Here is a 72,089-nt window from a genome sequence, read left to right on the forward strand (position 1 = left end):
AGTGCAAAATAATATAGTGTTCATTGTCCTCCAACAGACTTTTTATGACCTCTTGGGGGACATATTATGTGGCAAAAATATAGTTAAAAAAAATAACTAATAAACCAATAAAAATAAAAAAATATAATAAAATATTAATAAAATACAAATAAAAGTAAAAAAGAAAAGTTGCAAATTAAAAAGAAAACAGGCAGTGTCCCGCAAAGGTGTTTTTAATCACCTCTTGGGGGATAGTTAATGTAGCAGAAATCTATTAAAAATGAAGTTAAAAAAGAAAGAAAAAAAAACACCCACACCAATCAAAACAGTCACCATTACCGCCCTATTCACGTGAAACTATACATATTATATAACAAAATGGCCTACACAAAATAGGTAACTAATTATAATTATTTATTTTGGTGTCAGTTTCCATATTTAAAGAATAAAGATTTTGTACAGTTTCCCCAAAATAAAACTACAAAAAAATAAGTTAGAAAAGCCCTATGTGTCACGTAAAAAAAATTGTTCAACAAAAAAAAAAGGGTTTGGTCATTAAGGCCTTTTCAAGCCTGGTCATTAAAGAGTTAACCAATGAGCTCCTTCCCCACTAGTAAGGCCTCATTCACACATACGTGGATTTTCGTGAAAACCCGTCCTGCCGAGTGCACGGCGTCATTGGTTGCTATGACGCCGTGCGCTTCATGCCGCTGTACAGTAATACACTTGTTGGCGTCATAGAAACCAATGTAGCTGTGCACTCGGCAGGATGGGTTTTCACGGACCGTGGTCCGCTGCCTCCATCTTCCGGTCCCCGCACTGTTTACACCTGGCAGCGCATGGCCATGGTCACATGCACCTCTCCAGCCAATGACTGGCTTCAGCAGTGACATATGCTGCTTGTGGCCACATCACCGCTGAAGCCAATGATTGGCTGGAGAGGTGCATGTAAACAGCGCGGGGGCCAGAAGATGGGGGCAGTGCAGAGGACCAGAGATCAGGCAAGTACAACTCTTCGGTTTCAGGGGCCATGCTGCAGCACGATATTCAGGACAATTACTTGGAAAAAGTGTCCATAGCAGCGCTCATATCTTATATGTGGCCGGTATAATCGTGCCGCTGATCAGTCGATAAACAAGGAATCGCTCGTGTGTCGGCTGATTTTATCAGGATGGAAGGTTTACAATTATCAGCAGCACATCTCCTCGTGTAATCAATATAACTAAATAAAGGCGGAATGACTGTAAGGCCCCTTTCACACGGGCGAGTATTCAGCACGGGTGCAATGCGTGATGCAAACGCATAGCACCTGCACTGAATCCGGACCCATTCATTTCAATGTGTACATGAGCGTTGGTTTTCACGCATCTCTTGGGGGTTGCGTGAAAATCTAAGCATGTTCTATATTCTGCTATTTTCCCGCAAAGCTGGCCCCATAGAAGTGAATGGGGCTGCGTGAAAATCGCATCAAAGTGCGGATGCAGTGCGTTTTTCACGGATGGTTGCTAAGAAATGTTGTTTGTACCTTTAGTTCTATATCACGCGCGTGCAAAACGCATTAAATCGCATTGCACCTGCGCGATCAAAACTGAACGCGATCGCAGGCAAAACTTGCTTGCAAATTCGCGCATCCGGACCTAATCCGCTCACGGTCGTCTGCAAGGGGCCTGATAGCGATCATTCCTCCCCAGTCACTTTGCATTGGCTTGTGTAATAGGCTAATGCAAATGAGAGCCGATCGACATTTTATTTATTTATTTGCAGCCCCTTGAAATAGAGCGATGTGACAATGCAACCCTCAGACCAAAAAAGGTTGTGCACCCCTGCCTTATACCTGATGTCTGTGGAGGCTCCAGTCCTGGTTTTGGCTCACAATCACTGATGGAAATCACGGACGTGTGAATGAGGCTTTATACACTTAGGGGAGATTTATCAATGGTGTAAAGTAGAAATGGCTTAGTTACCCATAGGAAAAAAAAGTGCGTGTACACTTCTTCCTGGATACTGCTCAAGGACAGTGATGGTCAGTTCGCCAACGAACACATGCGGGCTGCCATCTTTAGTAAGGTAGACTCACCCGCCCGGCGATGCACAGGTAAGCCCTTACCTGTGCCGGTCTGAAACAAATGCGGTCACCGGGAGCAGGCAGTTCCGAGAACATCCGCTTGGGGCCTTCATCGGGCTGTTTTTGGAACTGCCTGCTCCCGGTGACCGCATTTGATTTCAGACCGGCTCGCGGCGCAGGCACAGGTAAGGGCTTACCTGTGCCTCGCCGGACTTGTGAGTTAAGATGGCAGCCCGCATGTGTTCGTTGGCGATCACTGCTCAAGGATGGTCAACAAAGTCAAAAGGAAGGGGAGCAGTTACATAATAAAACTTAACTTTTAATTTATTCAAAAAATACTCCCATAACCAGGAGTTAAAATACCCCCCTTACAAACATATATAGACATACAGGTGCAGGACCTAAAATAAGTGTGCCACCTAGAAAGCAGCGAAACACCAGGCTAGGTGTATACCACCCAGGGCCTAATAACACGCCAAACTAGTGCATAAGGTCCCTGAAATTAGATACCCGGACGTTAGGGACACTATGTAAAAACACGGAATGGTCTTACCGGTTTAGTGGAGAACCTCACTATTCACAAGGTGTGGAATGTTTTAGTGCTGCCTTAATGCCGTCTTAATGTTCTGTCAGCAACCTCTGGCATTCCAGCTGTGGTGAAACTACAATTCCCAGCATGCACACTTGCTTGACTGTTCTCAGAACTCCAGTACAAGTGAAGGGTGCATGCTGGGAGTTGTAGTTTCGCAACAGCTGGAGTGCCGGAGGTTGGGGCCCCTGGTCTAGCAGTTCTGAGACGGCTGCAGGCATCCCCAGGGCTGAACGGCCGACTCTGGTCTTCACTACTGAGCATTGAAGCAACACGAAGATACAGAGAATAAGGGCTCATTCACATGAACATGTGCTGCCAGTTGCCGTATTGTGGCCCGTATTTGCGGATCCACAATACATGGGCACCGTTCCGTGTGCATTCCGCATCATGGATGCAGACCCATTCACTTCAATGAGAGATGCGGAACGGAAGAACAGAAAACTCTGTTCCGTGCCTCTGCAAAAAGATAGAACATGCTCTTTTTGCGGAGCAGACGGATCGCGGACCCATTCGATTCCCTTGCGGCTGGGCCACGGTCGGTGCCCATGCATTGCGGACCGCGCACAGCAAGGGTTTCACGCGGTCATGTGAACAAGCCCTAAGGGACATGGGAGAACACAGCAGAGGTGAGGACTGATTCCCCTTCACAGGGATCAGCTACCTTCAGTACTCCAGCTGCTATGAAACTACAACTCCCAGCAAGCAAATATGCTTGGCTGTTCTCGCAACTCCCATAGAAGTGAATGGAGCATTCTGGGAGTTGTAGTTTCAGAACATCTGGAGTGCCGGAGGTGGCTGATCCATACGGTCATGTGAATGAGCCCTTATGGTGGATTCACACTGCACAATTGTGGCACCAATTATCAAGAACAAGCGTTCGTAGTAATAGGTCGATGTAAATGTGCTGCCGATCAACTGACAAGCGAGGAAAACTCCCATTCTTCGTTCATACAGAAAATTAAATCACAGTTTCTGTGCTGTGTGAACAGGCATCTGCTGCCCAGAAACAGTGACTCTGTAGGAGGACGAGCGATGGCATTAGCGATCGTTCAGCCCCATACACTGGAGGAGATTTCTACAGGCAATTATTGGGACTGAACGGCCCCTTCCCGATAACTGCCTGCTCAGTCTGCACATGTAAATGCACCTTTACATGATAGAGCATTATATATATTTATGATTAACATTTATAACCTTTTCTAAAATTCCTATGAAAGTTATTAAATTAATTACACAAAATAAAGCTCATGTCGGTACTTTTCTACCGACTCCCAACTCCACCCAAAACTAGCTTCCACAGCCCTGAATGCGGTAAGAAACAGACTTTTTAAATAAAAATATAACGTTTTTGTGCACTCTGAAGCCCATGAGCACGTATTACTGGAAGTAGTAAGCTACCAAGGAGAACAGCAGGCTGCATCATATTGATAACATATAATGCCCTTAAAGGGGTTGTCTAGCTATGGTAGTCTTTTACCTGCCCCCCCTCGCCTCACTGGATGTGTAGAGGGAAGCATACTTTGATTCCCCACTTCCGCTTTCTTGTCCCCACTTGTCTTCTTCCCAGTTGGATGGGGGTCACGTGTGGAGCTGCAGCCAATAACTAGCAGCAGCGGTGACGTGTCTCCCATGCGGCGATGACATGTGCCCCCAATACGACCCAGTGATGTGGCACGTGACCCCCGTCGATTCCAGAAGATGGCACAAAGGGAGTGGATGGCTAACGGTACTTTCACACTAGCGTTATTCTTTTCTGACATGGAGTTCAGTCACAGGGGCTCAATACCGGAAAAGTACTGATCAGGCATATCCCCATGCATTCTGAATGGAGAGTAATCCGTTCAGGATGCATCAGGATGTCCTCAGTTCAGTCTTTTTGATTGATCAGGCAAAAGAGAAAACCGTAGCATGTTGCGGTATTATCTCCGGCCACAAAAACGGAAGACTTGCCCGAATGCCTGATCCGGCATTTTTTTCCATAGGAATGTATTAGTGCCGCATCTGGCATTCCAAATACCGGAACCGTCCTTTCAAAATGTAATTAAAAAATGCCGGATCCGTTTTTCCGGATGACACAGGAAAGACGGATCTGGAATTTCAATGCATTTGTAAAACGGATCAGGATCCTGATCAGTCTTACAAATGCCATCAGTTGGCATACGTTTTGCCAGATCCGGCGACGGAACTGCTTGCCGGATCACTCTGCCGCAAGTGTGAAAGCAGCCCAAGACCACAGTGGTGGAACAAAGGGGCCTGAAGCAAACGGCAAGGAGCAAGTAAGTATGCTTCTTTTTGCATGTCCAACAAGATGGGAGGGGCGGCCAGAAAGGCTGCCAAAGCTGGACAACCCCTGTAAAAAATAAAAAAACACACAAAACTTTACATAAACTGTTGCATCAAACTGTACAGAACTTTTTCAAGTATTTTACTACAGTAGTTTACTTTATGTTCAAGTAGACGTACAAGTCGCATGGACAGCGTCCTACTGATACCAATGCGACATTTGCACCGTTGTTCATACAGTTTTTTTTTTTTTATGATGCCGATTTTATGATATGGCACCTCTTGATGCATATTCCATTTGAAATCTGTGCCAAATTTCCCACTGAATGAAAGCTGAAAAACGTACACCAAAATACACATGAAACAAATGTTGAAAATCTGGCATGTACTTTTGAAATTCACGCCGTAATTTTCATCCTCCACAGTACGTGATCCCAGACAACCAATCAGCCTGGCTACGAACGCTCCATCTAAGCTCCCACTAGCTTAAAGGGGTTTTCCAGGATCACAAGAACATGGCCGCTTTCTTCCAGAAGCAGCGCCACCCCTGTCCACAGGTTGCGTGTGTTCTGCAACTCAGCCCCATTCACTTTAGAGGAGCAGATCTGTGATACCAGACACAACCGTGGACAGGTGTAGTGCTGTTTCTGGGAGAAAGCCGTCACGTTTTTGTAATCCTGGACAACTCCTTTAACGCTTTATGGGCAACAGAGATACCCTTGTTTCAAGTGTTTCTCACGAGAGAGTTCCTCTAAAGGGCATCTGTCAGCAGATTTGTACCCATGACACTGGCTGACCTGTTACATGTGCACTTGGCAGCTGAAGACATCTGTGTTGGTCCCATGTTCATATGCGCCTGCATTACTGAGAAAAATGAGGTTTCAATATATGCAAATGAGGCTCTAGGAGCAACAGGGGTGTTGCCATTACACCTAGTTGCTCTGCTCTTTGTGCAACTGCCACGCCCTCTCCAGTTTGATTGACAGGGCCAGGTATTATGAAGTTTACACTGCCTGTTCCTGTCAAAGTAGAGAGGTTACGGCAGTTGCATAGAGAGCAGATCCTCTAGGTGTAATGGCAACGCCCCCGTTGCTCCTAGAGGCTCATTTGCATATAATAAAACCTCATCTTTCTCAGCAATGCGGGCACATAGGAACATGGGGTCAACACAGATGCCTTCAGCTGCTAAGTGCACATGTAACAGGTCAGCCAGTGTCATAGGGACACATCTGCTGACAGATGCCCTTTAAGGTAATTGTAAGGCGCAGTTTTTGAAAGAAACAAGTTCACCAAATATCTACTATAGATCTGGACAAGTCATTTTCCACTCAGGTTGTTCAGGGTCTAACCGACACAGCTCGTAGCCAGAACCATTTTCCTCCTCTATTGGCTCTTTCTTCACCCATCGGTATGGAAGCTCAATCGCCATATCTTGCATCGGATACTCTTTCTTGCCACTTGGGTCATTGTGCCACGTATCAACTATCATCTGTAACGTAGAAACCCTGACTTGCATTTCTGATGCATCACATCCCACAAGGAGATTACTGAATTCCTTCATCAGGCTCTTGATCAGGTGGAGTCTTGCCATGGTTTCAGACTTTCTTTTAGTATGGCGCAGGACCTTACCATACAGCTTGGAGTCCAATATGGGTTTCACATAGTTCTTACGCCACCTGAAACTAACCATGTCCTCCTCTATTGGCTTTTCGTATGAATAAAGCATACTCAATATATGACGACATGGCAATCTATAGCCCGTGTTAAAATAGCATGTACAGGAGTGGCCACTTAAAGACACCCTGTGGGTCTCTTCTAGCATCTGGACAGCAGTGAAATCTGTCTGCTCACTGATCAGATGAACGGATCTCTGAACTACTTCCCACTCTCTGACACACAGCTGAAAGCCAACGTCATTGCAGAACTCTTTCAGGGACAGTAACATTTTATTGGGCAGCCTAATTGGCCTCCAGACACCCAACGTAGGGCGCAGAATGGATTCATTGTCCAGAGTGCTCTTTTTATTTGATTGCCCGGTGTCCTTCATGTGTTTAGTGGAGACCTCGGAAACAGGTGGAGGAGCCTGAAGCGCAGGCAGGATCGGGTATAGTTTTTTTAGATTCTTTTTGGCTCGTGCTTTGGGAGCGTTCTTGGAACCACCCATCTCTAGCCCTTTGTTGATGAAACCATCTGCGGATTTAAGAAAGTCTTGGATAGCGTTTTCCATTGAGCTGTGTCTCACCATACAACTGGAGATGGCCTCATCGATCATGCCTATGCTCTCCATGTAAGTGCTGCAAGAATGCGCGCCTTTCTTTACATGCGTGTACCACAGAAGCTCATTGGAAAACCAGTCTTTGCAAAGTTTAGCATACAGATCTCGGTCCAATTTGTGCTCAAGTTTCTCGGCCAAGAAGTTTAGCTTCTGTGGAGTTGTATTGCAGACTGCTTCCTCAAGCCACTTATGGACACAAATCTTAAAGTCAGCGGGTCCTTTGATTTTTCTTTCAATGAGACGTGCCGTGTGATACACCGAGAGCAAGACCTGCACCGATGGAAATGCTTCCTTTAGAGGATCCATTTGCCCAAAAGCTACATCTATCTGGATAAACTTTACCTTTGGCCATTCAGAATTAAAAAGTTTAAACATTTCCAGCATTTTGGAGACGTTTTTTGCATTGTCTTCTTCTACAAAAGAAAAGTGAACTATTTTACACAGGCGCTCTTTGGTTTCCACTAGGAAAGCATACACAATGTAGCCATGTTTGCTGGAAACCCTGTGGAGCAAAAGGCTCTCTGGGAACTTTAGGAACCAGCTAGTCATGCTAGGTGTTTGAAAGGATAGCTGCTCTGGTTGGTTTTGACCTCCGGTGGTCAGTGAGGCTTGTGAGCCAGCATTTGCTTTTTGAAAGTCTTTCATGATGTTGTCGAGGTTTAAAATATCTATGGATAATGGTTGAGGACTGGAGTGTTCAATGGTAGCAGATGAACATTTGCTATGGCCTTCACCAATATCTTGCATTTCTACAGGCATATTACTCTGGGGCTCACATGGAGATGGAATCTCTTGTGGAACTGTGCCCTGGTCATTTTCCTTCTTGACAGACAGTGATGGACTTTTGTTGCAAGTCTTTTTAGAGGGGACCTCTAAGTCAGGTGGCTCATGTTCTCCTGCTTCAAATGGATGAACGAGAGATGCTGGAGATGGGTTTGTCATATTAGTATGGAAGTGAGTCAAACATTCTTCTTTAACCACCAAACAATCAAGGTCCATATCATACTGCAGAAAGAAATAGGCTGGACAGACACCATCTTGGGGCTTTCTTTTACCATTGTGCCTTTGGAGGTTGGAGCAACAAAACTTCACCTCTGTGAACCTGAAAAGCAGAAGTAAATGCATGACTACGTAGCTAATGAAATCTATCAACCAACTATAGAGAAACTAGGGGGAGAAGAAGTCATTGGTAACCAGTAGTATGGGCCCCACAATGGGAGGTGTTAAAGGTCACCAATTAACATCCTTAAGTTGACGCTCATACTACCTGACCCAGGGCCGTTTCTTGGGCCGGGTGGTGCCCGGGGCGCTGTCAGAAGGGGGTTGCCGACAGCGAGGAGACTCCTTGGCCGGTGTAGCGACTGCCACAAACACCACACACTGTGGTGACTTAAAAAGTCTGCACCTGCCCTCCATAGTGACTTTAAGATATCACTATGGATCCTGTGGTCATAAATGTCACATCACTGCCATAACACTAAGGCAACAGGCCAACTAGCGGCAACATTAATTTTGGAAAGGTAGCATATTGCAATTTATTTTTGACGATAGGGCAGATTTAATTTTTTAACCTTTACTCTTGGACAAGCCCTTTAAAGAGATTGTCCAACCCTATACAAGTGATTTTCAGGAGAGGCCATAATCCTTTCATCTGCGGGGGTCTGACAGCCCGCACCACACCACCACTGATCAGCTGTGGCACTACACAACTCTGTCCATTGTGCTGGATAGTGAATGGGATCAGCACTGCAGTAACCAGCTCTGTCCAATGCACAATGGAAGGATCTGTGTAGTTCTGGCTCTGGGGGGTCCTGCAGAACCGCTGATCGGTAGGGGTGCAGGATGTCGGACCCCCTGACGGCCATTCCCTGGAATAAAATAATACACTCTAAGTGGCCGTGTTAGAGCTTTCCAAAATCCTAATCCAGATCTGCCTATATATGCAGTAATTCGGGGCAAGTGACGTACCCGAAGGAAATTTTTATTTATTTTTACATTTTTATCTAATACAATCCTTACGTTACGTCCGGGCGGATACTGGTGCTGAAGCGGCTGTTGTGGTGCTGGACAGACACGCTGCTCTGAATGCTGTAGCTGGATTTGGTCTCGTCCTGGTATGCAGTAAAGCGCTCCTTGAAATCCTCATAGCTGGCGAAGCAGGCGCCACGCTGCATGGCGATCCGGATGATTGGGTTTCTTCAGGGATCTGATGCATTGGTACTTACATCCTGTCCAGATCCATCAGCGCAGGTCTTCTATATGTCTATAGTTTAGGAGCTGAACTTTGAGCTCCTGGACTAGTCAGTTCCTGCCAGCTTGTGGCACCTGTGGCATGCCACAAACACTGACTCTATGCCCTCACCCTCGTGCTCCAACTGATGTTATCAAGCCATTAGCTTCCCCTTTAACGAGTTTGATTTTATACTAACCAGGAGGCACCGCCCACAAACACTGACCAATCAGAAACACGCCTCCACAAGCCCCCTCAACATTTCACCAACCAATAAGTAGAACGCGCGGCACGTGACCAGAGAACTAGCCAATCCGACGCCGCATTGACTAAAGCGGAAGCTGGCGGTCAACTTAGCCAATGGAATCGAGACATGGAGGCGGAGTTTAACCAATAGCCCCGCTGACAGCGCTTTGTTGCTCTACGTCATTTCCGGTGTTTGCTTTTGCAGGTGAGCAGGCGGTTCGGTGGCGTCTGGAACGGAGCCGCTCTAGACAGGGAGCGGACTAGAATGGCGTGAGGCTCCGCCCCTTCCTGTGACATCACGCAGGGGACTCCTTTCAAATAGTCGGGCAAGGGTCATCATGTGATCAATCGTCTCAGACATGGCAGCATCTCTACAGCCGGACGAGCTGCTGGGGCCGGACGAGCAGAAGCCGCAGGACCTGAAGAGTGTGCTGGTCACCAGCGTCCTGAACCTGGAGCCACTGGATAAAGACCTTTATAGGTGATGACACGTCCACTGCGGTGCATGCTGGGAGTTGTAGTTTTTCCACAGCTGGGCTGCATTAGAGGCAGTATGATCACTGGGGGTAATCGACTTGATTATTGGTTTAATTCACTTAATGACTCCTGTAGGAGGATCTGTGCCAGTAAATATATGTATGCTTCGTGATCTAACCATCCTTGGACATCTTTTCTTAGAACTTTGTGTTAGGCTTGCCTTTCCTCTGTTATTCCTCCTGGAAATTTAGAGTAATTGACATACACGGGCACGGTATGCTTCACACGCACCCAGAACTGTCTAGAGGCAGCAGCAACAACCCCGCTCTGTATCCTGGTCACGAGGACATTGTGATATACCGGTGTACGCTTACGTCCCTGAGGCTATAACCGCTCCTCGCACATGAGGCTGATCACCTCTTACCTCCAGGAAAATACCCAAATTTCCATTTCAATGAGCTGTAAAAAGATCTTGGTAAACCGTGCACCAGAAACATGGCCCCCACTGCTGATACTGGGAGGGGGCGCTAATCTAAACACGAGGCTGATCTCCTTATTCATGTGACACTTACAATTGTCGTTGGCAGCACTTCGCCCGGTGTGGACAGTGGTCGTGCTGCTGACGGCGCGCAGTCAAACACCTGTAGTAACTAGGAATGATTCACCTGAGAGGAGCTGACCCCACCGGACAGGGCCGGACTTCTCTCCTGACCCTGACAATCTCATGCCTGTGAAAGGTTTTCAGAAAATGATGCAGACATTTAACCAATCAGATTCCATGGTCAGTTGTGACCACAACATCTGAGATGGCTTACCCTGGGAGCCCTGAACGGCTTCCCCGCACAGAGATAGTGGGAGCCATACATTGTCTGTGATAGCCTGGGTCCGTCTGAAGAGACGCTTGTTTTTGTAGCTGTAGTTCCTATGGAGCTCCGCAGGTGGACAGATTTAAGTAATTTCGTACGCCAAAAACAGGCGTAGAAAATAATGAGGCCAGCCAGCCCACCCACACCAGTCCCCTTTTTTCCACAAGCGGGGAAAAGATGCAGATTCGGCCTCAAATCCTCTTTGTGACCGAATCCGTGACAAAGGCACACCAAAAAGTGGCGTAATTCTCTTCTTAAATGAATCTGTCATTGGAATGTAAGGGAGAAGCAATCCAATATGTGCTGCTTCTAGCCGCCCAGGGTGACAAAAAAGTGTTAACATATTTTATTTATTTCAAAGACAAAAATCAAATCGCCCCCTTCTCCCTAATAAAATAAGAAGCTAAACGTCATGGGCATCAAACTAAGAATTAATAAAAAGTGATCAAAAAGCCGTACATGCTTCAATAAAAACGACAGATTGTCCTGAAAAAACGACTTTACCCCACAAGAGCTCTGTGGACGGAACTTTAAAAAAGTTATGGGGGTTGGAATATGGTGATGAAAGGGGGAACGTCTTCTGAAGCGCACTGCGCGCAGGATAGTCCTGGAACAGGTGTAAGGCGGCAGCACTGGCTGGTAGGTGTAGTCGGGGTCGTAATGAGCATCGTAGAGAGAACCTACAGTCTCCTCCCTGCGTGGTCGGTGCAGGGAGGACACGGGAGTTTACCGCCAGGGCAACACTGAAGAGGGGAGTAGTCCCTGGACCCGAAGTATTCAGTATTAACCCTTCCACTGCCCTCCACCAGGGATAATAAATTTAAAGGCGTTGTCAGAGTTGAAACTTTTTTGGGGCAAATTAATAAACTTTTGGGGGGGGGGGCTAAAATATATTTAAAAAAAAAAATCCTTCAGTCACGATAATACAACTGTCTGCATCTGTTATGAACAAATCCGGTTGTATTATCTTTAAAGGGAACCGGTCATCAACTTTGTGCTGCCCATACCAACGACAGGAGAGATGATTTCAGCGCTCTGCCATTTATAAGTTAAAAGTAAGTGGTTTCCGAGAACCAATAATCACAATCATTGCAGACTGGGCCTGGAAAAGAGTCATGGCCACCTGAGAAGAGTCCTGGTTACTCATGACTTCCTGCTCTCCTGATGATGACTGACAGTCTTCTACCTAGTTTTCTCCCTTTATCTCTAGATGAGAACTGCCAATCATCAGCAGATGGGCGAGAGTGCAGGAGATTATGAGTAACCATGACTCTTCTCAGGTGGCCTGGGCTGCAATGATTATGATGCTGGTTCTCAGTAACCACTTACTTTTAGCTCATGAGTGACACAGCGCTGACATCAGCATTTCTGTCACTATTTTATCCTGCCCTCAGTGAGGTCATGAGCTCCATGGAAAGTGACTGGGGGACGGATCCGTTTTCTATTGTGTCAGAGAAAACGGATCCGTCCCCTTTGACTTACATTGTGTGTCAGGACGGATCCGTCTTGCTCAGCACCACATCACTGACAGAAAAATGTTCGGTTGCGTCCCCATCGCGAACAGAACGCAATGAGTGGGGACAAAACGGAAGCGCTCCCCCTTCTCCCCCCCCCCCGTTATTGACATCCTATGACGGATGTCAATAGCAGAAAGGGGAAAGCGCAAGTGTGACAGTAGCCTTAGGCAACCCCTTTAACAGACCACTAGGCAGTCTTACATTGAACCCTTCACTGCCCCAGACCACCTGGTATGCTGCTATCAATCCGCTTCCCCGATTGTGTAATTAACTGATATGTCACCATTGTCTGATCGGTGCAGGTCCCAACAGTGGGACCCGCATCTATATCGAGAACTGAGTGAGGAGGGTGGTGGCTGGAGGAGCCCGGGTTTCCCCGAGTCTGGCCATCACCAATCTCTCTCCCCATAGAAGTGAATAAAAGCGCTTGCGCGGCCACCGCTCCCATTCACTTTTTTCATGGGGCCAACCGAAATAGCCGATCCAGTGCTCGACTATTTTCGGAGGCCCCATAGAAATGATTGGAGGGCGGCTGTGCACCACTTTCAGGGCTCCTTTCTCGGTGTAGGTGCGGGTCCCACCTCTGGGACACACACCTATCAGACAATGAGGACATATCCTAGTGATATGCCCCCATTGTCTGAGATGGGAATACCCCTTTAACCCTCCTCACTGCCAGAAGACATTTACATATTAACCCCTTTACCGCCCTCCATTGCCCACTCCCAGAGATAATGGAAATATCCCAAAGATACTGGCGTTAACCTGTTCATTGCCCTGTGCCACTAGGAGCATTTTTCACTGCCCTTGAGTCCCAGGGATGCTGACACTAACATCACTACTGCCATGTGGCCCTCTATATGTGGATGCTTTATGGCAATATATTAGCCCCCGGGCCCCTGACTGCCCCCTCACTAGCTACAAAAACTTAGAGATAACATTGGCTGTGTTCAGAACATTCATTTGTGTGTCTCCGGGGTAAAGAAAGACATTTCCAAACTTTTCTTTTATTGCTTTGCAGGAGTTCTCGTCACTGGGTCCCCGCCACACGGAGGCTGTTTGGCGGTCAGATTGTTGGGCAGGCTCTGGTGGCTGCCGCTAGCTCTGTGCCAGAGGGCAACGTCCACTCTCTGCACTGCTACTTTGTGCGAGCAGGTAACGTCCATCCTATTTTATTAGCTTTAGTGCTCACAAATGTATTTTTTGTCCATGACCCCTCCACATTTTTGGGAGGTCGGATGCAGAACCATTCGCTTCAATGGGACCGCAAAAGATGCCGCATCAGTATGTCCTTTCCCTGGCATCCACAAAAAATATAGAATGCGTCCTATGATAGAACTGTGCTTTTTATGGCCTGGACATTCCGTTCCGCAAAATGCGGAACGCTCGCAGCTGGTATCCGTGTTTTGCGGATCCACAACTTGCTGACCACAAAACGGGCAACGGTCATGTGCCTGAGCCCTTACTATGGAGGTCACACAACTTTATCTAGCAGCTTGTGGCCTTGTGTCTTTATCCTGTGTCTCATCATTTACTTTATAGAGCAGCATTTACATACTGACCCTAAAGAGTTAATACAGCGGAGACTAAGGAAGCCTGCCCTACAGCACCATGAACCTGATGCACCTCCTTTAACCCCTTAAAGGGGTTATCTTTATCTGAGACATTGGTGGCATAGTGCTAGAATATGCCACCAATGTCTGATAGGTGCGGTTCCCACCTCTGGGACCTGCATCTATCTGTACAATGGGTCCTTGAAAGTAAAGGAGCGCACACTGCGCATGTGTGGCGTGCTATCTGTTTATTTCTGTGGAAGTTCAGAAAGTGGTCTCTGCTAGTTTCTGAAGTCCCGTAGAGATGAATGGAAAACGCACCGCACTATTCACTACTAGGGATCTGACAGATAGCCGAGCCAGCTATTTTTTCTTTTCGTTTTAATCTTCCTTGAGCCATAACGTTTTCAAATATCCATTCACATAGCTGTATGAGGGCTTATTTTTTGCAGGACAAGTAGTACTTTCTAATGCCACCATTAATTATGGCACAAAATGTAGTTGGAAGCGGGAAAAAAAAAATCCGAGTGGAATTGGAAAAAAAATCAATTTCTCCACAGTTTTACAGGTTTTGTTACCATGGCGTTTCGTTTGCGGCATAACTGACCCATGCCCTTCATTCTTTGGGTCAGTGCGATTACAACAATACCCCATATGTATAGGTTCTTTATGACTAAATAGTGTAAAAATTAAAACTTTGAAAATAAAAGATTCACCATATTCTGACCCCCATCATTTTCTTATAGTTCTATCTACTGAGCTATTCGCTGTAATGGAAAAACTTTTATATTTTAATAGTAGGGAGTTTTCGTTCGCGGTGGTACCCATATTGTTTATATTTTTGTTATTTAGGTATTTTTTTTTACTATACGGAAAGGGGAGTGATTTAAAACTTTTATATAAAAAAATAATAATAATGTAATGATTTTGAAGCTCATGAGCCTATAAAATCTGTTTTTTAATTTTGAACAATCTGTGATATATATTTTTTTTAAATGAGTTTATTACTGTATATTGCTAATTTTTTTATGTTGGCCTGGTGGCCAAAATAAGAATTGCAGCATTAATGCGCATTGGACGCAGTGGGAGTCGGTAGGTAGCCCGTAAGCGCAAGCTTCCGGGTTTTTGACACTTTCGATGCCGTGATCTCACTTGATCATTGCATCTAAAGCCTTTATCGCGATTATTGCCGATCACGGTAATTGGCAGCAGGTCTCCGCTGTTTACACATCGCTTCAGCGCCGTACATGTACGGCACTGGCAGCAAAAGGGTTAAAGCAGTTGTCCAAGATTTTGATAACTATGGCCTCTCCTAAGGTTAGGTTGTCAGTATCAGACCGGCAATTTCTTCATAAAAAAACATCAAGTCACTCTAAATACACACAGCGCAGAGACTGCCGTTCAGTCTACATAACCCCTAACAAAGTTCCCTAATAATCAGGACCAGGAATTTCCAAATGGACAAAGTCACTTAGTCCATAGTCCACATGGGTATAATTGGAGGTGATGAAACACTCTGCCAGATTCTGCTGATTACTGGGTAATTCTCAAGTGTTTGCAGTAACACTACTCCTTATTATGTTTTATAAGAAATACTTGGCATTTGACATAATTAAGTACTGATTGGTTCTTTTCCCTCTAATTATTATATTACTTTCTATATTCCTTGTCATGTAGTGCGTTAGGGATAGTTGACATCTACAAAGTCATTGTTCTGTGTCAGAAGACCACCAAGCCACATTATAGAGTAGTTATCGCACAGGACATGCATTACTCCACACTGGACATCCTTAGGCCTCATGCACACAACAGTTTATTTTCACGGTCCGCAAAAACGGGGTCCGTGACCCGTGACCGTTTTTTCGTCCGTGGGTCTTCCTTGATTTTTGGAGGATCCACGGACATGAAAAAAAAGTCGTTTTGGTGTCCGCCTGGCCGTGCGGAGCCAAACGGATCCGTCCTGAATTACAATGCAAGTCAATGGGGACGGATCCGTTTGACGTTGACACAATATGGTGCCATTTCAAACGGATCCGTCCCCATTGACTTTCAATGTAAAGTCTGGAGTTCTTTTATACCATCGGATTGGAGTTTTCTCCAATCCGATGGTATATTTTAACTTGAAGCGTCCCCATCACCATGGGAACGCCTCTGTTAGAATATACTGTCGGATATGAGCTACTTCGTGAAACTCAGATCCGACAGTATATTCTAACACAGAGGCGTTCCCATGGTGATGGGGACGCTTCTAGTTAGAATACACTACAAACTTTGTACAAGACTGCCCCCTGCTGCCTGGCAGCACCCGTTCTCTTACAGGGGGCCGTGATCAGCACAATTAACTCCTCAGGTGCCGCACCTGAAGGGGTTAATTGTACTATCATATCCCCCTGTAAGGGGGGGGGATATATCATATCCCCCCCCCCAGTTTGAATATCGTTGGTGGCACAGTGTGCGCCCACCATCGGGCCCCCCCTTCCTCCCTCTATTGTTATAAATCGTCGGTGGCACAGTGTGCGCCCCTCATCGGGCCCCCTCCCTCTATAGCAGTAACAACATTGGTGGCAGTGTGCGGCCTCCCATCTCCCCCCCCCCCCCCCATCATTGGTGGCAGCGGAGTTCCGATCGGAGTCCCAGTTTAATCGCTGGGGCTCCGATCGGTAACCATGGCAACCAGGACACTACTGTAGTCCTGGTTGCCATGGTTACTTAGCAATAGTACAATAGTAGAAGACTCATAGTTACCTGCTTGCTGCTGCGATGTCTGTGTCCGGCCAGGAGCTCCACCTACTGGTAAGTGAAAGGTCTGTGCGGCGCATTGCTAAAGAACTGTCACTTACCAGTAGGAGGAGCTCCCGGCCGGTCACAGACATCGCAGCAGCAGGCAGGTAAGTATGAATCTTCTACTGTTGTACTATTGCTAAGTAACCATGGCAACCAGGGCTGCAGTAGCTTCCTGGTTGCCATGGTTACCGATCGGAGCCCCAGCGATTAAACTGGGACTCCGATCGGAACTCCGCTGCCACCAATGGTTGGGGGGGGGGGGGGGAATGGGAGGCCGCACACTGCCACCAATGTTGTTACTGCTATAGAGGAAGGGGGGGCCTGATGGGGGGCGCACACTGTGACACCAACGATATTCAAACTGGGGAGGGGGGGGGGGGGGGGGGGGGGGGGGGTCTGCCCCCTGCTGCCTGGCAGCCCTGATCTCTTACAGGGGGATATGATAGTACAATTAACCCCTTCAGGTGCCGCACCTGACGGGGTTAATTGTGCTATCATATCCCCCTGTAAGAGATCAGGTGCTGCCAGGCAGCAGGGGGGCAGTCTTGTACAAAGTTTGTAGTGTATTCTAACTAGAAGTGTCCCCATCACCATGGGAACGCCTCTGTGTTAGAATATACTGTCGGATATGAGTTTTCACTGAGTGAAAACTTAGATCAGAAAAAGCTTTTATGCAGACGGATCTTCGGATCCGTCTGTATGAAAGCAACCTACGGCCACGGATCACGGACACGGATGCCAATCTTGTGTGCATCCGTGTTCTTTCACGGACCCATTGACTTGAATGGGGCCGTGAACCGTTGTCCGTCAAAAAAATAGGACAGGTCATATTTTTTTGACGGACAGGATACACGGATCACGGCCTCGGCTGCAAAACGGTGCATTTTCCGATGGGTCCGCGAAAAAAAAACGGAAAACGGCACAACGGCCACGGATGCACACAACGGTCGTGTGCATGAGGCCTTAGGAGGAGGGGATGAAAGGTAATAACCTTTGTGCACAAAGACTGACATCAGCTCCAATAACAACATCATCCGAGTAGGAGGTTGTAGGTCCGTATCGCTCTCTTGTATTATCATGGGGCATCGGCCAATTGCTATGTGGGCAGCAAGGCGACAGGAGCTCTCCCCATTGTGTTACTGGCCAGGTGACTGACTATCACTTACTTTTACTACTCTGTATGCGAGTTTTTTTGTTTGTTTTTTTTAAATGTATATAATTAATCACACTTGGTAAATATTTTTATCACTTAGCTTGTGTAAGCCTATTTATTCTCAAATCTTGGAATTCACATTAAAACTTATGTTCACCATTAGGGGACCCCAAGGCATCAGTGTTGTACCAAGTAGAGAGGACACGAGATGGGCGAAGTTTTAATGTGAGGTCTGTGAAGGCAATACAGCATGGAGTACCAATCCTCACTTGTCAAGTTTCCTTCCATCGCTCCCAAGAGAGCCCCTTACAGCATCAGTTCACTATGCCAACTGTGCCTTCGCCAGATGAGCTGCTCACCCGGGACGAGCTTTTATACAAATACTTGAAGTGAGTCCTGTTTTTGTTTTTTTTCTTTCTTGATGTTTAAAGGAGTTTTCTTATATCATAAGGTATTACACCCTCCACTGGTCAGAAAGAGATGGCATGACTACCAGAACCCCTTCCAATCCCAGGTTTGAAGGGGACGCAGTGCTAAACCTTGCAAAATTCTGGGACTGGCAAAGGTATAGAGATAACTATGATAGGGGGAGTAGTAAGTCCCTAAAATGAAGACAGGAAAAGTGATCATACCCATTAAACTAACCTCAGCTGAACTCTCTTATTAGAGTGGGATTGGCTGACCATGTATTGTGTATTAGGCTACTTTCACATTAGCGTTTTTCTTTTCCGGCATAGAGTTCAGTCACAGGGGCTCTATACCGGAAAAGAACTGATCAGGCATATCCCCATGCATTCTGAATGGAGAGTAATCCGTTCAGGATGCATCAGGATGTCTTCAGTTCAGCATGCTACAGTTTAATCTCCGGCGAAAAAAAACTGAAGACTTGCCTGAATGCCGGATCCATCCTTCCGGTCTGTGCATGCGCAGACCTTTAAAAATGAGAAAAATAAATAAATACCAGATCCGTTTTGCCTGATGACACTGGAAAATCGGATCCCGTATTGCAATGCATTTTTCTGACTGATCAGGATCCTGATCAGTCTGAAAAATGCCTGATCAATCAGAAAAAATGCCATGCGTTTGCATACAGTTTGCCCGATAAGGCAAGCAGTTCAGGCAACGGAACTGCCCGCCGGAATCTAACAACGCAAGTGTGAAAGTACCCTTAGATGTTCAGCAGATTTTCACATGCCTGATCCTTTTTTCTTTACAAGGGAAATGAGCTGCCACCAGTGGCATCTGGCATCAGTTTATTCCCATTACTAGACTGGCCTCAGTACCATAGCCTCACATGGTCCTACTGAACCAAATGTAGCTCATATTAAAGAGGTCTATGCAGATGTTACTTCATCAGAAACGTGCAGGATCCAGCGTTAGTCATCCTAACAAGGTCTTAAATAATATTATCTCCAATGTCTTCTTCTTTTAGGGACCCCTCACTGGTGGACAAGCACAGGCTAGGCCTCAATAAAATCTTGGCTCAAGACGTTCCCATTGAAATCAAACCAATAAACCCCCCCGACATGTACAATCGTTTGCCACAGGAACCACGACAGCTGTTCTGGGTACGAGCCAAAGGAGTCATAGGTAATGGCTGTAACTCACTTATGACATCACCTAAATAACAGTTCCATAAATTACTCAGTCCCCGGGGCCCTTGGAATCCAATAACTGGTATGTATCAGATCAGGGTCAGCAACTCCCAGAATGCTCCACTCACTTCTATGGGTTTTCTGAGAACAAGTGTGCATGCTGGGAGTTGTAGTTTCTCAGCAATCGCCGCAGTGTCGGAGATTGCTGACCCCTGTGTGAGATCAGTGCAGTTTATATTGTATAATGGGTCATTGTAGGTCAGCGAGGCACTGGCAGCCTGAGACAGGTGAACTTTGCACATGGTGCCATTTAGTTGGCACAGCTGGGTTAACTTTAGGGCATGTCTAGAATTCAATGATTGTTAAAATCATGACTCCAAGGGGCAGGCCTCTTGCACACAACAGTGTGCCCGTGCTGCGGACTGCACTTGAATGGGGTCCAAAAGCACTTTTTTTTTTTTGCGGTGCAGAAGCATGGGTAAAAAACCTATCCACTCAGTGCCTCCGTTCCACACAGTATCTATCATCTGGATTTCAGACCCAGTCAAGTGGTGTCAGCTGTTTGCAATAAGAGCACTGACCTGCTACAGCCGTGTGCATGAGGCCTAAAGGGGTATATATTTGTATCGGTTCTGGGCAGGCTTTGCTGTACATGAGATGTGCCCGCTCTATAAGCCGTCGGGTCGTCGTTTTTCCAATAAGATACCCTCCGTTCTGGGAGACCATCTGCACTGTCGGGTAGCTCCTTTAGCCCTGTCAGGACCAAACACTGCTAATGGCAATGAGCTTCTGACAGCAGGGACTGGGACCTGAACCCCAAAAAATGGAGTCTTCCCAATAGTGCAGGCAATAGTCTTAAATCCCGTTTTACTATACAAGGTGACACCTTGACCCCTACAGGACCAAGTCCATTTGGGTATTAAAGGTGTAGTCGGGGAAGTGAGCGGTCCGCCCGCCAGAACAGGGGTCCTTTGTATTCTGGTTGAAGGGAGCAGCAGTCAGGAATGTGCACCTCTGCTTCATTTCATACTGTTAGACTGCTGGAGATGGCCAGCGTTTTTGAGCACTTCTGTCTCCTCACGGGGGGAATGCTTGGACTTAGCGAGCCCCCTGTGTAACTGCATAGATGCAATGGTTGCTAATCTCCAAACTTGGCCACTGCTCACACCCCTCACCCATCTGTGATCTACATGTACATAGGTGCACAGAGGGGTTCATGGACGCCTTTTGTCCGCCTGCATCTTCCACAAGTGCTGGCAAATTCTGAGACAGTAATAAGAACATGGTATTGATGTGGAAATGTCTGAACATATTGGCACACATTACTATGGTGGCTGGCCGTGATGGAAACCGCGCAAGTCTAAAGCCGCACCAAGTTTATCATCTGCTGTGTTCAGGCTGGCGGCTCTTTAGATTGCCTGGGCCAGATTTATCAACTAAAACAAGAAATGGAGCTCACATAGTACCTATATATAACATTATATTTTATTGAGTCATAGCGTGTAACAAGATATACCATTAAAAAGGGGGAAGTGGCAGAACATAAAAATATATCTTATTGGAAAATAAATATCAATATTCCATATATAAATGGATATAAAAGTAGTATACTATAAAAGTAACAATTGGGTGAGTCAATGGTTGCGAGTCATCAACAGTGCATAATATAGGGATATTGGCAAACTGATTATCTGCCTAAAGTAGGTCCATCTCTGCTACTCCGTGCGCCAGAAACTCAAATCTACTCCAGCTAGGGCATGGTGTAGATTTGAGCTATAACTTGCGCCAGTGTCAAAATCCAAAGCTGAACTCTGCTTAGTTAATGAGGCACAAAGCAGATTTCGGCTTTGGGTTTTGACACTGTAATTTAGGGACATAACCAAAGTGTCAAGAGTGCAGAGACCTCTGCAGAGCCCATACATTTGACGGTAGGACAGAGGCTATATTGTTAATGAAGTTTTCAAACTATCGATTGCTGTATCCGAACCCAATTTGCTCAACACTAGTTGTAATAAATTCGGCAGGCTCTGCCGCTGTTCTCATAGAGAAAAGGAACCTGTTGGATTTAGCTGGAAAAAAAATCTCACCACTAGGGCTCATGCACACGGCCGAGAGTGGTCCGTGGAACCACGGGCTGGATTCCCGCTGAGAGCAGGAGCGCACGGCGTCATTGGTTGCTATGACGCCGTGCGCTCCCTGCTGCCGCAATACAGTAATACACTGGTATATATCAAACTGTATTGCGGCAGCAGCAGGGAGTGCACGGCGTCATAGCAACCAATGACGCCGTGCGCTCAGCAGGAATCCAGCCCGTGGTTCCACGGACCGCTCACGGCTGTGTGCATGAGCCCTTATGGCAACAAATTTATGATTCTGTCATAATGGCTAAAAGACCAAGAGCTCCATCATGCTGCTTTTTTTAAAATAAGCAAAAAGACAAAAAAAAAAAGTCCTGTCTCTCATAGACCTTCAACTACCATCTGGAGTTGTTTTTTTAAACTGTAAAATAGAGGAAGAGGAAGAGGTGACCTGGTGTGAATGCAGCCGTACGCTTACCAGGTCTCAGTGACTGGTGGCACGAGGGAGTAGACTGTAGGGGGCCTGTGAAGCAATGGAGGAGTAAATTGAATGGCTTAAGAAAAAAAAAAAAATAGTCACTGTCCCCGTTTTACAACCTCTTCAGTCCACCCCTGGTGGTCTTATCGGTCACTTCTGTAGTAACTGTGAGCCGCTAGATTCACTCTGCGGTCCACAGTACAGGAGACGGGCCTTGCTCGGCTGACGTTCTGCGGCAGATTGAATACACCCTTCACAACAGGAACGGTCCTTGTACCTCTTATTAAAATGTATTTTAGATTCCATTTATAAAATGCTTGATTCCCGGTCTACACCATCTTATACAAATACAGTAAAAATAATGGATTTCACCTCTTTACATATAAAACAGCAGGTTTAAGTAGGTTACAGCGATAGTGGTGACTTTCTTCTTTCCCTTGTGTCTTAGGTCCTGGTGACATGAGATTACATTGCTGCGTAGCTGCCTATATTTCAGACTACTCGTTCCTGGGAACCGCACTACTTCCCCATCTTCGGTTTGGGGTGCAATTTATGGCCTCGCTTGATCACTCCTTGTGGTTCCATTCTGAATTCAGAGCAGATGAATGGATGCTGTACGAGTGTGAAAGTCACTGGGCAGGTAAGTAGGGGAATAGAACATGATGTAAATGTTGTGTGTGTATATATATATATATATAACACTACTAATTATACTATGATTATTGCTTGTGGCTTCCCTTTTATTGTCCTTTTAAAGTTTTGTACTGCATTGATCCAAGTAATTGCAGCTGCTATACAGTGCACTGCACATGGCAAATGTTAGAGGGTAGATTCAAAAAGGGGGGTTACCAAGAAATATAATTATGGGGGTAATTTAAGAAAGCAGTTTTTCTTGAGTCTGAGTTGGAAGAATTTGCACCAGATTTATCAAATGTCTCATGCTACTTTATACATCTGGTGCAAATTAGACGGTCACATGTCTACATATCTGGAGTGAAAATGGCTAACCGCATCCATTTTTTTTTTTTCTTCAAAACTAGAGTGCATGGTGTAAAAACGCAAATTGCTGCAAACTTTTTTTGCACAAAGTTCAGAAAAATACACAGTGCCCCTATTTTCCAACTTTTTAAAGCTAGGATCCTGGAGTGCATGGCTTGGTGAACGCCCACCTTCTGTGTACTTTTCTGAAGTGGTACGCCATCCCTGTGCCCTCAGCATCCGGGCCCCCAGCGACCAATAAAACGAGCGGGCAGAGGCGCTCCGCTGATTGCTGTGATCTGCTTTTCTTAGTCCCCCTTCATTGCAGCAATTGGTGGGAGGGGATCTCGGCAGCAAGACTCCTACCCTTTTCTTTGACACATCATGTATTAATCTCTAAAGATGCCTTTTAAAGGACATGGTGTTAAGACACTGCAGGAGATTTATGAAAACGGATTAAAAAGATTAGAAAAGTATTTGCAGAAGTTTCTCTGAAAAATCACATCAGGAATATGATGGACTGATCTGTACGACTACAACTTCCCCTGCATCGGATTTTGTAAGGCCTGTAGATCAGTACTTCGATTGTGGAGAAGGAAGCGTTCCTTCCCGACAATCGACTGCTCGTCAGTGAAGGAGACCACTGCTATTACATGCAATGATCTCCTCCACAGTATGGGGAGGACTAATCGCTAAAACAATCACTGGTTCCCACACAAAGCCATTATTTGCCATTAGTCGCTCGTGATTACGGTACACAGCATGCAAACAATTAGTCTTCATTTTAATAATGTCATGACAGAATCCCTTTAATAATGTCATGACAGAATCCCTTTAATAATCCTTATTAAATCTGCCTGTGGCTCTGTTAGCACAAAACAGGTTTTTATAACCTGTCATTCACCTACCCAAGGTGTCTCTTCATACAGGGTGCCCGGCCACACCAATCTCAGTCTGGTGCCCAGTGCCGCCTTCCCAGTTGAAATAGCCGCCCTCCCTGTCTATAGTGCCGCCTTCCTCATGAGCCACAGGCACATTTAAATAAGGACAATTTCGGATTCATGTTATTAGTACGGACCTGGCCATATGTTTAGGTTATAGGGCTAAAATGTCATGACCGAATCCCTTTAAAAATTGCAATTGCCCAGTGAACGCTTGTGCATTGGGTAATCGTCAGCACTTTAACACAGGCAGATCATGGCTAATGAGCATTCGCTAGTAAAGATACAGCCCCAAAAGTCCCATTGTGTAGCATCCAGCGGTAGACCCCAGTCACAGACTTGTAGTAGTATTTCATGTAAGAAAGTCTTAGTACCTCTAAGGATACAGTACTGCTCTCATTTCCATGTCTCTTGTGCCAGGCCACAGCCGAGGACTAGTACATGGGCGCCTTTGGAGAAGAGACGGAGTGCTGGCAGTCACATGTGCACAGGAGGGGGTCTTCCGTGTCAAGCAAAATCCTCCCGAAAGCAAACTGTGAGCGCACAGCTCGCCCGCTGAATCCAGAACTTGAATTCCTTCCTTCGTGAGATTAATACATTCCTGACCTGTAATCCACATGTTCACATCCAGCTCCGGCATCATGAAACTAGTCTCCAAATTGTGAATAATTGCAAATAATATATATTTTAATAAATCATTTGCGCTATGCACTGAAAACAGCTTGGATTCCGTTTTTCCCGCTACTCGTAATAATGCCCTTTATCCATAAAGGCACCATGAAAGACCGAGGAAGGTCAGCCAAACTGCTACGAGGAGGGTCTGTTCCCATAAATTTCTCCAGATGAACTGGCACAAATCTGAAGTAGAGTTTTAAGAAGGTTGCAAAGTGGCCCCATCACCTGGGGAAAGGTATGTAGTGCAAATAATTTGTTCCTTTTGGCTAAGGCCCCATTCACACGTCTGCAATTTTGCGGACCCATTCATTCTCTATGGGCCCGGACGTGAAGCAGAGAGCACACAATGTGCTGTCCGCATTTGCGGAGCGCAGCCCCGAATTTCCGGTCCGCAGCTCTGCAAAAGATAGAACATGTCCTATTCTTGTCAGCAGCTGCGGACAAGAATAGGCATTTCTATAGGGGGTGTGTTGCGGTTCCGCAACACACCATGGACGTGTGAATGGACCCTAAAGCTGCCCTTGTACATCTCCTGCCTTGAGAATGAACACTTAGAAGGTTGGCCATGCTGGATTCTTTTCGGTTGATCCTCCTTTGTGCTTTCTGGTGATGTGCAGTGCTAGAGACCTCAGACTAAGCTAAAATAACCATCATCGATCCAACATCTATGGCTCCTCTACGTAGGCACCCGATCTGTCTCTTTGATAAGCATTTCCTTCAGTGTAGGAGCATTGTGTGTGGCATGGCCAGCCTCCTGCAGTCTTCGCAGAGTAGCTTCAGAGCTTCTCTTGTCTACCCCCACTCTCCACGATAACTGTACATGAGCTTGTAGGAAAGCAATGAGGAAAGGCACGTTCTGCTCTTGTACATCCCGAAAAAGTGCAACAGCCCGTTCACTAAATGCTTGTGCATCTGCAAGTGCATCCATCTCCTGATGGCAAACCACCAGTCCGGCCAGTACAAGAAGCCGATGAGTGGAGGTACCCACTGGACAAAGCTTTTCTTGCAGATGCCAACAGTTCATCCATAGGGGTAATGCCAGTTGATATAACCCTGTGCATGTAAGATGCTGCGCCTTTTGCATGTCACGGAGATAGAAAAATCCCAGGAATTCTGGAGACTGTCTCAGGGTGGGCACTGAGGACACGTAGCATAGGAACTGTTCAAAGGCGCGACTACGTTTTGCTATGGTCTCGGACGTAAAGTTCTTGTGCAGGCGCTTGTGGGGGAAGGAGACGGCGCTCATCTCGTCAGGATAGCGGGAGCGCAGGCTTTTCCTCAGGCGTTCAAGATCGGAGTATCGGCAGCTGATGAAGGCAGGTGAGGGGTCGTACTGCCCTGAATGCAGAAGGTAAATGGTGTACATCTGGCAGGAGAGCACAAAACAAACAGTCAATACCTGGCACAAAAACGTACTGCATTTTTTGTCCTAACTACCTCAGCAGGGGCGTAAGGATCAGGCACTTGGACTGTAATCTATTCAGAACCCATGCCCCTTCCATTGAACATATGGGGGGTTTGGGAGGAATAGGAGTTGAGTGACACTAGTTGACTTTGCCATGTGCCTGCCAAACAAAAAGATATACAGGCGGCACTCGCCAATTAGTGCAATCTTTTATTTCCTCCAGAGCTGAATACATCAGAGCTGGATGTATAAATGGCTTGGGACGGACAGACAGTGAGACGGCCGTTTCGTGCCTCCGCGCTTCTTCAGGCCAGTAACATGTGCCTGCCATGTTGACCTCTGCTACAAACGGCATACTAGTCTGAAAAGTCCAAAATGCTGACTCCCCCATGGTGAACGTGCCGTATTTTCTGAAGTTGGATGTTATGTCTTGTTTCCTACGGGTCTCTTTACACGGGGGACGATACAGCAGCAGATTGTCGGGAGGGAAGTGTTCCTTCCTGACAAATTGCCTGCTTGCTGGTGGAGGAGACTGCTGCTATCACAAGAGCGATCTCCTCCACAGTATGGGGAGGAGCAATCACTAAAGCTATTGCTGTTCCCCATACACAGCACAAACTGCAGCCAGCAAACATTTTTTGCGACCGCACAAATGCTCTATTGCCCGATGAACAAGCGTAGTAATCGGGGGTACATTTACACCGCCCGATAACTGCTAATGAGCATTTTTATTAATGCTTTTTAGCGATAATCTGTGGAATTCTTGGCTTTACTCTTGTGATTTACTTAGGAATCAAGGATGGGTCTACACTGGAGCCCTGCCTAATTTAGGCCCCTTTCACACGAGTGAGTTTTCCTGCCCGGGTGCAATGCGTGATGTGAACGCATAGCACCCGCACTGAATCCTGACACATTCATTTTAATGGGTCTGTGCACATGAGTTTTCTTTTTCATGCATCCGTTCTGCAGCCCTGGCCCTATAGACGTGAACGGGGCTTCAGTGAAACATGCATTGCGTCCGCAAGCAAGTGCAGATGCAATACGTTTTTCACTGATGGTTGCTAAGAGAGGTTTGTACACCTTCAGTTTTATCACGCGCGTGAAAAATGCATCAAAACGCATTGCACCCGCATGGAAAAAACTGAACGCAATCGCAGACAAAACTGACTGAACTTGCTTGTAAAATGGTGCGAGTTTCACTGAACGCACCCTGAGCCAATCCGTATAATTCTTGTGAAAGAGGCCTTAAAGAGGTTAAAGCAGACAATATTTGACAATTCCAAGTTACCCCCTCATTCACATGAAAACAGCCATTGCTTTCAGAATCATTGCAGTCTATGGGCTATACACCGGCCAGTTAATAGCAGCTGTTAGAAAAATAGGACATCATATTTTTGGCTTTTTTTGCAGCCAGGGAACCCCACTGAAATCAACTGGATACAGTACGGGGAAAACGGCCTTTCAGGGTTTAAAATAAACACCTGCCCCAACTGCATGCACAGGGGGCACTCATTGTTCATGGGGGTCACATGATCACTCGGAGCATCAGGTCCCGCTGCTTCCGTGAAGAGTGAGTGGCCCCTGTGCATGCAAGCACAGGGGCCACTACTAAATCGTCGGCACTACTGAGGGTGTGGGCCATAATATATACTGAGGGCACTCCAGGAGTTTGGGATAAAGATAAGAGTTCATTCAAAGTCTATGGGACTGACTGAAACCGCCAAATACTTTTCTGCTGCGGGGTAACATGAATGTCCTCACACATTACAGCTGAGCAGTATGGATCCCAGCAGCAACAACCTGTGATCTACCTATTGAGACCCAAATAAGAGGAGTATCCACAGCAGACATCCCCCTCTTAGGACTCATGCAGACGACAGTGTCCCTGTATTGCGGCCTGCAAACGGCGGGTCCGCAATATAAGGGCACTGGATGTGTGCACACCGTATGGTGGGTGCAGACCTATTTATTTTAATTGGTGCCACACCTGCAGTGTAAATCCACCATAGGGGTGCTCCATGTCTGTATTGCGGACCACACTATATGTGCAGTCAGAATAAAGCCACAAATCTCAGCAGACAAAGTAAATGGTGGATGGCCGACTTACGACATACTTGGTGTGGGTGTCCCTCACCACATTAGCCTCAGTCACCTCAAACGTCAGTCTGATGGGCAGGCTCTGGTCGTGTGCGGTGGACCACATCTCTCGGAGCTGCTGTGTTAAGAGGGGATGGGTGTTCAGCTCTTCTATGCATCTGACTTCTGCAAGAAAAGCTTTTATCATCTACTGGAATACCCCTTTAATGCACCAGCGCGAGTAACATGCTGCATACACACACTATGAATATCCAAAGGCCTTTCACCCTCAGACGCCAGAATCCGTTTATTTTAGTACCTGCTCCGTCGCTCTCCTCCGAGCCCAGGCTGTCTTCACTCAAACTAAGGGTCCCGCTCAGGCGCAGGGACAGTCCTTCGGTGTCATCCACCAGTTCCGCAATTTCTGGGGGTTCTTCTGGAGGTCCAGGACCCCTCTGCCGCCTCACTGTGGTGGGACGGAAGCGGCGAAGCAGCTTTGATGCCATCTGGAAGGGTATTGCAAATGTTACTACACTGGTAATTCAACAAACTACGAATGCCAAGTTATTAAACTCTGCATTTCAGTTTCCCAAGGTTCATGTCAGGATCTCTGCTGCTGTGACAGAATGGAAACTGGTCTGAATTCAGTTTCTGTAACTGAGGAGAGAGTCCAGAAAAGGAGACATTTTTGCTGCTGTCTTTTGCTTGCACAGATACATTGTAATAACTAACAGCAAGCAGAGACCTTGAAAATGGCAAATAATGGAAACACAGAGGGGGAGATGTATCAGAACGGTGCAAAGGAAAAGGGAAGTCATTTTTCAGAGGCCCTTTGTAAAATGAAAGCAGTGACCTGATAGGCAGCCATCGGTGACTACTCTACTTCTCACAGGTTTTAATATATCAGTTGCCATAGTAGTGCTTGTCCGACCATGGGTCTGCGGAAACCATTAAAATCAATGGAGCCATGCGCTGGAGAACACGCACAGCACACGTCCGTGATATACTGACATTTGAAAGTCTAAAAGCCTCCCTAAGGCCTCTTGCACACGACCGTATGGCTTTTTCAGTATTTTGCGGTCCGCAAAAAACTAATCCGCAAAAAATACAGATGACGTCCATGTGCATTCAGTTTTTTTGCTGAACGGAACAGCTGGCCCCTAATAGAACAGTCCTATTCTTGTCCGTTATGTGGACAGCATATGGAGTACCTTCCGTTTTTTTTTTTTTTTTTTGTGCAGATCCATTGAAATGAATGGTTCCGCAAAAAAAATGGAATGTACTCCATATGCATTCCGTTTCCGTATTTCCATTCTGTTGAAAGATAGAACATGTCCTATTATTGCCCGCAAATTACGTTCCGTGGCTCCATTCAAGTCAAAGGGTCCGCAAAAAAAATAAAACGGAACACATACAGAATGTACTCCGTATCCGTTCTTGCGGAACCATCTATTGAAAATGTTATGCCCAGCCCAATTTTTTCTATGTAATTACTGTATATGCCATACGGAAAAACGGAACAGAAACAAAAAAAAAAAAAACTGAACGGAAACAAACAATGGAACAACGGATCCGTAAAAAATGAACTGCAAAACACTGAAAAAGCCATACGGTCGTGTGAAAGAGGCCTAAGGCAATGACAGACGTGCGATAGGTGCAGACATCACCTCTGAGGTCGGTGACTGGCTGCAGCGGCACAACTTTACTGCGAGGAAGTAATCGCAGACCAGTGGAGACCACCGAGTGCACAGCAGGGGAGTGATGGTTATTTTTTATTTATCACATTTGTTACTGTTTGGGAACTTCTTAAAAATCTCAAATTACACCTTTAAAGGACCTTTAAAGGTGTAATTTATTGCAGCCCATTAGGAATTGCAGAACGCATGCGGACCTATTCAAGCACACGTGTGAATGGACCCTTAAGGCGACCCTTAAGTCAATGAAAAGGGTTAGATGCTTTAGGAAAGGAGGCGTCACTCTGCATCCTCCATAGAAACACCGCCACAGCACACCTGGATGCAGCGCGCAGGTCACATGCTGCTCCAATAGCGGCCATGATATGGATGCACGGTCAGAAGATACCATCATCATCATGGCTAATCAAGGAGTGAAAATGGTGACAAATGTCTGTCATATTGTAGCGACATGTCAAATGTTTGGATCTGTGGGGGTCTGGGGGCCAGGACCTCAACAGATTGCAGAAATGAGGGGGTAGAAGAACTCAACGGGTTGTCCCATTTGGACATTTATGGCTATCTGCAGGGTAGTCTACACATGTCCAATAGGTGCGGGTCTGTAAAGGCTAAATAGTAATGTCACCATGGGGCTGAAAAGCACGGGAGCCCCCCGGAGTTCTGCACCAACTATATTGGAGACTTTCAAAGTCTACAATAAAAAATAAAAATAAAAAGTGTCTGAAGGTTCTCATTTATCCAGGTCATGGTATATCTGTAAAGACTAAATCAAGGCAATGTAGCCGGGGTGTCTGAGAAACTGAAGAGGATTTTTAATAAACATCACATTCCTGTTTGCTTTAAACCCAGCAACACACTGAGGCAACAACTGGTGCACCCCAAAGACCCAACGCCTAAACACAAGATGGACAACATTGTGCACGCAGTCCAGTGCAATGAGGAATGCTCCGAACTGTATATCGGCGAAACAAAACAACAACTACATCAGCGTATGGCCCAGCATAGAAGAGCCAAAACCTCTGGTCAAGATTCAGCCGTGTACTTACATCTAAGGCCTCTTTCACACTTGCGTTGTCCGGATCCGGCGTGTACTCCACTTGCCGGAATTACACGCCAGATCCGGAAAAACGCAAGTTAACTGAAAGCATTTGAAGACGGATCCGTCTTCAAAATGCTTTCAGTGTTACTATGGCAGCCAGGACGCTATTAAAGTCCTGGTTGCCATAATAGTAGGGGGGAGCGGGGGAGCAGTATACATGACGTGCCATGCGATCACGTCATCCATGCGCCTGGGGCGCCCCCGGGAGCCGCACGGACGGTAAGTATGCTGCTCCCCCGCTCCCCACTACGCTTTACCATGGCTGTCAGGACTTTAGCGTCCCGGCAGCCATAGTAACCATTCAGAAAAAGCTAAACGTCGGATCCGGCAATGCGCCGAAACGACGTTTAGCTTAAGGCCGGATCTGGATCAATGCCTTTCAATGGGCATTAATTCCGGATCCGGCCTTGCGGGAAGTCTTCAGGATTTTTGGCCAGAGCAAAAGGCCCAGCATGCTGCTGTATTTTCTCCGGCCAAAAAACGTTCCGTTCCGGAACTGAAGACATCCTGATGCATCCTGAACGGATTTCTCTCCATTCAGAATGCATTAGGATAAAACTGATCAGGATTCTTCCGGCATAGAGCCCCGACGACGGAACTCTATGCCGGAAGAAAAGAACACAGGTGTGAAAGAGCCCTTAAAGAAACAGGTCACACCTTTGAAGACCGTCAAGTACGTGATTTGGATAAGGAGGCCGATTGGTACAAACGAGGCGTGAAGGAGGCCATCTACGTAAAAATGGAGAAGCCAAGCTTGAATAGAGGTGGGGGGGTTAGACATCTATTGTCTGCCACATACAATGCTGTCTTGACACCTTTTTCTAGGAGGTCATTATCACCTACTGACTCCAATTAGGAGAATGGAACCAACACCTTTGACCCAATGCTGGGTATAATGACCTCTGACCCCATGTTGGGTATAATTACCAGATGTGGATTCAGTTACATATTTATTCCCAGTGAATTCTTGTACAGTCCCTCAGAATTGAGAAAGCTCGTTGGAAGAAGAGTGAAACGTTTTCAAGAAATCTACAGTACGTCCAGTTGCCTTGATTTATTCTTTACAGATACAATAAAAAAGGAACATTTTTGGGAGGGTTTTTCCAGTTATAACCTGACACGTCTGTTTTAGAAACTACTTGCATTTCCCATCTCTGGGGCAGCTATTCCTAATACTCAGTTATGTCATTCCTTTATTATTCCTACTAGAAGTTATAATTGAATTGCCAGCAGTTTGCAAAGAAGGTCCAAATATACCAGTTTGGGGGGCGGGGTGTCCCCTGCACAGTCTGACACTGCACAATGACACCCCCCAACTGGTAACACCCATCTGGACCTCCCCCAGACTGCTGGCAATTCATTTATAATTTCTAGCAGGAATAATAAAGGAACAGCACATCATAGAATCACAATAGATGCTCTGGAATGATTATTACATGGGGATACAAGTAGTTGGTAAAACATACAAGTCAGAAGGGGTGACGGGTCACTAAAAAGTCTGAGGGGTCTCAACACCCAGACCCCCCACCAACCAAAATATTTGGCAGGTCAGAAGTTTAGCGGAATGAAGATCTTCCTAAGGCCTCATGGACAAAGGCGTTGTTTGGGTCCGCATCCGAGTTGCTGTTTTTGTGGCTCGGATGCAGACCCATTCACTTCAATAGGGCCGCAAAAGATGCGGACAGCACTCCATGTGCTATCCGCATCCGTTGCTCTGTTCTGTGGTCTGCCCAAAAAATCTAACATGTCCTATTCTTGTCCGTTTTGCAGACAAGAATAGGCATTTCTACAATGGGCCGCTCGTTACGTAAATTGCGGAAGGCACACGGGCGGCTTCCGTTTTTTGCGGATCCGTGGTTTGCAGACCGCAAAAAAAAAACAGAACGGTCGTGTGCATGAGGCCTAAAGCGGCCTTTAGGCCTCTTCTATGCCCTGGACCGAGGAGATCTCGACCTCTTCTGCAGCTATCGGATTATGAAATCCTTCACAATCTCCGTTTTGAGCAGGGTTGGAAAGCAGAGGAACAGGTCCCGGCCCAAGCTGCCATGGAGACTTAAGACACACAGCAAGACGCTCCCAAGATGGCAAGAGCAGCCGTCACCTAATCTGCTAGCACTTCATCTGGAAAATGCCTGTGGTCTCACGTGGCCTTTACACAGAGCGAGGAAAAGACAGATGGGATTGCCACCGAAATAGCAGCAGGCCTGGGATCGGCGCTCCGGAGAAAACCACCCAAAGATGAAGAACTGCGGCCGAAAAAACATGATGGTGCCAGGGGGTAACGCACCATAAATGCAGGATGCCACTGCGCCACCTAGTGTTACTGTAGTGAACAGCTGGAATTTCTTCTTCATATACCATCATTGTTTTTATTGTGATTTTTACAAAATTGCAGATAAAACAGTTTTTGCTACAATTTTGGAAAAACCACTGAAAACGGACAGACTGATATGACCATGATGTGTGAACAAACGGTTAGGGCCCGTTAAAATTTATTTTTCCCCGCGGAATTTAGGCGCAGATCGCTTCTCAGTGTGGTTGCGGCTTTAGCCCTAATGCACACAAATGTATTTTCTTTCTGTGTCCGTTCCTTTGCAGAACGATTCATTTCAATAGGTCCCACAAAAAAAATAAAAAAAGTTTCCCCGCATTCAGTTTCCGTATGTCCTTTCCACCAAAAAATAGAAGATGTCCTATAGTTGTCCGCATTACAGACAAGGATAGGACTGTTCTATTAGGGACCAGCTGTTCTGTTCCACAAAATACGGAATGCACACGAACGTCATCCGTATTTTTTGCAGATCCATGTTGTGCGGACCACAAAGTACATACGGTCGTGCGCATGAGCCCTAAGCGTGGCTTAACACTGCGTTTCGTTTTTCAAAAGTCTTGTTTTTGGTCGCCTTTTATTGGGGAGCAAAACCGTGCTGGTCAATGATAAATTATAAAACGCCCTACAAACACTGCGGTTTTATTTTCTTATAAAAATAGCAGCACGCTCTGGGCGGTTTGTGGTTTTTTTTTCAGGTGTTTTCCTATAGTAGAAAAAAAAATACTTAAAATAAACGCCACATACATGAATTTCACTAATATATATATATATATTAGTGTGTCCGCACCGATGAGAGGAATTCGGGAATGTTTTGATATCACTTGGATAACCCCTTTAAAAGACGATTGGTGTGTAGGAAATCCCAGTGATGTCATCAGCACCAGGAAGAGGATCTTGTAATTAATGAATATTCATTAGGGAAACTGAATGACTCCTTAATGAGTAATTACACTGTGGAAACTCCGACTGAGGCCTCACGCACACGGCCCGTATTACGTCCTGCAAACAGCAGGTCTGCAATATGCGGGCACCGGGTGTGTGCTCCCTGCATCATGGAGGCACAGAACCCCACAGAAGCACTACGGAGCACTTCTGTGGTGTCTCTGTCCGTGTCTCCGCACCGCAAAAATAATAGAACTTGTTCTATTTTTTTGCGGTGCAGAACGGATCACGGACCCATTAAAGTTGAATAGATCTGGATCCCTTGCGGCAGCCGCACAGATGGTGCCCGTGCATTGGGGACCGCAAATTGCTGTCCCCAATGCACGGAACGGCCGTGTGCAAGAGGCTTGATGCCGGAGTTTCTCTTTAAGAACCTGTAAAAAAAAAAAAAAAAAAAGTAATCTAAACAAAAGGACTCATGCACACGGCCATTTTCCGGTCCACAATACACAGGCTCCGGCTGTGTGCACCCCGCATCACGGATGCGGACCCATTCACTTGTTCTATTTTTTTTACGGCGCAGACGGATCATAGGCCCATTCAAATTGAATGGGTCTCAATCTGTCCTGGCGGCTGCACAGATGTTGCCCGTGCATTGGGGATCGCAAATTGTGCATAAGCCCTAAGTTTTAGTGGCTGGCAGGTGAGCGGGGATGTCCGTCAGGAGCCGCGCAGCACGGTCAGCACTTTCGGCGAGTAGAATAAGTCACAAGTTCTCCTGCGTTTCCTCTGGTTGCGTAATCGCCCAAGATTAACTCTCTGTCTACAAGTAAAAGACTCAGCAACACTTTAATGGCTCGTGCACATGACCATTGGGGTCCCATGCTGTGGACCGCAAATTGCAGTCCGCAATGCACGGGCACCTTCCCTGGGGCAGGCGGATGAAAGGGTCACTTGAATGGGACCGCGATCCGTTCCGCAAAAAGATAGAACAACACAAATGCGGTCCGCAATACGGGCACGGGACACCAACGGTCGTGTGCATGAGCCTCCCCCGTTACATACCTGTCGTGTGGCTGTAGAAGGTTCGGATCACATGAACAATTTCTACACAGAAGAAAAAAGCAGAGTTCATCAGATTTGTGAAATCTCATTCACACTGCGTTTTTTCCTCACGGAAATCCGCATGTAATCCACACCCGCACGGTGTGCTCTAAGGCGGTTTCCGTCCGGATGCGTGTAGTGAACACACAGCATCCAGACTGAATCCTGACCATTCACTTCTGTGGGTCTGTGCACGTGAGCTGATTTTTCAGAGAAAAATAAATAAAATTAAAAACGCAGCACGTTCTATATGGTGCGTTTGTCACGCAGCTCTGGCGCCATAGACATGAATGGGGCTGCATGAAAAACGGAAGCGTCCGGAGGCCATGCGTTTTTCACTGATGGCTGCTGGAGACGTAAATTGTTGTTATTCAGTTTTTCTTCACCTTGCAATCCAGATGGAAAACGCGCACACACTGAACGCAGTCGCGGAAAATAGCGATTGACCTATCAGTTTATCCTTAAACAGATCCTGACGCAATCCGTATTGCTTGTGTGAGCCGGGCCTTACAGGTGCACTTATTTAAAGGGGTATTCCGTTTGTGAGGGGATAACTAGGCTTGAGCGAATCGAGCTGGAGATCATAGATCCAAAGTCGATTTGTTAAAATAAAACCTTTGTTGGTAACGCCGTTTCTGTATAGAATTAAAATGTATGGGCTCCGTGTAGGCAGAGTTTGTATCGCCTGAAGTCGCGCGAGGCTTCGGAATTCCTATCTGCGTATTTAAAAACAGGAATCCATAGTGGGGGTTTGGTAGCGAGGTACCGGCCAGTACCAACGCCAACTTCGGATTCAAAATAGTGTAGCCATTCACGAAGTCTCGCAAGGCGAACTGTGCCCACACGGAGAAAGTTAAACAAATCGACTTTAGAGCTAAGATCCGAAGCTCGATCAGCTCAAGCCTAGGGATAACTATTAGATTGGTGGGGGTCCTACCGTGGGACCCCCACGAGAACCCCGTAGCCACATGTACGTGGCCGCTCCATTCATTTCTATAGGAGCGCTGTACTCCACTATCTTCATAGCGCACATGTGGGTACGGGGCCCCCGTTCTGGTGATCGGTGGGGGTCCGCAATGCTGCGGATAGGCGATAACTTCCAACAAGCAGAATACCCCCTTAAAGGGCCACCGCCTCGCGCACTGATAATCTCTCATAAAGGAAGTGCAGTTCAAGCAGTTTCCAAACACGGAACATTAATGTCTGCAAATCAAATAAGGCTGAAGGGGTTAAACAGAAGTTCATTTAAAGATCATTTCCCCTTCTGAATAAATGAAGAAGTCGCCTAGAATTTCCCCAAAGTCGCTGTCCTCTGGGGCGAGTATCAAATACATGGGGGCCACTCATGGCGGTCGCCCCTGATCACAGATCTGAAAACCGCAGCAATTCCCCAATATACTCCTGGGGCGAATTCACACTGGGCAGATCTGTTGCATCGAAACGTGCAGAAATCCTAAAACAGGAGGGCAGTCCCCCACCTATCTGATACACAAGTGTGATCCCCAGTAAAATCCCCCTTAAAGGAACCAGTGAGGGCGGGGCTTGCGGTGACCACAACAGACCCCCTCTAGGGAATTGCTATATATGCAATGTACTACATGTAGGTGAAGTAACACAGGCTCAGCACGGTTTACTACGTGCTTCTGCCACATTCCAGTCACAGCCACATAGCTGACCCTTTAAGAGGAGCCGACCTCCGCGGTAATCCCTATAATCCCCGCTAATCCCCACAGCGCCACCTACCTGTTGCCCCTGCTATGCAGCAGAGTGCGGGAGACTTGACGTTTCTGCTCCCCCGGGTCCTCCAGCACTTCCGCTTCCGGTGTCCAGTCCAGGGGGGGTGAGGAGACTGCTCTGCGGTGTCTAATATAAGCACGGTCCGGCTGGACTGTGAGACTGCCAGACAGGCGGGGGTGCGCAATGTGACACCCCTCCTCCCCCGTGCGATGGAATGCTCCTACTGCGCTTTATCGATACATAGATAATTACCGTAATTACTGTAGTATCACTGATGTAATCGGGGCTGAGTCACCGGAGCGTATTCCCGGGGCTCGGCCTGACTAGAAATGCCTGCTCTGCCGTGTAGTCACACCTATACAGCACATCTAACCATTCAGCTTAATGTTTATTAGACTCATTTATTATTAGTCTGACGACCGTGGAAAAGCCACCCCGTCCAGGGAGGAGATTAATCAAAACTGGTGTCAAGTAAAACTGGTTTAGTTGCCCCTAGCAACCAATCAGATTCCACCTTTCATTCTTCAGAGCACCTTTTGGAAAATGAAAGGTGGAATCTGATTGGTTGCTATGGGCAACTGAGCCAGTTCTACTTTACACCAGACGCCGATCATTTTCAGAGCACGTCCTAGCAACGGTCTGTGAAAAATCACTGACTGAACACTGATGTCATGTCAGTGGTTTTTTCACAGACCCATAGACTTCAATGGTCTGCATCACGGACCAAAGTGGTGCTTGTCTACGTGATTTATATCAATTAGGGTCCATTGACACATCCGCACTTCTGTTCCACGGCCCCGCAAAAAAAAAATAGAACATGTCCTATTCTTTTCCGCAGCCACGGACAAGAAAAGGCATTTCTATCATAGTGCCGGCCGTGTGTGGTCCGCAAAATGCGGAAAACACATGGCCGGTGTCCGTGTTATGCGGATCCGCAATTTGCGGACTGAAAAACACTTGCGGACGTGTGAATGGACCCTAAAATTCAGTAAAAAAAAAAAGATGTGTGAGCAAACACATTAAAAGTCAATGGGTGCGTGTGCGAGTCACTGAGGTGTGAACCAGGCCTTAGGGCTCATTCAGACGACCGGATGAATGGGTCTGCATCCTGCAATTTTGCGATCGGATGCGGACCCATTTATTTCAATCGGGGCCGCAAAAGATGCAGACAGCACACCGTGTGCTGCCTGTCCACATCCGTAGTTCAGTTCTGTCCCTGAAAAAAAGATAGAACATGTCCTATTCTTGTCCGCAGTTGCCGGCCATGTGTAGTCCGCAGAACGCACCCGTGTTTGCGGACCACAAAACACTACAGTTGTCTGAATGAGCCCTTATTCACACATGACTTTCCACTGACAGACATGGAGACAGGCACTACTCTGATACCGACCAAACACACCCATTGAAGTCTATGGTCCGTGAAAAATCACTGACACGAAACCATTGGAAAGAGATGCTCTGGAAATTAAAGGGGTTGTCCGGGGCTACACAAAGATGGCTGCTTTCTTCCAAAAACAGCACCACGCCTGTCCACAGGTTCTGTATGGTATTACAGCTTAGCCCCATTCACTTCAATGGAGCTGAGCTGCACTGTTTCTGGAAGGAAGCAGCCATCTTTGTGTAATCCTGGACAACCCCTTTAATTATCAGCTTAGCAGGGTATGGATGACACATGACCATCTTGTCACGGATGTCATCACATGTGAGGCCCACAGCCGACAATGGCAGTTATTAGTATTATTACTCACTTATATAGCGCTGACATATTACGCAGCTCTTTACAGACATCATCATCACTCGCTGTCCCCAATGGGGCTCACAATCTAAGGTCCCTATCAGTATGACTTTGTAGTGTGGGAGGAAACCCACGGGGAGAACATACAAACTACACGCAGATGATATCCTTGGTCGGACTTAGGACCCCAGCGCTGCAAGGCACCGGTGCTAACCACTGAGCCACCAAGCTGCGCAGGCGGGGACACGTGTCACATCTAAGGATGTAATAAACTAAGCGAGTGGAAGTGACAGGGGTCGTGTTACACAACAGTCGCCAGGAATCCAGACCTGCTGATTGTCTGGTGACTGTTTTACGGTTGTGGCAACTCGCAGGACATAACGCGACCACATTCACTTTCATTAGTTGCGATGCAGGCAGCGCTACACTCCATCTTGGGACGTGCCGCCAGAGTTGTCATGTAGCCCTGGCCATACTGATCATGTGTGTACACCTGTAGAGCCAAGGCCAGCGCTCCCCAAAATATGTCTCATTAGACTTATGTATTAGCAAAAGGCATGGCAGCAAAATCGAGGTATAGTAGAGAACAGCCCGAATACTGTCATTAACAAAGCTGTAATCATACAGGACCAAAATAATACCGCCATACAATACTGTCATCATACAGTACCAAAATAATACCGCCATACAATACTGTCATCATACAGTACCAAAATATTACCACCATACAATACTGTCATCATACAGTTCCAAAATATTACCGCCATACAATACTGTCATCATACAGGACCAAAATAATACCGCCATACAATACTGTCATCATACAGTACCAAAATAATACCATACAATACTGTCATCATACAGTACTAAAATATAACCACCATACAATACTGTCATCATACAGTACCAAAATAATACCGCCATACAATACTGTCATCATACAGTACCAAAATATTACCACCATACAATACTGTCATCATACAGGACCAAAATAATACCGCCATACAATACTGTCATCATACAGGACCAAAATAATACCGCCATACAATACTGTCATCATACAGTACTAAAATATAACCACCATACAATACTGTCATCAAACAGTACCAAAATACCACCATACAATACTGTCATCATAGAGGACCGAAATAATACCGCCATACAATACTGTCATCATACAGGACCAAAATAATTCTGCCATATAATACTGTCATCATACAGTGCCAAAATAATACCATACAATACTGTCATCATACAGTACTAAAATAATAGCACCATACAATACTGTCATCATACAGTACTAAAATATTACTGCCATACAATACTGTCATCATACAGTACCAAAATATTACCACCATATAATACTGTCACCAAACAGTACCAAAATAATACCTCCATACAATACTGTCATCATACAGTACCAAAATAATACCATACAATACTGTCATCATACAGTACTAAAATAACAGCACCATACAATACTGTCATCATACAGTACCAAAATAATACCATACAATACTCTCATCATACAGTACTAAAATATTACTGCCATACAATACTGTCATCATACAGTACTAAAATATTACCGCCATACAGTACCAAAATAATTCCACCATACAATAGTCATCATACAGTACCAAAATATTACCACTAGAGATGAGCGAATTTCATATTTTGAAATTTGTTCGCACTTCGTTTGGTGGTAAAAGGTGAATTGCGTTATGGATTCCGTTAGAGGCATTCGATTATTCATTCCATCATAATAGAAGTCTATGGGCTGCAAAACGGATCCGTCACGTTTCCATTATTTGGTACATACAGCACCAAAATAATACCACCATTCAATACTCTCATAATTCAGTACCAAAATATTACCACCATACAATACTGTCATCATACAGTACTAAAATATTACTGCCATACAATACTGTCATCATACAGTAGCAAAATAATACTGCCATACAATACTGTCATCATACAGTACCAAAATAATACCACCATACAATACTGTCATCATACAGTTCTAAAATATTACTGCCATATAATACTGTCATCATACAGTACCAAAATAATACCATACAATACTGTCATCATGCAGTACTAAAATATTACTGCCAAACTAATGCAACATACAGTGTCTAAATAATACCGCCATCTAATACTGTCAACGTACAGTACCAAAATAATACCGCCATCCAATACTGTCATCATACAGTACCAAAATAATACCACCATACAATACTGTCATCATACAGTACCAAAATAATACCGCCATACAATACTGTCGTCATACAGTACCAAAATAATACTGCCATACAATACTGTCATCATACAGTACCAAAATATTACTGCGATACAATACTCTCATCATATACTAACAAAATAATACTACCATACAATACTTTGATCATACAGTACCAAATGTTACCACCAAACAATGCTGTCATCATACTGTACCAAACTAATGCAACATACAGTGTCTAAATAATACCGCCATCTAATACTGTCAACATACAGTACCAAAATAATACCGCCATCCAATACTGTCATCATACAGTATCAAAATAATACCGCCATCCAATACTGTCATCATACAGTACCAAAATAATACCGCCATCCAATACTGTCATCATACAGTATCAAAATAATACCACCATACAATACTGTCATCATACAGTACCAAAATAATACCGCCATACAATACTGTCGTCATACAGTACCAAAATAATACTGCCATACAATACTGTCATCATACAGTACCAAAATAATACCGCCATACAATACTGTCGTCATACAGTACCAAAATAATACTGCCATTCAATACTGTCATCATACAGTACCAAAATATTACTGCCATACAATACTGTCATCATACAATACTAAAATATTACTGCCATACAATACTGTAATCATATAGTACCAAAATAATACCGCCATACCATACTGTCATCATCCAGGGCCAAAAAAATACTGGCATACAATACTGTCATTATTTTAATTGTCACAAAAACAATGAGTAACATCAAGTCCCCTTTAAAATTTGCCAATTAACCAAATTTTAATAATGAACCAAAATAACACACCATACACTGTCTAAATAATACCATCATACACTGTATAAGTATTACCGCAATACAATAATGTCCTCATACTGTATTAAAATAACACACCATACAGTGGCTAACTAATACCGCCATACAGTAATATGATACTGTAGCAAAATAATACACCATACACTATGTAAATAATACCGTCATACAACTATCATCATACTGCCTTAAAATAATACACCATACAGTGTATAACTAATACCGTAATATACACTGTCGTCATACACTATCAAAATAATACCACCTTGCAGTTTTTAAATAACTAAGGGCTCGATCACCTATATCTTGTTCCTTGGTATCTTTTTGCCCTACACCAGAGGAACTGATGACAACACAGATCTCGATATTTTTTCTGCACACAGTGTAGTGTCTGGCGGCATGCCAGGTTTCTGTGTCTGGCTACGGACACCGGATAGGTGCACACAGGGCGCAACTTTTCGCTTAGTTGTGTCCGACTCAGTCGAAAACAAACACTCTGGACTCACCTACATGTGAAAGCCTGTTATACCGTGACAGATCCAGGTTTAAAAAATGTAGAATATCTTATATCGTTTGCTGGGTGATCTTTTATACCACCCCAAAAATCATTGGGGGTCATTTACTAACATCGCCGTTTTTGACATAAGAAAAGTCGCAAGACCCTGTTTGCATCTTTTTAAACGTGAAAATATTATGTCACATGGGCTTTTTTACACTGTCCTTGTTGCTGGGCAATGGCGGGGGCAGGTCAACCAGCCAACTGTTTCCTGGCGTAAATGGCGTCTGACATCTACTCCAGTCCCTGACTACAGCAGATTTCAAACTGCCAGAGGATGCGCTCACACCTCATAAATTAGGCGCATCTTCTGGCAGCGCAGGGGCGTTGTCTGTTGGCAGCACATCTCCCCTTGTAAACAGGGGATATCCCGCCGATAAATAAAGACTGTATGGAGATGAATGATCGCACTGATGATTGTTTGCTCCATAGTAAAGACAATGGATGCATATAAATGTGTGTAACGAGCCCCGATCAACACAGGCCATTACACGGCCTGTGTAAAAAGATCCTAACACGAGAGGAAGTGCAGCTGCATCTGAGCAAATTAAACCTTGTGAAAGCCTCCAGGCCACACAGAAGTCACCCATGGGTACTTAGGGAGTAGAGCAAGGTAAATGATAAGCCATTGTATCTCACCTTCTTAGACTCTCGGATAACAGGGTCAGTGCCACAGGACAGGAAAACAGGTGGACCCATGTAACTACCGCCCTGCAAGTTTGACATCTGTGGTGTGTAGAAGTTATTCTAAAAAAAATGACCCGCAAAAGTATATATAAATTATCTAATAACTGGAAACCAGCAGAATTCTTAAAAAATGGGTTATGGCGGAGGTAAGTGCAAATTTGGATGTCAGTCATGTGGCTGATGTGATATACTGTATCTAGATTGTTCTGTACCACACAAAAGTCTGGTGCTAGAGCCTCAGGGACTAGGGGACAATATATGCACATGAGTAAAGAAATGGTTAAAGAGGCTATCCCATGAATATTTATGACCTGTCTACAGGATAATAGAAAACAATGTGTCATCGGCCTCAGTGGTGACGTGTGCCCAAGCGGGACGTCACTGCTGGGCCATGCAGCAGTTGGGGTAACGTCACAGCAGAGGACATTGGCTGCAGCGGTGCACGTGACCCAGTCCGTGAAGTCAGGGACTGGAAGTGCAGTGTAGCCCAGGAGCTAGAAAGGAGCGACCAGGAGCTATAAGTATAGATTTCTTCACCGGCACCACTGAATGAGATGGGGCGGATTTAAAAAATAAATAAATGGACAACCCCTTTAAGGGAAAACTCACTTTGACCTAGTGCAGTCCACAGTTCTTAGGCCAGGTAAGATGTCCACATAGCTGTAAGGTTGGACCCCAGATTTACATTCCCCGGTGGGCACTGGGCAATTTTCTCCAAAAGCCCAAAGTTGTCTCAGTTTTGGAGACACATCTAGACACTGGACATTCTTCAAAATCTCTCCTAGTTCTCATAATCACTGCAGTCATAACCATAGGGCAACAGTTCATGACAGAACAATACTTTAGTATCTGTGCCCCCCAGGGGTGCACTTAGCCTTTCTGCTGCCTGAGGCGAAAGATGATGATTACTCTTACCGGTAATTGGATTTTCCATATAGCCTCCACAACGGCACTAAGCAGGAGGGTACCCCGCCTCCCAGGGACAGGAAACAACATAGAGAACAAAGTTTAAAAGCCTCCTCCCCTTTACCTTCTCCAGTAAATACCTAAGAACTCAGGATGATGCTGAAGAAACAAGATTTTATTTTGGGAGAGAATTATTCTTTTCAATCAATAGTACATAACATAAACGAAAAAGTATCAGGGTGGGAAAAAATCCAGTGCCGTTGTGGAGGCTATACGGAAAATCCAATTACCAGTAAGAGTAATCATCATCTTTTCCGTACGCCTCTCCAATGGCACTAAGCAGGAGGACTAACAAAGAAATCAGGCTAGAGAGGGACTGCTGCAGACAAGGACAAGTCCCTGTTGGAATGTACATCCAGCCTATAGTGATTGAAAAATGTTGATGGGCTAGACCAGGTTGCTGCCTGGCAGATTTGAGACAGATGCTGAGGCATTTTCTGCCCAAGAAGCCGACACTGCTCTTGTGGAATGAGCTTTCAATTCAGCGGGTGGAGAGAGTCCTCTTTCTTTATATGCCATGCTGATAGTCATTTTAATCCAGCGAGCGATGGTAGCTTTTGAAGCTGCCTGCCCCTTATTTTGTCCTGCGTACTGGACCAGCAAACGGGCTGTTTTCCTTAGTTCTTATGTAGAATTCACAGAAGACAGCACACATCTACGCACATCCAAATGATGAAACTTCAATTCTTTAGATGATTTTGCTTGGGCGCAGAATGTAGGCAACGAGATTTCCTTCTAACAGTGAAATTTCGAGAACCCTTTTGGTAAGAAAGAAGGCTCATGTCTTAGCACTATTCTGTCTTCCAAAATATTAAGTTACGGAGTTCACAGGACAAGGCCTGAATTTCTCCGATTCTCCTAGCCAAGGTGATGGCTATAAGAAAGGTTGTGTTTAGAGATAGGAGTCTGAGAGATATTCCGTCAAGAGGCTCAAAGGGATGATCCATTAAGACAGAAAGGACCAGGTTAAAATCCCAGGGAGGAATCATGGATCTATGAACGGGATGCAGTCTACTTGCCCCCTTAATAAACCTCTTGATCAAATCTAACTCAGCAAACCTGACTTCCATAAAGGCACTAAGAGCGGCTATCTGGACCTTAATGGTGCTAACTCAAAGTCCTTTGTCAACACCTTTTTGCAAAAAGTCTAAAATTACCTTAGTATAAGGTGGTAAAGTAGGATTCCAGGAGTCCTTGGAAAATTGGAGAAAGGTCTTCCAAGTCCTAAGATACTGTAGATGTTGAACGTGACCGGTTTTCTGCTGGAAAGAAGAGTGTTGATGACGGCATCTGATGACCCTTTTGACTTCAGGATTGACCGTTCAAATTCCAGGCAGTGAAGCAGAAGGTCCAGGATCTGAGGAAGAATCCAGTACCTCTTTCTGGAAAGACTCAGAAGCAGGGGAAACCATGCTCTATGGGGCAATCCGGATTACGTGAGAGCGTTCTGCAATCTTCATCAGGACCTTTGGGATTAACTGAATTGGTGGGAAAGCATATAGAAGACCTGGCGGCCAAGGACCTGAAAAGGCATCCACTCTCGTTAGGTTGTCCCTGAATGAGAGGGAATAAAATAGATCTGTTTATTTGTTTCTCTGAGAAGCGAAAAGGTCCACCTTCGCATGTCCCCATTTGCTGCAAATTTTCAAAAAGACTGATCTCTTGAGGCTCCACTCTCCTGGAAATAACCTCCTCCTGCTCAGTAAGTCTGCCAGAATGTTCTCGTCTCCTCTTAGATGGACTGAGGAGATTGACTCTGTGCGTCTCGGCCCAGTAAAAAATCTGAGATGCAATCTGGCACAGAGTCCTGCTTCTCATGCCCCCCTGCTTGTTTAGATATACAACAGTAGTGCTGTTGTCTGAGAGGATCTTGACATTCTGGAAGCGAATGACTGGTAAAAAGGCCTTTAGAGCCAAAAATACTGCCAGTAGCTCTTTTGCGTTTGAGGATAAGGGGAGAACGTCTGGGTCCCATGTTCCTTGTACTAATTGTTCCTTGAAGTGGGCCCCCCCCAAACTGAACCGCTTGCGTCCGTTGTTATGACCACCTGGTTTATGGTCTGCCAAGGAACTCCTTGGTTCAAGTTCGACATGTTCAGCCACCAATACAAGGAGTTTTTGAATTTCAGGGAGAGGGTCACTGATCTGTCCTGTGAAAGCGAACTTCTGTTACAATGTTTTAGGAGAAATTCCTGCAATGGTCTTCTGTGGAACTGAGCCTGTTGACTGCCGGAATAGTTGAAGTCATAAGCCCCAGAATTCTCATGATCCTCCTGAAGGAAACCTTTTTGAGCTGCTGAAATACTGAGATCTTTGAAATGAGGTCTTTCTTCTTTGATTCTGGAAGAAAGGAGGTAATTTGATGGGAATCCATCTGTATCCCCAAAAGGACCTTTACCCTGTTGAGTGTTAGATCTGATTTTTCCAAATTCAGCTTCCAGCCTAGAGACTGGAGAACATCTAGAACAGTCTTCAGATGATCTTGTAGAAGTATCTGTGAGGATGCTGAAATGAGGAAATCGTCTAGGTATGGGATAAAGATAATCTTTTTTTGATGAAAAAAACTTGATATCTCCGCTACCATTTTTGTAAACACCCTGGGAGCTGATGCCAGGCCGAAAGGTAGAACCTAAAACTGTAGATGTATTAGGTGGTCTTTCAAGAAGACTGTGAATCGTAGATATTTCTGCTGCTTTTGATAAATTGGTACATGGTAGTAGGCGTCTGCTAAGTCGAGCGTTACCATGTAGCAATCCCGTGTTAAGAAATTGTTGATTTCATAGTCTCCATCTTGAACTTTTTGTATTGGACGAACCTGTTGAGATATTTTAGGTTGATAATAGCTCTGAAGGAACCGTTCGGTTTTTTCACTAGGAATATTGGGGAGTAGAAGCCTGTGCCTATCTGGTCTTCTGGGACTGGAACCGCTTCCTTTTCTAACAAGAGGAGAATCTGAGACTCTAAGGCCCCTTTCACACGGGCAGATTTTTTCCGCGCGGGTGCAATGCGTGAGGTGAACGCATTGCACCCGCACTGAATCTGGACCCATTCATTTCTATGGGGCTGTGCACATGAGCGGTGATTTTCACGCATCACTTGTGCGTTGCGTGAAAATTGCAGCAAGCTCTATTTTGTGCGTTTTTCAGGCAACGCAGGCCCCATAGAAGTGAATGTGGCTGCGTGAAAATCACAAGCATCCACAAGCAAGTGCAGATGCGGTGCGATTTTCACGCACGGTTGCTAGGAGACGATCAGGATGGGGACCCGATCATTATTATTTTCCATTATAGCATGATTATAAGGGAAAATAATAGCATTCTTAATACAGAATGCATAGTACAATAGGGCTGGAGGGGTTAAAAAAAATAAAAAATAATTTAACTCACCTTAATCCACTGTAATGACCGCCATCACGCAAAGGGAGGGAAAAGGGAAGGCCCTGCCCAAGGGAGAGGGAAAGGTGGTGACCCCTGACTCACCTTGCGGCTGGCACCTGACTGCCCTGACGTCCCTAGACGGGTTCCTCACCCGTACGCCAATCACGTGCCTAAACCCTGTTTTTCCCTAAGATGAGCCCTAGGTAGTGAATGGGGCGGTGGGATCACTAGTCTGCACCACTGCACTAAGAGGAAAACACCAAGGAGAGGACAGACAATACAGACAAACATATAATCCCAGGTGGGCGACAACAGCAGACCACAAAGACCCAACAGGGATCCGGAGTGTAAAGTTCTGGAACAACAACCAGGGAACGCAGCAACACAGCTCCAGTGGGTCAGTATAGAAGTCCAGGCAGGAAGCTCTATATGTGGCAACCAGAGAAGTGTGAGAGGGGAATATAAGGAGGTTGGGAGTGCTGGACAAGGAACAGCTGAGGAGAAGGAGCTACGGATCCCTGAGTGAGCCAAAAAGGATTGCAAAGCAAACCCAGAAAGCTACCATAAAGAAACAGCCCTATCTTTCTACATAGAGCGCGCAGCCAACCGCTGTGACTTCCTGACCCCGGGTATAACGGAGTCAGGCGTGGTTCTTGACACCCTCGTGACAGTACCCCCCTCTCTACGAGGGGCCTCCGGACACTCAGGACCAGGTCTCTCAGGATGAGAGGCATGAAAAGCCCAAACTAGCCTGTCGGCATTTACCTCAGACGCAGGAACCCACATTCTTTCCTCGGGACCGTAACCTCTCCAATGCACCAGATATTGAAGAGAGCGGCAGACCCGACGAGAATTAACAATTTTGGATATCTGAAACTCTAGATTACCATCCACAACAACAGGAGGGGGTGGCAGCGGTGACGGTTCTAGAGGTGGAACATATTTCTTGAGTAACGACTTATGAAAGACGTTATGGATTTTAAAAGTCTATGGTAGCTCCAGGCGAAAAGCCATTGGGTTAATGATGGCTACAATTTTGTAAGGGCCAATAAACCTAGGACCCAGTTTCCAAGAGGGAACCTTTAATTTAATATTCCTAGTAGACAACCACACATAGTCATTCACTCCTAGGTCCGGACCTGGCGACCGTCTCTTATCAGCCATGCATTTGTATTTACCTCCCATATTTTTCATTAGATTGCACCTTCTGCCATACCGATGAAAGAGATGACGAAAACGGTTCCTCTTCGGGAACCCCAGAAGACCCCCCTCTTTGAAAGTACAGAATTGGGGATGAAAACCATATGCACCAAGAAATGGTGACTTGCTCGTGGAATCCTGACGGCCATTATTTATGGCAAACTCAGCTAACGGTAAATATGTTGACCACAACTCTTGGTTTTCAGACACAAAACATCTTAGATATGTCTCAAGGTTTTGGTTGGTACGCTCAGTCTGTGTCATGGAACCATGAACCAGACGTACAACAAGAGATAAGTGGAAATAAGAAGGCTTTATTGAAAATCAAGCTGTAGCAAAAGTCCAAACGGATGGCTAAACCGAAGCAGGGTCTTGCGTAGCCAGAGGTCAGGAACCAGAAGGGTAGTCAGACGAAGCCTGGATCAGGAACCAGCAGGGTAGTCAGACGAAGCCAGGATCAGGAACCAGCGGGGTAGTCAGACGAGGCCAGGATCAGGAACCAGAAGCAGCAGCAGTCTTAGAAGCATGTGAACACAGGAGGACCAAGCAAGGAACTGAAGCCACAGACCTCCTATATATATGAGCTAGGCATCCAGCTCCTCCCAGTGGGAAGGAGAAGCCGCAGGGTGGGAGGCTACAAGAAACCAAGATGGCCGCCAGCACATGTCAAACGAAGGAGAACAGCAAGAAGGTAAGACCATGACAGTACCTCCCCCTCAAGGGCCCCTCCTCCGCGGAGTAAGGAACGGTTTCTGAGGGAAGCGTGCGTGGAAGGCTCGGAGCAAAGCAGGAGCATGGACATCTGCGGAGGGAACCCAGGAACGCTCCTCTGGACCATAACCACGCCAATGGACCAAAAACTGCAACCGACCGCGGACCAGGCGTGAGTCCAGGATATTGCTCACCTCATATTCCTCACGATTGCCCACTTGGACCGGACGGGGCCGAGGAACCGAGGAAGTGAAACGATTACACACCAATGGCTTCAACAGGGAGACATGAAACACGTTGGAGATCCGCATGCCAGGAGGAAGCGCAAGGGCATAGGCTACCGGGTTTACCCTGCGAAGCACTCGGAAGGGACCAACAAAGCGAGGCGCCAGCTTGGGAGTGGGCACTCGAAGGTTGAGGTTGCGGGTGGACAACCATACACGGTCTCCGACCTGGTAGGAAGGAGCGTGCCCTCGTCTGCGATCAGCCTGGAGTTTCTGGCGCTGCGCAGAGACCTCAAGGGACCTCTGGATCTGTACCCAAGAAGCACGTAGGACGGAAAGGTGATCCTCCACAGCCGGAATATCCTGGGGAGAGAATACCTCCGGTAACACGGCAGGTTGGAACCCATAATTGGCCATGAAGGGAGACGTCCCAGAGGAAGAGTTCACCGCCGTGTTCCTGGCAAACTCAGCCCAAGGCAGGAGGTCAACCCAATTGTCTTGGTGATCGGAGACATAGCAACGAAGGAATTGCTCCAAGGCCTGATTGGATCGTTCTGCGGCCCCATTGGACTGAGGGTGGTAGGCCGAGGAGAAAGAGAGATGAATCCCCAACTGGGAGCAAAAGGCGCGCCAGAACCTGGACACAAACTGACTCCCCCGATCCGACACAATCTCCTTGGGCAAACCGTGCAACCGGAAGACCTCCCTGGCGAAAATCGTGGCCAACTCTTGTGCAGAGGGTAACTTCTTGAGAGGAACACAGTGGCACATTTTGGAAAACCGATCCACAATCATGAGAATGACCGTATGGCCTCGGGATGCAGGGAGGTCCACAATGAAATCCATCCCCAGGTGTGACCATGGACGCTCCCCGGTGGCTATGGGTTGCAACAGGCCCAACGGAAGGTGCCGAGGGGACTTACTCTGGGCACAAACGGAGCATGCCGCTACATATGCGGCGATGTCGGAACGTAGAGAAGGCCACCAGAACAGACGTGAAACAGCCCAGGACAGCTGATTCTTTCCAGGATGCCCCGCGGCCTTGGAGTTATGGTAGGTTCGCAACAACCGAGTGCGCAACTCCTCAGGAACAAAACATCTGCCGTTGGGTCTCCCAGAGGGAGCACCAGATTGAGCCGCCAAAATCTGCTCACCCAGGGGAGTGGTCAGGCTGGTGCGAATGGCGGCCAGGATCTGATTCGGAGGTATGACCGAAGTCGGAATCGACTCCTCCCCGGACAGCTCGGAGTACTGCCGTGATAAGGCATCCGCTCTGATGTTCTTGGAACCGGGTAGGTAGGAGACCACGTAATTAAAACGTGACAAGAACAGAGCCCATCTGGCCTGACGTGGTGTCAATCTCTTGGCCTCAGAAAGGTAGGTCAGATTCTTGTGGTCCGTCAGGATGAGAACCGGAACCACCGAACCCTCGAGCAAGTGCCTCCATTCTTTAAGGGCCTGCACGATGGCCAATAACTCCCTGTCACCAATCTGATAGTTGCACTCCGCGGAAGACAGTTTCCGGGAGTAAAACCCACAAGGAAGCAGAGGACCCTCTGGTGTTCTACGCTGAGACAGAAGGGCGCCTACTCCCGTCTCAGACGCGTCCACCTCGAGGACAAAGGGCAACCCAGGGTTGGGATGCGACAGAATCGGAGCCGACACAAAGGCGGACTTTAGAGCCTCAAAAGCTCGGATGGCCTCGAGCGGCCAGACCTGGAAATTACTGCCCTTCCTGGTCAGATCCGTGAGAGGCTTGGCTAGCATAGAAAAGTCCCTGATGAACTTCCGATAATAATTGGCGAAGCCCAAAAAGCGCTGCAGGGCACGGAGACCACTGGGCTGGGGCCACTGTAAGACAGCCGAAACCTTCTCAGGATCCATGGAGAACCCCTCAGCGGAAATGATGTAACCTAAGAAGGTTACCTGGGATCGGTGAAATTCGCATTTCTCAAGCTTACCGAACAGCCTGTTCTCTCGTAACCGTTGCAACACTCGTCTGACATCCATAATGTGGGCCTCCATGGATTCAGAATATACCAAGATGTCATCCAAATAGACCACCACACACTGCTGCAACAGGTCACGGAAAACATCGTTGATGAATTCCTGGAAGACTGCGGGCGCATTGCACAACCCAAAGGGCATAACCAAGGATTCATAATGACCGGTCCTGGTGTTAAACGCGGTCTTCCACTCATCGCCCGCCTTGATCCTTACCAGGTTATATGCCGCCCTCAGGTCGAGTTTGGTAAAGACCGTGGCCCCTTTGAGGCGATCGAACAGCTCGGAAATCAAGGGTATCGGGTAAGCGTTCTTGATCGTGATGCGATTGAGACCCCTGTAATCGATGCAAGGCCTCAACTCACCGCCCTTCTTTTTCACAAAGAAAAATCCAGCCCCTGCCGGGGACGAGGATTTGCGAATGTGTCCGCGTGAAAGCGCCTCCCTCACGTACTCCTCCATGGCCTCATTCTCCGCTACCGACAGTGGATAGACTTTGCCACGAGGAGGAACGGCACCAGATTGTAACTCTATGGCACAATCGTATGGGCGGTGCGGAGGTAGGGCAACCGCGCGCACCTTATCGAATACATCCCGGTACTCTTCGTATTCAGGAGGCAACAGAGAGTCCGAGGAAGTACACAGCAACTTGACAGGCCCATGGATGCAACTAGCCCCACACTGCGGTGACCACGAGAGGATCTCGGCCGATCTCCAATCGAAAGTCGGATTATGCTTCTGGAGCCAGGGGTACCCCAAGACCACCGAGTAGTGTGGAGACGAAATCACCTGGAGACAGACCGACTCTCTGTGAACGGCACCAATGGCTATCCCCACTGGAAGGGTCTCATGAGTCACGTGTGGCGGTAGAAGGGGTCTGCCGTCTATCGCCTCAAGAGCCAGTGGGGAACCTCGAGGCTGCAGAGGAATGGAATTGGCGGCAGCGAACACACTATCAATGAACAAACCACCAGCACCAGAGTCCACCAACGCCTGGGTCGTCACCGAGCCCCCGACCCAGGAGAGGACAACAGTGATCAGTGGTTTGTCAACACGGGAAACCGGGGACGAGGAGACTCCACCCAAGATCTGCCCCCGACAGGATCTCAGGTGCGAGCGTTTCCCGGACGGTTCGGACATGCCAACCGAAAATGCCCACCGAGACCACAGTACATGCATCGGCCCTCGCGTCTCCGGAGTACCCTCTCCCCCTCGGACAGGCGAGCAAACCCCAGCTGCATGGGTTCACCCCCAGACAAGTCATCCCCAGGAGGCGTGGGAGGAGAGGGAGGCACGGGTGGGACAGCAAACGTAGGCGCCAATCTGTTAGAAGACCTCCGCAGGCTCTCCTTAAAGGAAGGTCTCTCCCTGAGTCTGGTGTCAATCAAAATCAGGAAAGAAATAAGAGACTCGAGCTCCACTGGTAGGTCCTTAGCTGCAACCTCATCCTTCAAGGCATCCGAGAGACCATGAGAGAAAGCAGCGACCAGAGCCTCATTATTCCAGCCCACCTCTGCTGCCAGGGTACGAAACTCAATGGCGTATTCAGCTACGGATCGTGAACCCTGTCTGATGGACATAAGGAGCTTCGCAGCAGAGGCAGCACGAGCCGGCACATCGAATACCTTCCGAAGAGAAGCAACAAAACCGGAAAACTCGGCAACCACCGGATTGTTGTTCTCCCATAAAGGGCTGGCCCAGGCCAAGGCCTTGTCCGAGAGCAGCGAGATCAAGAAGCCCACCTTTGATCTCTCAGTAGGAAAGGCATGTGGCAGCAACTCGAAATAAATGCCCACCTGGTTAAGGAAACCTCGGCACTGAGTTGGCTCTCCCCCAAAGCGCTGTGGAAGGGGGGCAGAACCGGTCATACCCCGAGACACCGCAGGCGCAGCAACAGGTGTCGGGGTAGACTCTGGCGCAACAACCGGAGCGGCAGTAGGAGCGGGCCCAGGAGCGACAACCGACCCATCGGCAACGGAAGCGAAATGAGCCGTGCGTTCAAGCAGGGTTTGCAACACCACAGCGAACCGACCCAACAGGTGATCCTGCTGATCAAGTCTGGCAACCAGCGTAGGTAGCGAGGATGGCCCTGTACCGTCAGAATTCATGGCTTGGTCCTAATGTCATGGAACCATGAACCAGACGTACAACAAGAGATAAGTGGAAATAAGAAGGCTTTATTGAAAATCAAGCTGTAGCAAAAGTCCAAACGGATGGCTAAACCGAAGCAGGGTCTTGCGTAGCCAGAGGTCAGGAACCAGAAGGGTAGTCAGACGAAGCCTGGATCAGGAACCAGCAGGGTAGTCAGACGAAGCCAGGATCAGGAACCAGCGGGGTAGTCAGACGAGGCCAGGATCAGGAACCAGAAGCAGCAGCAGTCTTAGAAGCATGTGAACACAGGAGGACCAAGCAAGGAACTGAAGCCACAGACCTCCTATATATATGAGCTAGGCATCCAGCTCCTCCCAGTGGGAAGGAGAAGCCGCAGGGTGGGAGGCTACAAGAAACCCAGAAACCAAGATGGCCGCCAGCACATGTCAAACGAAGGAGAACAGCAAGAAGGTAAGACCATGACAGTCTGTCCATTCAACTGAGGATGGAAAGCTGAGGAAAATGACAAGTGTACCCCCAAACGAGAACAAAAAGCTTTCCAAAATTTAGAAATAAACTGGGTACCCCGATCCGAAACAACATCGGAAGGGACCCCGTGAAGCTTCACGATTTCACTGATGAATACCTGAGCAAGAGTCTTAGCATTAGGTAGTGCGGGTAACGCAATGAAGTGTACCATTTTGCTAAACCTGTCCACTACTACCAAAATAACTGTTTTACCCGCAGACAAAGGTAAGTCAGTGATAAAATCCATTGACAGATGTGTCCATGGCCTATTGGGAATGACAAGTGGCAATAAAGACCCTGCAGGACGTGTATGAGAGACTTTCGCGCGCGCACAAGTAGAACAAGAAGACACAAAATCCATTACATCCTGACGCAACCTTGGCCACCAAAAACGACGAGACAATAGCTCCAAGGTTGCTTTACTACCCGGGTGCCCAGCAAGTGCCGAATTATGATGTTCCTTTAATAATTCGAAACGCAGGTTCAACGGTACAAACAATTTCTCTGAGGGGCAAGAGACCGGGGCGTCCCCCTGGGCCTCTAACACCTTCCCCTCCAGAGCAGAGTGTACCGCAGAGACAACCACTCCTCTTTGTAGAATGGGTACCGGATCACTCACATTACCCCCTCCAGGGAAACAACGAGATAATGCATCAGCCTTGGTATTTTTTGCCCCAGGACGATAGGTAATAACAAAGTTAAACCTGGTAAAAAATAGCGACCACCTAGCTTGTCTAGGGGTGAGACGCTTAGCTGATTCGAGGTACAGAAGGTTTTTGTGGTCCGTAATCACAGTGACGGGGTGGATTGCCCCCTCTAAAAAGTGACGCCATTCTTCAAACGCTAGTTTAATAGCTAATAGTTCCCTATTGCCAATATCATAGTTCTTTTCTGCTGCAGATAGTTTTTTAGAAAAGAAAGCACAAGGACGCCATTTGCCAGGAGACGGACCCTGAGACAGCACAGCCCCCACTCCCACCTCTGACGCATCGACTTCAACAATAAAAGGCTGGGAGACATCAGGTTGGACTAGTACAGGTGCCGAGGTAAACCTCTCTTTTAGAGAGGAAAAAGCAATTTTAGCGGCGTCAGACCATTTAGAAAAATCAGTCCCCTTCCTAGTCATGTCAGTAAGGGGTTTTACAATAACTGAATAATTTTTAATGAATTTTCTATAGAAATTTGCGAAGCCCAAGAACCGTTGCAGTGCTTTGAGGTTCTCAGGAAGATCCCAATCTAAAATTGCCTGGACCTTCCTAGGATCCATACGGAAACCTGAAGCAGATAATAAATAACCTAGGAATTGTATTCCTGAACGGCGAAGACACACTTTTCAATTTTAGCATATAATTTATTCGTCCGTAGGACCTGCAGTACTTGTCTGACATGCACCTCATGTGTTTTCAGATCAGACGAATAAATTAAAATATCATCTAGGTATATTACCACAAACCTGCCGATAAGATGACTAAAAATGTCATTAACGAAATGTTGGAAGACAGCAGGAGCATTGGTCAGACCGAAAGGCATGACTAGATTTTCATAATGCCCCTCAGGGGTGTTAAAAGCTGTCTTCCACTCATCCCCCTCCTTGATACGAATCAGATTGTAGGCCCCCCTAAGATCAAGTTTGGAGAACCACCTAGCACCCGCAATCTGATTAAACAGGTCAGGAATGAGAGGAAGAGGGTATGGGTCTCGGATGGTTATCCGGTTTAATTCGCGAAAATCTAGGCAAGGACGCAGGCCCCCATCTTTCTTTTTAACGAAGAAAAACCCTGCAGCCACGGGTGAAGAAGAGGGTCTGATGTGTCCCTTAGCCAAGCTCTCGGAGATATAATCTTTCATGGCTTGTCTCTCCGGACCCGAAAGATTATATAACCTGGTCTTGGGTAATTTTGCGCCGGGAATAAGGTTAACCGGGCAATCATAAGGACGGTGAGGTGGTAACTTCTGACAACCCTTTTCAGAAAAAACGTCCTCAAAGTCCGAAACAAATGTAGGTAGGGTAGCTATGGAGGCGACTAAGCAATTGCTATTTAAGCAATTTTCTCTGCAATGCTCACTCCACTCCAATATCTCCCTGGCCTGCCAATCCACCACTGGATTGTGCGCTACCAACCAGGGAAGGCCCAGCACCACCGGAGTGGGAAGCCCCTCCAGAACATAACATGAAAGCATCTCGTTATGGTGGTCCCCTACCCGAAGGTGTAAGTTATGGACAATGTGAGTGAGGTTTCTCTGAGACAGAGGAGCAGAATCAATAGCGAAAATGGGAATAGGTCTCTGTAGCGTACAGAGAGACAAACCCATAGTGTGGGCAAAATGGGCATCTATCAAATTTACTCCTGCTCCACTGTCTAGAAAAAAAGAAATAGTCTCCGTCTTAACGCCAAAAACAACAACCGCTGGCAACACAAATTGCGATGTTCGTATGGAGGAAACATATACCCCCCGGCTGACATCCTCCACACAGCCTGGGGTTAGTAGTTTTCCGACGGTCTTTTGTTTTTGAGGAAAGAAGGACAGACATTAATGAAATGACCCCTCTCCCCACAGAAAAAACAAACCCCACGCCTACGGCGAACCTCAGGAGGATGGACCTGACGAGTAGTTCCTCCTAGCTGCATAGGCTCGTCTAAGTCCGTACAGACTAACTGCTGCTTGGGAGGGGTTACCAATTGCTCCGGGTCTTTCAATCTGTCCCTAAGACGTCTATCTATTCGGATAGAAAGGGACATAACCGCATCAAGGGAAAAGGGGGTCTCATACAGCGCAAGCGCATCCTTAACCCTTTCGGATAACCCAGAGCAGAACTGACTCCTGAGAGCCGGGTCGTTCCACTGGGTATCCGTAGCCCACCTACGGAACTCAGAGCAATACTCCTCTACTGGCCGCTCTCCCTGTAGGAGTCTCCGTAATTTTGATTCAGCCAGTGCGACTCGGTCAGGGTCGTCATATATGAGACCCAAGGCCCCAAAAAATTCATCCACTGACCGGAGAGCCTGGGAATCAGTGGGTAAAGAGAACGCCCAGGATTGCGGGTCCCCCTGCAGCAGGGAAATAACAACCCCCACCCGCTGTTCTTCATTACCAGAGGAGTAAGGGCGCAGCTTAAAATATAATTTACAGGCCTCACGGAATATCACAAACTTGTCCCTTCCCCCAGAAAATCTGTCAGGAAAAGCAACCTTGGGTTCCACAACAACCTGGTTACCTGTAGCAACCGCTGGGCTTGCGGTCTGTTGCAATTGCTGCTGTTGCTGGAGGACCGACGCCTTCAATCCTGCCACCTCCAAAGACAGGCCATGAAATTGCTTTGACAAAGCAGCAATTGGATCCATACTGGATTCTAAGTAGGTAAAAAAAATTTATTTTTTTACCTACACAAAATAAGGGCCAGATATAATGTAATGACCGGCGTCACGCAAAGGGAGGGAAAAGGGAAGGCCCTGCCCAAGGGAAAGAGAAAGGTGGTGACCCCTGACTCACCTTGCGGCTGGCACCTGACTGCCCTGACGTCCCTAGACGGGTTCCTCACCCGTACACCGATCACGTGCCTAAACCCTGGCTTTTCCCTAAGATGAGCCCTAGGTAGTGAACGGGGCGGTGGGATCACTAGTCCGCACCACTGACACTAAGAGGAAAACACCAAGGAGAGGACAGACAATACAGACAAACATATAATCCCAGGTGGGCGACAACAGCAGACCACAAAGGCCCAACAGGGATCCGGAGGGTAACGTTCTGGAACAACAACCAGGGAACGCAGCAACACAGCTCCAGTGGGTCAGTATAGAAGTCCAGGCAGGAAGCTCTATATCTGGCAACCAGAGAAGTGTGAGAGGGGAATATAAGGAGGTTGGGAGTGCTGGACAAGGAACAGCTGAGGAGAAGGAGCTACGGATCCCTGAGTGAGCCAAAAAGGATTGCAAAGCAAACCCAGAAAGCTACCATAAAGAAACAGCCCTATCTTTCTACATAGAGCGCGCAGCCAACCGCTGCGACTTCCTGACCCCGGGTATAACGGAGTCAGGCGTGGTTCTTGACACCCTCGTGACATCCACTTGCTCGTGCAGCCCGGCTTCTCTTCATCTTTGCTGTGCACAGGAAAAGGACCTGTGGTGACGTCACTGCGTTCATCACATGATCTTTTTTTTACCATAGATGATGTGATGAGCGCAGTGACGTCATCAAAGGTCCTATTCCTGAGGACAGCAAGGATGAAGACAGAAGAGAAGCCGGGCTGCGCGAACAAGTGGATAAGGTGAGTTAAATTTATTTTTATTTTTTTAACCCCTCCAGCCCTATTGTACTAAGCATTCTGTATTAAGAATGCTATTATTTTCTCTTATAACTATGTTATAAAGGAAAATAATACAATCTACACAACACCTAACCCAAACCTGAACTTCTGTGAAGAAGTCCGGGTTCGGGTTTGGGTACTAAACATGGCGATTTTTCTCACGCGCGTGCAAAACGCATTAAAACGCTTTGCACTCGCGACGCACCCGCAACGTATACAGGCCAAAAACATGATGCCTGTGTGAAAGAGGCCTAAGAGATGGTGATCTACTCTTAGTTTTTTGTTTATTACGAACCTCTCTGTAGGGGGAGAAAAAAATTCTAGCGTGTATCCCTGATGGATTATGTCCAGAATCTAAGGGGAGTTTAAGATTCCTTCCCATGCCGTGCGGGATCTTTTTAGTCTCCCCCCACAGAATCTCTGGCGTCATAAACTTGACTGCTTAGAAGATTTGTCCTGGTTAAAGAGGAATCCTCTACCTCTATCTTTTGATGGCTGCCATGAACCTGAGCTATCCTTTTTCCTCTGTTCTTGTCTGCCCCTTTTTTCATTTCGAAATGACCGCCACTGCTGGAAGAACCTGGTCTCAGTTGGGAATCCTTTCTTCCTATCGGAAGCTTTTTCCAGAATGTCATCCAGAACTGAACCAAAAAGTCTGTCTCCTTCACAGGGGATACCACAAAGTCTATTTTTGGAAGCAGTATCCCCTGCCCAGGATCTTAACCAAACAGACCTCCTTGCCGTATTTGAAAGAGCTGCAGATCTAGCGGACAACTTAACAAGGTTCGCAGAGGCGTCAGCTAAAAAGTTTGAAGCTTGTTTCAAAACCGGCAGAGAAGATAAAATGTCTTCTCTAGGGGTGCCTGACACCAAATGTTCCTCCAGCTGCGACAATCATAAGGATAGGGACCTGGCTGTGTAAGTGGCTGCGATGCTTGATCTTAACATAGCGGTATTCGATTCCCAGGATCTTTTTAGCACTGATTCACATTTCTTATCCATAGCATCTTTCAAGAGCCCAACGTCTTCAAACGGTAAGGATGCTTTTTTGGAAATTCTGGCTATTGGCGCATCTACCCTGGGAGTCTTATCCCAGTGGGCTGAGTCATCTTCATTGAAGGGATATTTCCTTTTAAATACTTTAGAGGTACCAGCTCTTTTTTCAGGATCCTTCCACTCTTCAGATATAAGTTTTTTAATGTTGTCATGGACCGGGAATACTCTTTTCTTATTATCCCCTAGCCCCTTAAACATTTGATCCTGATCAGTCTAGGTTCCTTCTGGATCTTAAATGTTCAAGGTGGATCTAATAGCTTTTAGAAGAGAGTCTGTTTCTTCTATGGTACACAGGGGTCTACCTGCTTCATCTTCAGAGGAAAAGTCTGACTCAGAAGAATCCATATCGTCCGTTACCTCCAGATCCCAATCCATCTGGGAATCTATATTAGATCTGGAAGTGGAGGGTTTTTGGGGTAAGGAGGCAATTTTGGCCTCAACGGCCGAGCTTACTTCCTCTCTTATGATGGTTTTTAAACTATCTGCATTAAGCCGGATTGGGACTAATGCACACTGGCGCACTAATAGGCACTTACTGGGTCAGGTGTAGATAAAGTTAATAGTTTTTGTTTGTGAAGCCAATTGCAGTGTGCGCAGGCTGTTGTCTTAGGGCCCTTTAAGGTGTTGCAACTCACGTACCAGGTGAGGAATGCCAGAGGGGGATAATGTCTCTGTGTAGTAGGTATAGTGTCAACGGTGTCTCCTACCTTGGTACGGCTGGACTCCTGGATCCTGGCTCACTTACAATAAATTGAGTGTTGCTAGTAGGAGTAATTGAGGAATAAATGAGATCCAGACTTGAAGTATAATTCAACTTGTCTTTACTGAAGGCAGCATAAATCCATCCGAGATACAGCAATAGTCCTTTAGGTCCCAGCAGGTATTGGCAATATGTGGCAGGGATCAAAATTTCTTCTGCTTCTTATCATATGCCTGGAGAATATGGCGGGTATCTATCTTCTGCTCTGTCTATCTTCTGCGTGGTGTGGGCCTGACTAGCTGAGGAGGAATTTGGCTTCTCCTGGTCTCTGGATAAGTACTCACAGTTATGCTCACAGGGGATGCTCTTTCTGGAGGACTGGAGGTGGCTGCTTGCTTGTCAACCAGCTGAGGCAGATGGCTCAGGTTGGGAATGTTCTCTGGTCTCAACCGAGACAGGGTCCTGACTTGGGATCCCTAGAACTGGGAGCTCCTTCTAACACAACCTTCCCCTAGCTGGGGTGGCTGGTACACTCACTATAACTTCCTCTCTTCCCCAGGAGACAGGACATGGGACCGGCCCACTTCTGCTCACAGAGGGGAGGGGGGGGGGGACTAAACTGGAATGTACTATTCCAGTCTAGCAATACTAAACTGTCTAAGGTCCTGCTAGAAAATGCATATAATAACAATAAATTATACAGACTGACAATACACATACACTTAACATGCTGTAGCGGGGTGAAAGAGTTTGGTAACATAACTCCGGGATGTTACATATCCACCAAGGAAGGGGCCTCTTCAGACATAATCTTGTCTGTGCATTTCTGGCAGATAGGTCTCTTACTATAACTTGCCAGCTGCTTTTTACAAATTGCATGCTTCTTTTTCTGCGCAGTTTCCCCACTCTTCCCGGCATCTCTGCTCTGAAAGCACAAGAAAACAACTCCTAACTAAGGAGTAGGATATGATTGGGGAACCTCCACCAGTGAAAAAGGATGTGGCAAGAGGAGGCTTACCGGGCTGAGGGCCTTAGGGGCGTCGGAAGGCTTCTCCGCAGGGAGCGACATGATATTGTGCTTAATCCGGGATGCCAAACACTCTGCCCGGTGTCCGGATCTCCATACCTGCGTTTTTAACTATTTCCTGGTCATATGGTACGGGCAGGAAGTCTTGCGGCATTTGCCATGATCATGTAACCCGATCTCGCGAGACTTCGGCCCAGCAGCGTCTCTCATCGTCGGTGTGCCTTCTGTCCCCTGTGTAGGCTCCGATATGAGCCGTTGCTGCCCGGGGATGCCTTGAAGAGCAGGACTTACGCCAAAAGCAGGCGGCGGGAACAGTCTCTCGTCCCGGAACTCCGCTGCTCTGCTACAGCCCTCCTGGATGCCAGGGACTATTTACCAAAGGCTGAGCGAAAGGAATTTAGCAGGAGGGAACCTCATCCCCGAGAGACAGGAAACAACTGGAGAAGGTAAAGGGGAGGAGGCTTTTAAACTTTGTTATCTACGTTGTTTCCAGTCCCTGGGAGGCGGGGTACCCTCCTGCTTAGTGCCGTTGGGGAGGCGTACGGAAAAACTGAAACGGCGCCCCCCCCCCAAATGCCAATTTCTTAACCTAAACACTTTACCACAATGAAAGCGCTCATTGCCCATAGCCCTTCCGCTGCCCCTTTCTTGCCCCTATCTGGTGCTGCCTCACCTGGCCTCATTGGTGGTGGACCCCTGGTGCCCCCCACCCCCCTGAATGTGAAGCTTCACCTCTGTATCTACACCCAGCTATATATCTTAAACAGTCTGACTGCCTACGTGGTCATCTCGATGAAAGCCAAGCAAAACCTCTGGGAGGTGCCGTCCTCATATCACTGGCATGTCTAAATTCTAGTGATGTCGGGGAACACAGAGGTATGCCTACGTTATTCCCATGGTCAGGAGGACGCATTGATTCTCGTCCCAGGAGCTCACTATCCATCAGGTGGTTAAATCATTAGCCAACTGTGGAAATGTGAGGGGCATAACGTGGCTAAATGTAGTGTGGACGTCACTTACGAGTGGGCTGACGTATATATTTGGGGTGCAGAGGATCGCTCATTCTAGTTTTCCGGACTCTGTTTTCGTTCTCTCCCAAACTTCGCCCTGTGCTTCCATATTTAGGAATCAGGCTGAGTCTGCTTGGCCGGCACTTCCTTGGAATGTCTATTAATACATCAAGAAGCCATTTGCTGCCATTTGTCAGCTTCTCCCATGACAGCAGCTGTACCCTTGTAGCTATACAGTTCTCTGTGTTACTCCTGCACATGGCAGCAGAGCACTCTGGGATTAAGGTTTCTCTTCCCCCTATTTTGCACCCCTGTAGTGTTGGGGCGATGGCAACGGCTCCAGGGGCAATGACGGAGAAGGAGAAAAATAGGGCATGATGCAGAAAGGAGGATAAGAAGACGTGATGAAGATGGGAATAACTCAGGAATGCTGGGATGGGGCTCAGGAGACTTTATTGTACAGACACAGCCCTAGAGGCGGTAAAGTCTATATGGAGTCGAGGGCACTGGCATCTAAAGAACCGCAGACTTGCGGTATTAAAAGGGATTTCACCGTGGGTCTGGCGATATCAGTTGTGGCTCGGCATGCATCTCCCTGCAGCAGGTAGTGTAGTGCTGCGTGCCAGCTGTTCAGATGAATGGCTGACCATGTAATATATGGGCAAGCTAGGACTGTGAGAGCCGCTCTTTAGTAGGTGCTACTCCACTATGGCATCCATATCCTCTAATAGGACATATAGACAGGGGATTTCTTATAGAGACAACCCCTCTAAAAAGACACTAAACGTATAAACAACTACATAACGTGAACCTGGTTCTACACAAAGGTAGAGCTGCACTATACAGTAGTGTGGAGGTTATACCGTTATATACTGTTATACCGTTATATATACTATTATACCGGTATACCTTTATATACTGTTATACCATTATATACAGTTATACCTTTATATACTGTACTATTATACCTTTATATACTGTTATACCATTATAGATAGTTATACCGTTATATACTGTTAAACCGTTTTACACTCTTATATTATTATACCTTTTATACTGTTATACCGTTGTACCTTTATATACTGTTATACCATTATATACAGTTATACCGTTACATACTCTTATATACTATTATACCGTTATATAGTGTTATACAGTCATACCTTTATATACTGGTATACCATTATATACCGTAGGTTGAATCATCACATTCTTATGTCACAGCGTAATGATTATACATAGGCACAGTATGAACCAAGGGGTTGTCCCAACATAGCAACTTATCACCTAGCCTCAGTTTAGGTGATAGGTATCGGATCTGTGGGGGTCTGACTACTGGGTCTTTGAGCTTAGCCTTTTTCTTCTTACGTCACATAGAATTGCGTTCATGCGTGACCGTCGCTCCATGTCTATGGGAAGACTCAGGGATCCCATTCTTGTGATCAGCGGGAGTCCCAGTTGTCAGATACTTATTTCCTTTCATGTAGATAGATGATAGGTTACTATGGTGGGGCAACATGTAGTGCTTATTTTACAACACCAGCTGCTGCAGAACATCTTAAGACACGCCTCAGATGCTGAAAACCTTCTTTATGAAAAAAAGTCTAATATTTCCTATTAAAGAGTCGATGGCATAACACAAAAATGCCAGTGGGGGAAGTGACAGCAGAGCTGGTATCCTATGGGAACAATTTTATGTTGGGGTCAGGCTCATGACATATGTGAACTCATCCTTTCCTTTCAGAAAGAGGTTCTGCAGCAGCCCTGTATTATAAGGAATGACATATAGCCCGTAGTAATGACTTTACAATGGAGGGATACAGTATTGCAGGCATCCTCAAACTGCGGCCCTCCAGCTGTTGCAAAACTACAACTCCCAGCATGCCCGCAGGGCATTGTGGGAGTTGTAGTTTTAAAATAGCTGGAGGGCCGCAGTTTGAGGATGCCTGCAGTATTGCATAGATGGCAATTCCAGATTCAATGCTATTTCCCGGCAGATCCATCAGCAGGACGCAGGCTCCCCGTCTAAACATAGCATAGTAACACAGTAACATAGTAACATAGTACATAAGGCCAAAAAAAGACATTTGTCCATCCAGTTCGGCCTGTTATCCTGCAAGTTGATCCAGAGGAAGGCAAAAAAAAACTGTGAGGTAGAAGCCAATTTTCCTCACTTAAGGGGAATAAAAAATTCCTTCCCGACTCCAATCAGGCAATCAGAATAAATCCCTGGATCAACGACCCCTCTCTAGAAGCTATAGCCTGTAATATTATTACACTCCAGAAATACATCCAGGCCCCTCTTGAATTCCTTTATTGTACTCACCATCACCACCTCCTCAGGCAGAGAGTTCCATAGTCTCACTGCTCTTACCGTAAAGAATCCTCTTCTATGTTTGTGTACAAACCTTCTTTCCTCCAGACGCAGAGGATGTCCCCTCGTCACAGTCCTGGGGATAAATAGATGATGGGAGAGATCTCTGTACTGACCCCTGATATATTTATACATAGCAATTAGATCTCCTCTCAGTCGTTTTCTAAAGTGAATAACCCTAATTTTGATAATCTTTCAGGGTACTGTAGTTGCCCCATTCCAGTTATTACTTTAGTTGCCCTCCTCTGGACCCTCTCCAGCTCTGCTATGTCTGCCTTGTTCACAGGAGCCCAGAACTGTACACAGTACTTCATGTGTGGTCTGACTAATGATTTGTAAAGTGGTAGGACTATGTTCTCATCACGGGCATCTATTCCCCTTTTGGTGCAACCCATTATCTCATTGGCCTTTGCAGCAGCTGCCTGACACTGGTTTTTGCAGCTTAGTTTGCTGTTTATTAAAATTCCTAGGTCCTTTTCCATGTCAGTGTAAGGCCTCTTTCACACGACAGTATGTCCATTTCAGTGTTTTGCGGTCCGTTTTTCACGGATCCGTTGTTCCGTTTTTTGCTTCCGTTGTGGTTCCGTTTCCGTTCCGTTGTTCCGTTCCGTTTTTCCGTATGGCAAATACAGTATACAGTAATTTCATATAAAAAATTGGGCTGGGCATAACATTTTCAATAGATGGTTCCGCAAAAAACGGAACGGATACGGAAGACATACGGATGCATTTCCGTATGCATTCCGTTTTTTTGCGGACCCATAGACTTTAATGAAGTCATGGAACGTGATTTGCGGCCAAATATAGGACATGTTCTATCTTTCAACGGAACGGAAATACGGAAATACGGAAACGGAATGCATACGGAACACATTCCGTTTTTTTTGCGGAACCATTGAAATGAATGGTTCCGTATACGGACCGTATACGGACCGCAAAAAACGGCCCGCAAAACGGAAAAAAAAAACGGTCGTGTGAAAGAGGCCTTAGGCTACTTTCACACTAGCGTTCGGGCGGATCCGTTCTGAACGGATCCGCTCATAATAATGCAGACGGAGGCTCCGTTCAGAACGGATCCGTCTGCATTATTTTTAGCATAGAACAGCTAAGTGTGAAAATAGCCTAGTACGGATCCGTCCAGACTTTCAATGTAAAGTCAATGGGGGACGGATCCGCTTGAAGATTGAGCCACATTGTGGCATCTTCAAACGGATCCGTCCCCATTGACTTACATTGAAAGTCTGGACGGATCCGCACGGATCCGCGCGCCTCCGCACGGCCAGGCGGACACCCGAACGCTGCAAGCAGCGTTCAGCTGTCCGCCTGTCCGTGCGGAGGCGAGCGGAGCGGAGGCTGAACGCCGCCAGACTGATGCAGTCTGAGCGGATCCGCCTCCATTCAGACTGCATCAGGGCTGGACGGCTGCGTTCGGGTCCGCTCGTGAGCTCCTTCAAACGGAGCTCACGAGCGGACCAGCGAACGCTAGTGTGAAAGCAGCCTTACCCAGTGTTTTACCATTTAGTATGTACGGGTGACTTGCATTATTCCTTCCCATGTGCATAACTTTACATTTGTCAGTGTTAAACCTAAATCTATCCAGATCCCTCTGTAGTAGTATACTGTCCTCTTCAGTGTTAATTACTTTATACAGTTTAGTGTCATCTGCGAAAATTGATATTTTACTGTGCAAGCCTTCTACAAGATCATTAATAAATATATTGAAGAGAATAGGGCCCAATACTGACCCCAATTCCAGAAATAACATTAGAGTAGGGATTTGCTATTTATACCATTCACTATGTATTTTAAAGGACTTTGAAAATCCACCTACAAAATTCTGTGTGGAATCCGCATTTTTTTTTTTTTTTTGCACATTTGTAGTGCGTTCAGATACATTTTTTAACCAATGGTTTCTACAATACAAAACTGCATTTTCAGCTTGTGGTTTTTGGCACGGATCTGCACCAAAAACTGCGCAAAAACGCACGGACACATGCAGCTTTTTTTTAATGCTTCCCATTCATTTCAATAGGAGATTCAATGCAGATCCGCCCCAAGATGGGGCACGCTGCTTCTATTTCCACTTTGTGCTGATTCCCATTAAAATGAATGGGAGGCACTTTTGATGCATTTTTTTGTTGATTTTGTGGCAGACAAATCAGCGGATAGGATGCGGACCCATTCATTTCATTGTCCGTTCTGTAACCCCGGAAAAAAATAGACCGTGTCCTATTCTTGTCCCTTTTAGGCATTATTACAAGTTTTTTTTGCGGATCCGCAATTTGCGGACCGCAAAACACATACGGTCATGTGCATGTAGCCTAAGGCTACATGCACACGACGTTGTGTGTTTTGCGGTCCGCAAATTGCAGATCTGCAAAACACGGATGGCGTCCGTATGCGTTCCGCAATTTGTGGAACGGCACGGACAGCCATTAATATAACTGACTATTCTTGTCTGCAAAACAGACAAGAATAGGACATGTTATATATTTTTTGCGGACCACGGAACGGAGCACACGGAGTACTGTCCGCATCTTTTGCGGCCCCATTGAAGTGAATAGGTCCGCATCCAAGCCGCAAAAACTGCGCATGTAGCCTTAAGCATATGCTGATTTATGTTTTTGGGAGAAATGACCACTCCTCCTTAGCCACTCTCTCCTTGAGTGACAGGGCCAGGGCATCCTCACTGCACTGTAATCCCCTAAATGCACCGGTCTATGTTGAATTGGCGCATGCGCAGTACATCTCAGTTGTCTTTTCCCAATGCTGAGATCCAAACCGCTCATGTGCAGGAATGCAAGGACTATGCCTGGGCCTGTCACTCAAGGAGAAGAGGGAATGGCCAAAGTGGAAAGGTGGTCATGAAGTGGTGCTCCAAGGGGCTAGTCTAACCCCTACTTGGTGCTCCGAACACCCTAACAAGCCATACAGTATGTTTGGTTTAATAGGGTTGATCATGTTTACAGATGCTTTGACGTCACCAGCCCCCACCTGTCCACTCCTTAGTGAAGAGTTTGGTAGTATCAGATATTTGGTGGCACCATATTCTCTGGGGGAGGATTATTTGGCCTATGGGGGAAGGGGTGCAGTAGTCTGAAGCTGGTGTGAGTGCCACCACTATAACTTCATAGAACTGAAGTGTCGGGGTTGGAGATTTTTTAAAAAGAGACCCTCTTACTGGAGGCTATGGTCTTTTAGGGTGAGGTTGAAGTGGAAGATTAAAAAAAAAAAATCTATTTCAAATAAAACAATTGTGTTTTTTTAGACCTTATACATCAGGATACATCATAAATGTCCCCTAGGTGTGGGTTGACTTCAAAAATTTATTTGCACTTAACAGTTGCTTGAGAGGTAAAGGGGTATTCCTCTCTGGACATTTATGGCATATCTACAGGCTATTCCATAAATGTTCCGTAGGTCCCATCTGTGGCCTATCTCGAGGACAGAACCCAGCTGCGCAGCCGCTGTGAATGGAGTGGTGGTCGTGCTTTAGCGCCGATCTCCATTCCCGTCTATGGGAGCTCCAAAAATAGGCAAGTGTAATAGGCTTAAAATGGAAAGGTCTAAAGATTCGGATGCCACCACATTTTTCAAAAAGTGGAAAACTTTTTTTAGTCACTTCCTGAATGTGCGTAAGTGCAACACAACTCATGACCCCTCAGTTAAACCTTCATGGCATCTTATATCTGATTTTTCAGGCTCAGGAAATGTAAAAATATATCGATTGCACAATATGTGACAGATGCATCGTAAGGAATTGTAGATTTATTATTCTGAATGGCCTGAAAGAATGCCGGTGGGTGGTCGGCGGTTATTACATATTTTCACTTTATTGGCATGATGGTAAATCTTTAAAGGGGTTGTCTAAAAAAAAAAAAAAAAAAAAAAAATCTACATTTTTTAAATCACAACCTTGATATACATTTTTTTGTAATTGCGTGTAATTCAAAATGTTGTATATCCACTGAGTTATTCAATAAAATGTTTCTCTATAGCGCCACCTGTTGTCTGCTTTTTTCCTCATTTCCCTGTCCATCTCACTGAGGTGGTCGCACACGCTCAGTTTAAAAATTAAACTGTCACCAGCTTTATATTCTGTTAGAAGCTGAGGGAGTTACAGAGAAAAAGCCGCTGCAGAAAGGACATGCCCCAGTAAAGGACACGCCTGCGAGGTGCCAGCCAGAGATAAATCTAGTAGAACAATTGGAGCAATGAATGGGGAGATCTCTGGATCCATGGTACAGGACTGGTTCTAGCTTTGCAAGGGTCCATTCACACGTCCGTATGAATGGGTCCACAACCATCCATTCTGCAATTTTGCAGAACGGGTGTGGACCCATTCTTTTTAATGGTGCCACAAAAGATGCGGTCAGCCACGGACAAGAATAAGCATTTCTATCACAGGGCCGCAAAATGCCGAACGCACATGGCTGGTGTCCGTGTTTTGCGGATCCGCAATTTGCGGACCAGAAAAAAGTTGTGGACGTGTGAATGGACCCTTAGAAAGAGATTGCCATGTACTATCTGATGTCTGATTTTCATTTTTTCACATCAGTCTTGGCATAACATGTGAATGCTTTATTAGGTCGTGTAGTTTTGTTTAACTTCCACTCAAAAGCAAACTGTGCCTCTTAGATTTATCCAATGGAGCAATCAGGGTGGGCATGATTAGGGCTTAGCTCCAGAGCCGTACCCAGCATGTGGCACTTCACTCCGCACTCAGTAAGAGGCTATAGCGGAGTGTGTGCTAATGACAAGACTACTGTGTTACGTGTAAATGCTATGAATAGGGCAATTCATCTACTTGGTGTGAGAAGACAGCCGCCAACTCCATTTTATAAAAAGCGCAAACTCTAATGACCTAAGCGGACTATAGACATGAGATCTATTTTGTCTGAAGGACCGATTTCCCCTCACAATCACCAATTACCCACAGTACATTGATTTAGTGATTTCTTGTGTTAGATACTGTATGTTTGGGCATAGTTGGACCTAACCTGAAGATAACGTAAGATTAGCTGATTAACCACCTAAAGAATGTTTTTTTTTTTTTTCAATTTGCCCCTTGCTGCATCTGACAATATTTTAGTGGTGGCATCTGCCAAGTGCAGTATCAGGTATGCTTCTGTCATCACTTAAAGAGGACCTTTCACCGGATTTTATTAATTGAGATAAGTACCTGTACTTGCGGGGTACCCCCTGCCACCCTGCCTGTTTTGTTAAAATAGCGCTCCTATGCCGCACTGTGTTTTCCCTGCTCAGGAGCAATGGGGAGAAAACACCCTTCACAACATGTCAAAGTCAACAATCAAGAGAAGACTTCACCAGAGTGAATACAGAGGGTTCACCACAAGATGTAAACCATTGGTGAGCCTCAAAAACAGGAAGGCCAGATTAGAGTTTGCCAAACAACATCTAAAAAAGCCTTCACAGTTCTGGAACAACATCCTATAGACAGATGACACCAAGATCAACTTGTACCAGAGTAATGGGAAGGGAGGAGTATGGAGAAGGAAAGGAACTGCTCATGATCCTAAGCATACCACCTCATCAGTGAAGCATCGGTGGTGGTACTGTCATGGCGTGGGCATGTATGGCTGCCAATGGAACTGGTTCTCTTGTATTTATTGATGATGTGACTGCTGAAAAAAGCAGCAGGATGAATTCTAAAGTGTTTCGGGCAATATTTTCTGCTCATATTCAGCCAAATGCTTCAGAACTCGGTGCTTCACAGTGCAGATGGACAATGACCCAAAGCATACTGCAAAAGCAACCAAAGAGTTTTTTAAGGGAAAGAAGTGGATTGTTATGCAATGGCCAAGTCAATCACCTGACCTGAATCCGATTGAGCATGCATTTTACTTGCTGAAGACAAAACTGAAGGGAAAATGCCCCAAGAACAAGCAGGAACTGAAGACAGATGCAGTAGAGGCCTGGCAGAGCATCACCAGGGATGAAACCCAGCGTCTAGTAATGTCTATGCGTTCCAGACTTCAGGATTTGCAACCAAGTATTAAAAAGTGAAAGTTTGAGTTATGATTATTATTATGTCCCATTTCTTTTGGTCCCTTAACAAGTGGGAGGCACATATGCAAACTGTTGTAATTCCTTCACCGTTCATCTGATTTGGATGTAAATACCCTCAAATTAAAGCTAACGGTCTGCAGTTAAAGCACATCTTGTTTGTTTCATTTCAAATCCATTGTGGTGGTGTATAGAGCCAAAAATGTTAGAATTGTGTCGATGTCCCAATATTTATGGACCTGACTGTATGTTGGTCCTATGTTTATATGTGCCCACGTTGCTGAGAAAAATTAAGTTTTAATATCTGGAAATGAGCCTCTAGGAGCAACATGGACATTGCTATTACACCTGGAGGCTCTGCTGTCTCTACAGCTGCCGTGCTCTCTCCACTGATTGACAGGGCCAGGCATGATGACGTTTTCACTGCCTGGTCCTGTCAATCAAAGTGCAGAAGGTGCAGCAGTTGCAGAGAGCACTATAATACCTGATGGTTAAATGAATAAAGGGGTTTTCTGAGAACTAAATTTGATGACCTATCCTCAGGATCCTCCCCGGCAATCACTGCAGCCTCTTTATAGTATACCAAACACAGCACCACACATTGTATTGTGGCTGTACTTGGTATTGCAGCTCCATTCTATTAACTTGAATGGCACTGAGCTACACAGAGGCCATATGACTAATGGACATGACGTTGCTGGTCTAAGAAGAGGGTGCTGCATTCACCCTAGAGCCTCGTTAAATAGCTGATCGGCAGTGGTGCCAGGAGTCAGACTCCCACCGATCAGATAAAAATTATTTTCCTGAGGACAGGTCATCAATATTTAACTCCCAGAAAACCCCTTTAATAGTATCTCTGATGTCCTAATATACAAAATCTGGGCCACCCATCGACCATGTATTAGATATACAATTAGCCACCTCAAAGGCCCTATTCCACTGCTACCCTTACATGACTTATAGCTATGCCACATGACTTCCTCAATGAAGTGCCTGTGAAATTGTTTTGTAGGATATAATCTACCCATCTAGGCCTCAGCCACTGATTCCATAAAACATAGTAGATACGTTATAGTGTGGTGCCTGTATAAAAAATAACCTAAGAGAGCACAACAAAATGCTAGATTTTGGCCCAAAATAAGCACCAACCGAGTCCAACCGAGAGTAGAAAATAGAAAATAGAGACCAACTAGCTTCACAAATATGTTTCCCCAGAAGTAGAGCTGATATCTGCAGGCGACACTCAACTGGCTTTTTGACAAATGTCAATGGCTGTCACCGCCTGACACACAGGAAGCTCTAGTAACAGTATGTCCAGTTGATACCC

At 46.3% G+C, this 72,089-nt stretch overlaps 3 protein-coding genes across 3 annotated transcripts; 1 reads left to right on the forward strand and 2 right to left on the reverse strand.

Annotated features, from left to right (window-relative positions):
- Positions 1-6,087: 6,087 nt before the first annotated feature.
- Positions 6,088-9,729, reverse strand: LOC122940124 (zinc finger SWIM domain-containing protein 3-like). Its single transcript, XM_044296504.1, has 2 exons — positions 9,214-9,729; positions 6,088-8,296 (listed from the first exon to the last, which is right to left on the reverse strand). Exons 1-2 carry the CDS (start codon positions 9,366-9,368, stop codon positions 6,220-6,222), a joined length of 2,232 nt encoding a protein of 743 aa, XP_044152439.1. The 5' UTR covers positions 9,369-9,729; the 3' UTR covers positions 6,088-6,219.
- Positions 9,730-9,886: 157 nt separating this feature from the next.
- ACOT8 (acyl-CoA thioesterase 8) lies at positions 9,887-24,810 on the forward strand. Its single transcript, XM_044296506.1, has 6 exons — positions 9,887-10,151; positions 13,552-13,685; positions 18,184-18,409; positions 19,453-19,610; positions 22,620-22,811; positions 24,511-24,810. The coding sequence occupies exons 1-6, from the start codon at positions 10,030-10,032 to the stop codon at positions 24,627-24,629; spliced, it is 951 nt and encodes a 316-aa protein (XP_044152441.1). The 5' UTR covers positions 9,887-10,029; the 3' UTR covers positions 24,630-24,810.
- A 145-nt stretch (positions 24,811-24,955) lies between these two features.
- On the reverse strand, positions 24,956-37,321 carry SNX21 (sorting nexin family member 21). The gene is made up of 4 exons (XM_044296505.1): positions 37,101-37,321; positions 28,566-28,752; positions 28,278-28,432; positions 24,956-26,131 (listed from the first exon to the last, which is right to left on the reverse strand). Exons 2-4 carry the CDS (start codon positions 28,750-28,752, stop codon positions 25,442-25,444), a joined length of 1,032 nt encoding a protein of 343 aa, XP_044152440.1. The 5' UTR covers positions 37,101-37,321; the 3' UTR covers positions 24,956-25,441.
- Positions 37,322-72,089: the final 34,768 nt, after the last annotated feature.

This window comes from Bufo gargarizans, chromosome 6 (genome assembly GCF_014858855.1).
Source record: "Bufo gargarizans isolate SCDJY-AF-19 chromosome 6, ASM1485885v1, whole genome shotgun sequence".
Taxonomy (NCBI): Eukaryota; Metazoa; Chordata; class Amphibia; order Anura; family Bufonidae; genus Bufo; species Bufo gargarizans.

Coding starts and splice junctions, on each gene's coding strand:
- LOC122940124 (XM_044296504.1), bottom strand. CDS start 9,368: ATGCAGCGTGGCGCCTGCTTCGCCAGCTATGAGGATTTCAAGGAGCGC. Junction 8,297..9,213: donor AGTATCCGCCCGGACGTAAC/GTAAGGATTGTA, acceptor TCTGCTTTTCAG/GTTCACAGAGGTGAAGTTTT.
- ACOT8 (XM_044296506.1), top strand. CDS start 10,030: ATGGCAGCATCTCTACAGCCGGACGAGCTGCTGGGGCCGGACGAGCAG. Junction 10,152..13,551: donor CTGGATAAAGACCTTTATAG/GTGATGACACGT, acceptor ATTGCTTTGCAG/GAGTTCTCGTCACTGGGTCC. Junction 19,611..22,619: donor ACGAGCCAAAGGAGTCATAG/GTAATGGCTGTA, acceptor CTTGTGTCTTAG/GTCCTGGTGACATGAGATTA.
- SNX21 (XM_044296505.1), bottom strand. CDS start 28,752: ATGGCATCAAAGCTGCTTCGCCGCTTCCGTCCCACCACAGTGAGGCGG. Junction 28,433..28,565: donor GGAGGAGAGCGACGGAGCAG/GTACTAAAATAA, acceptor CTTTTCTTGCAG/AAGTCAGATGCATAGAAGAG. Junction 26,132..28,277: donor ACACCCACACCAAGTATGTC/GTAAGTCGGCCA, acceptor CTCTCCTGCCAG/ATGTACACCATTTACCTTCT.